The sequence below is a fragment of the Lactuca saligna genome, chromosome 4, assembly GCF_052625555.1.
Source record: "Lactuca saligna cultivar CGN05327 chromosome 4, ASM5262555v1, whole genome shotgun sequence".
Taxonomy (NCBI): Eukaryota; Viridiplantae; Streptophyta; class Magnoliopsida; order Asterales; family Asteraceae; genus Lactuca; species Lactuca saligna.
This window is the reverse complement of record NC_136420.1, coordinates 57,693,689-57,765,777: the sequence shown is the minus strand read 5'-3', so window position 1 is coordinate 57,765,777 and position 72,089 is coordinate 57,693,689. Positions and strand designations below refer to the sequence as shown.

The 72,089-nt window shown below is 34.3% G+C and overlaps 2 protein-coding genes across 2 annotated transcripts; one reads left to right on the top strand and one right to left on the bottom strand.

Moving 5' to 3' along the window:
- The first annotated feature begins 41,587 nt into the window (after positions 1-41,587).
- Positions 41,588-42,534, top strand: LOC145041930 (calcium ion-binding protein). Its single transcript, XM_078990181.1, has 4 exons — positions 41,588-41,688; positions 41,775-41,889; positions 42,020-42,080; positions 42,171-42,534. Exons 1-4 carry the CDS (start codon positions 41,658-41,660, stop codon positions 42,459-42,461), a joined length of 498 nt encoding a protein of 165 aa, XP_078846307.1. The 5' UTR covers positions 41,588-41,657; the 3' UTR covers positions 42,462-42,534.
- Positions 42,535-42,621: 87 nt separating this feature from the next.
- LOC145041929 (uncharacterized) lies at positions 42,622-45,589 on the bottom strand. Its single transcript, XM_078990180.1, has 6 exons — positions 45,374-45,589; positions 44,220-44,612; positions 43,828-44,132; positions 43,679-43,738; positions 43,157-43,593; positions 42,622-43,043 (listed from the first exon to the last, which is right to left on the bottom strand). The coding sequence occupies exons 2-6, from the start codon at positions 44,558-44,560 to the stop codon at positions 42,756-42,758; spliced, it is 1,431 nt and encodes a 476-aa protein (XP_078846306.1). The 5' UTR covers positions 44,561-44,612; positions 45,374-45,589; the 3' UTR covers positions 42,622-42,755.
- Between the last annotated feature and the right edge of the window lie 26,500 nt (positions 45,590-72,089).

Here is a 72,089-nt window from a genome sequence, read left to right as displayed (position 1 = left end):
AAGGTGATACGTTTATCAGTGATAGTACATTGGTAAATTTGGATGAACCTAGCAGTGTTAAGGAAGCCATGGCAGGCCCGGAGTCTGCTAAATGGAAGGAGGCTATGGACAGTGAGATACAGTCCATGTATGACTATCAAGTTTGGAACTTGGTTGACCATGTACCAGGCCGTAAAACAGTCGGGTGCAAATGGATCTTCAAGAAGAAGACAGACATGGAAGGAAAAGTGCATACTTATAAGGCTCGACTAGTTGCGAAGGGTTTTACTCAAACTCAAGGTATTGATTATGATGAAACCTTCTCGCCGGTAGCAAAGATTAAGTCTATTAGGGTTATGATAGCCATTGCAGCATTTCATGATTATGAAATATGGCAAATGGATGTAAAAACCGCTTTCCTTAACGGAAAGTTGGCTGAGGATGTGTACATGAATCAGCCAGAGGGTTTTGTAAGTGCAGAGTACCCTAATAGAGTATGCAAGCTTGAGAAATCCATTTATGGATTAAAACAAGCATCTCATAGCTGGAATCTTTGTTTTGATGAGAAGGTAAAAGAGTTTGGCTTCTCGAGAAGCGAAGATGAGTCTTGCGTGTATGTCAGAGCTAGTGGGAGTATAGTTAGCTTCTTGGTACTGTATGTGGATGACATACTACTTATAGGAAATGACATCCCAACCTTGCAGGAGGTTAAGTCCTGGCTTGGGATGTGCTTTGCTATGAAGGACCTAGGGGAGGCTGCCTATATCCTAGGGATAAGGATATTAAGAGAAATGAGTAGAAGACTAATTGGACTTAGTCAGAGTATCTACTTGGATAAGGTGTTGAAAAGGTTCAACATGGAGAATTCCAAGAAAGGAGATTTACCGATCCAAAGCAATACCAAACTGAGTAAGACTCAGAGTCCAAGTACAGAGGCAGAGATAGCTGAGATGAGCCAATTACCGTATGCTTCCGCAGTTGGCTCGATCATGTATGCTATGACTTGTACCCGCCCTGATGTGGCATTTGCTTTGAGCATGGTCAGCAGGTATCAGGGGAACCCTGGCAAGGCTCATTGGACCGCGGTAAAGAACATTCTCAAGTACCTGCGGAGGACTAAGGATTGGGTCCTTACCCTTGGTGGGAGTGATGACTTGAGAGTATTAGGGTATAGTGATGCTAGTTTTCAGACTGATAGGGAAAATTTCCGCTCTCAGTCGGGCTGGATCTTTACCTTAAATGGAGGGGCAATTTCTTGGAAGAGTTCCAAACAGAAGACGGTGGCTGATTCGACTTGTGAATCAGAGTATATAGTAGCGAGTGAAGCAGCGAAGGAGGCGATATGGCTAAAGAACTTCATCGGAGACCTTGGAGTTGTACCAGCTATTAAGGAACCTATGGAGATTTTCTGTGACAACAATATTGTGGTTGCCTTAGCCAAGGAACCAAGAGATCATGGCAGATCCCGACACATTGACAGAAAATATCACTTCATAAGACACAAGATTGAAGGACTCCTTGTGGCAAGGAGGATATCGTCGGATGAGAATCCTGCAGATCCCCTTACGAAGGGACTGACGAGGGTTAAGCATTTTCAGCATGCGAGACGCATCGGGCTGAGGGACGATATTAGTTTTACAGATTAGATAGTTTTCCTGAAACTTGTAAAATGTAATCGACGTTTGATGATGAATAAAATTTGTGATTTATTTATGAGTAAAGTGTTACTATCATTGTCAATTATTTACTATAGTTTCAGTTTTGCATGTTTTGACTTCCAGAATAATTAATTTATTCAAACCTCCATAATCGATCATACGTCGGAAGTAGGTATGAATCAAGATTGTCATGAATTGGGTTTGTAGATGGCTAAAAGGTGTTTAGACATGGAAATGGTTGCTGCAACATTCATGAGTACTCATAAGTTATGAGTATTGGTATAAACCCACGCTCACTTGTATCACTTCATGGAATTTATCTCGAGTGACCGTGAGACGATAACATCATATAAATCTTTAAACCTAGAGATATGAGTTGTTTCATATGAGTTGGTTGTGCATTGATTGCATGTAAACGCATCAGTAACTTGATGTTATAAAACGTGCATTTATGTACAATTCAATAAGTAGTAGAACAAGCATATCAGTCGAAGTTTATCTGTTCCTTCTAGAAATAGAAGCGATATCTGGGCCCCTCGATGATTTTGTGTTGACCCATGTACCGGGCCCGGTCAGAACTAAACCGATGTGTTCAGTGAAGTTCTTCGTCAAACAAATCGGAAAATCGAGAAACAATTGCTAGACAATAAGCAAGACATAGTTCATAGCTGCCAATGCTCATTCGTAAAGCACTAATTCCATAGCTGCTAAAGTTCATTCACCGGGTACTAAATCCATAGCTACCAGTGTCTAGGTACTAAGTCCACAGCTACCAACGTTTATCTATCAGGTACTAAGTCCATAGCTACCATTATTTATTCAATAGGCACTAAGTCCATAGCTGCCAATGATCATTCATATCATCTTTTATCTCTCATCATTCATCTACTCATGTTATTGTTGGATAAGGTGTCTAAGTCCATAACTTATTTGGTATATACTTGACCCGACCGGCATGGTCCATTTGGGTTGCATCTCATCCAAACTATTATGGATAATTTTATGAGAGTTATACACATATGTTTATTAATATATTATAAGTTATAATATATTAATATGAAGTTACGTTATTTAATTAGTTTTAGTCTTAAATTAATTATGAATTAATTTAGAGATTAAAAGGAAGACTAATTAGATTATGGGCTATTTGTTTTATATAGTGTGGGCTAATACTCATTTGTTAATGGGCTAGGCTTATGTGGAAGTCCATGGATGATCCATGGAGCTTTTAACCCATGGATCCTTGGAAAGGAAAATACATGGGTTATTAGGGTTTCACCCTAACCGTGCACACTATATAAGCATGCTTATGGAGCATGAAATGGAGCCTAAGGAAGAACTAGTGAACTAGTGTGTGTGTGCATGTGTGTGGCCGAATTTATACAAGTGTGTATACTCTCTCAAAGTTTTTCAAGAGTTTGTGGTGTTTTGTGATTCCATTTGAGGCATTCACACTATTGGTGCTTGGCCCTCAAACTCCTTAGAACCAAACTCACCAAAAGGTATGTAATCTCTTCTAACTCTTTTATGTTGAAATGTTCCCCATGCCATGTTAGATAGGTTATAAACCTTGGAAAATTTAATATTTTGCATGTATTTAGACAAACACAGATCCAAGGTTTATTAGGGTTGCATGCACACTTAGGAAGTGTTAGATTGCTCAAAACCCAATAGTTATACCCAACATATTTGTAGATATAAAATACGTATACAGTTTAAATCATTTAAAACTTGTATAAAATCGTTCATCCAACATAGATAGCAACTATATCGATAATATATACACATAGCACGTAGTTTATATAAAATACTTCATATCTATGTGTAAGATGAAAGGGACCATGCACTCACCTGATTAGGTGGTGACTCAGCACTCGGACATCACTTCGTTACTCTTAAAACAATTTCCTTGACAAAACCTAGTATATGACTAGGGTTTAGTCTGACATTAACCGTGACTAATTAATAGTCTAGCTATTATTATTATTATATAAGCGTTAAATAACACTCAATATAACTCATAATAATAGCCTAAATAATTATTTTAAGGTCCTAATAATGTTACTATAATTAATTAGAAGCAATATTAAAACAAGTGTTGGTGTAGCTCACTTACAACGGGTTTTTCGCAAAACCGGGCTTCGCTGGAGCAGCGTTCCTGAACCGAAAGGCTCTTTTCTCGTAGTCGTCGGGTGCTCCGGGGCTTCCACCTTGTGCTAGGGAGTTTCCCTAGGCTTTGGGAGGTTAGGGAGGCTTAGAGAGAGAGAGAGAGAGAGAGAGAGAGTTTAGAGAGAGAAAGAAGAGGGTTGATGGGTGAGGAAATGAGGGAACCCGAGACCTCTATTATAAGGTGAAATCCTGAAGGACTCGCTGAGTCGGTTCACAGATTCACCGAGTCAGTGCCACGTGTCATCACCTGATGGCTTTTCTTGGGGAGAAAGCCTTGGCCCATATTCAGCCACGTCACCCGTTTTACAGCAGCACCCTACCGACTTCTAAACCCCATAACTTTCGCATACGAGCTTCGTTTTCGATGTTCTTTATATCAACGTGTAGGTAAAAACAAGATCTACAACTTTCATTTAGACTCCGTTGACTAATTCTCGGCCAATTTTAAATTTAACGGTAGGAGGAGTTTAGACTGTTAAATGACCGCAAAGAATTTGTAATTCCTTCATACGAACTCCGTTTTCATCTGTATTTTTACTGTTGAGTTCCTATTAATGATATATTCAACTCTCATTTAGGTCTCGTAATCCAAAACCGCTCGAACTAAAATTCGAGTTTCGGGTCGTGCACTGCTAAGCCGAATCTTAGAAAAATCATAACTTCCTCATAAGAAGTCAGATTTGGGCGTTCTTTTTATGAATGTTCTCAATTTAACGTATACTACAACTTTGGTTCAGATCACTAAGGCTAAAAAATCCACCTTCGTAAATTCACTATTTACGTTTCCCGATGCCATGTTGGTTTTACCGAAAAACTTCGACGGACCATAACTTTTTCGTTATAACTCGGATTTCGGCGTTCTTTATATGCACCGAACCCTTGAGACATATTCTACAACTTGGTTAAGATTATTTATTCTAAATAATCTTTTGTTGAAAATTCATTTTCGACCCCTATTATCTCTAAATTAACTAGCCCGGATCTACGGGCGTTACAAATGAAATGGTTGATAATTATGGTTTTTATTAATGATTTAAAACGAAAATTTTAGACTGTATTTTTGTGATGTTTCAAGTTGGTATCAGAGCCTTGGTTTGAGGGACTCGGGCACACTCCCTGATGTGTCTGAACACAAACTGAGGACTTGATATGAAAATTTTGAAAGAAAATCTTTTTTATAAGTGAACTTTGAGAAGAGAAGAACTTTGAAAAAGAGAAAAAGGGTGTGGTGCATGCAATCAGCCGAGCTCAAGTAAGTTCTCCCAAATTAACCATACATGTTTGTTTAGATATAATGTGCTTATGAGAACTGCATGCTAGATTAGGAATAAGGATCTAGGAAGGATGCCTTATGTGCTTGTTATATGTGTATGAGCTTTATGAGTTGCATGCTAGTACATATTCTTGATATGTGAATAGAATAGCTTGATTATGTTCTGGTTAGATTTTCCTTTTTTGACTGAATGCTACTTGCTTTGTGCTTTGTAGGAATCTGAATGATGGGAGTTAGTCATTACGTGAATACGTCAAGTCACAGGTGATTAGGGTTGAATAACCTCAGAGTCCTGGATTTGGCCCTATTACGCAGTTCTTGTTTGAGTCTAACCGTTATAGGGACGAGTCCTTTACTCGAAGGATCATCTGAGCCTCATTACATGTGATGGTATTCAGGTAGTGGCTAAAGTGCATTATGAAGATACCTTTAGTAGCTGAGGACGTGTTTCAGGTTGGAGGTTACCCTAGGATGAGAGTAGTGTTGGGAGCAGTAGTAGTAGTAAGGGACTTGGTGGAGTCGAGGCAATTCTCGAGGAAAGTACGGATAGATGTGGAAGGTAGTATGGGCCCGTGAACTAAAAGCATAGGATCCGTACTTGATTTGAGAAGGGCTAAGATAAAACCGGGAAACTTGTAGTGCGTGTGTGATCCCTCGGTAGTGATAAATATTCTGATGATAGTTATGTTATGTTGCATTATGGTGACGTTACGGGAGAGACCAGTGGGGAGTTCAGGCGCCGATGAGGGATTAGGTTCGGGTTCAAGAGCTGAGCAACTCGATGAGCAAATTAGAAAGTTTATATCAGTTGAGATTACGCACAATATTCTACACCACACTCATGTGATCTTTGGTACGGTCAAGGAGGGCATATTGGAGATTTTGGATGAGAGGTTGGGAGCTTTCCACGCTGAGATGGTGGCCATGATGGGGGTGCGTACACTAACATTCCGAGAGTTTAGAGCTTGTGGAGCTCCAGATTACCATGGGTCGAGGGACCCTATTGCTAGCAGTAGATGGTTGGCAGATGTCGCCAATGATTTTCGCACTAGCCGGTGTCCCGAGGGGAACAAGGTCCTACTCGCCTCCTGTCTCTTGAAGAACAGAGTGTGTGAATGCTGGGAGGAGGTTGGACATGCTATTAGAGATGATGTCGTGTTGGACGCAATGACATGGACTGACTTCTTGGCTAGGTTTAGGGCCAAGTTTGCACCAGTTATTGAGGTGCAACAGTTAACACGGGAGTTCCAGGACCTCCAGCAGACTACTGAGACAGTGGCGGAGATCACCACCAAGTTTAGGGAGAGAGCCCTCCTGGTTCCGCAGTGTGTGGCGGATGAGGAGATAAAGAAGGTTTGGTACCACGAGATGTTGAGGAGCGACATCAAGCAGTTTGTGAGTCGGTCTAGTTGCAAGACACTGGAGGATATGATAGCTCGATCCAGGGAGAGGGAGATTGACTTAGAGGTAGAAAGGAAGAGAAAACCGGTCGAGGTGCAGACATTCGTGGGGTCGGGCAAGAGGCCAAAGACGTCAGATTCTAGATCGATAGGTCATCATGACCGTAGCCGATGTGGGAAGTGCGGCAGGATGCATGAGGGTGCATGTAGGAGTGGCAGTGGTGGTGATTATGGTTGTTTCAGGTGCGGCCAGATCGGTCATTATAGCAGGGATTGTACTGTTACCACCACCCAGGGATCAGACCTAATATGTTTCTATTGCAGTTAGCTGGGCCACAAGAAGGCCCAGTGTTTGAGTTTGGTTACTACATGACAGGTGATAGCACCTGCCCCTGCGACTTTGAGGATCACCGACGGCCATCAGGGCTGGGTGGAGGCACCCACGGTGAGGAGCAGGGCATTCCAGTTGGTTACAGAGGAGACGCAAGCAGCCCCTGGTGTGCCATGTGTGTATCTTTCCCTTTCCTATAAGCTATTATTTATGATTTTATTTGGTATGGTACTACATAGATGTTAGTAAGTGTATTTTAGAGTATTATATTACCTGCTTATAATAAAGTTATATATCATCTACATACCATGGATGTTAGAGTAGTAGTTCATAGATGTTTCCCCTTAGGCCAGGTTCTCAGGACGCGGTCACTGCAAAATGTATGGGTGGGGCACAAGAGACGTTCTATTAGTCTTCTAGAGTGGTTCAGATTTAGAATTGGTTAGTTTTGGAGCACTAACAGTGGTAACTGTTGGTTGTCAGCATGTCGACCATTAGATGGAAAGAAGGATTGAGAATCCTTTCCAAGCTGGGAGTTGTAGGGATCCAATTGAATCGAAATGGGGGAGAACTGTCCTAGTGGTTAGGAGCAGAAGTAAGTACAAAACGGGGATGAGTTCGCAACTTTTATGGGGAGGAAAGCAACCCAGGTGGCTGTTTGGATAGAGGAGCGTGTGAGTTTGGAGTTTGGGAAACTTCCCAACATTGATTTAGTGTATTCACAGTAGTAATAACTGGTTAGGAAGCAAGTTGGGGGTCTCCACGGCAGGATGCGAGTTTAGTCAGGATGTAAGACTACGGGATAGATGTAGCATTCAACTATAGTTAGAAAAGTGTGGGATGTATTGTAAGATGGCGGAAGGGCCATAGCATTCGCTAGTAGTGGGGCAGTGCAACCACTTAGGGGAGTGTGGGCGAAGGCTCGTATCTCCTAGTCAGCGGAGTGTGGGTGAGCCCCGTATCTCCTAATCAACGGGGTGTGGGCGAGGCCCGTGTCACTGAAGGAGCAATATCAGGATCAAGAAAGGATAGTATGTTGAGAATCGACGAGGAGTAGGCCTGCATAGCCCTAAATAGGTGAGACCTGTGGGAGAGACCGCTCCGAAATCTAGTTGGGTGAGACCCGTGGGCGAGACCCGTGTACTTATTGTCTTTGTGATAATTGTATGTACCTGGCAGGGGGTGAGTGTAGGCGGTGGCCCATATTTCATCATTAGCTGAGTGTGGACAGGGTTCCATATCTCATTAGTAGTAGAGTATGGGTGGGGCCCAAGATAGGCGGGGCCTTGAGACTAGCCGTTATAGTATAAAGATTGTTTTTTATGTATTAGCATGATTATATGTTATTGTTTGTATGTGTATAATGGGCGGGACCTGGAGACAGACGGGGCTTAGTTGAAACAGATTTGTATACTGAGCGGGGCTCGATGCTAGGCGGGGCCTGATGTCGGATTTGTCCGATGCCGACCGGGGACCGATGTAGCAGGCTAGGCCCAATGTTTCTAGTATGTGATTATGTGTATGGTATGTCGTAGATTGGGAAACTCACTAAGCTTCGTGCTTACAATTTTCAGTTTTGGTTTCAGGTACTTCCGGTAGCGGAGGGAGGAACTCGAGATGACTGCATGACACACACCAAGAAGTTTTAGCCTGCGATGTTTACTCTTATAAAAAGATCATATTTTGAGATGATTCTCTGATTTGATACAACGATTTTTGTTTACGAACGAAATGGTTGATAATTTTGGTTTTTATTAATGATTTAAAACGAAATTTTTAGGTTGTATTTTCGGGACATTTCAAAAGGATGGCAAGATAATGAAGGAGGAGGTAAGTAATAAGTAATAGAATAGTTTTTTTAATCATATATGATTATTATAAATATCTTTAGAGAATCACATATGATAAATTACATATTTTATTTATGTATAGGTTTGGGTGGAAATGTACATGAAGGGGTTGGTAAAAAAAAGTATTGATGATAAGGGAGAATAAGATGTTCAAAAAACAGGCAAAACCAATATATATTAGTAAATAATATTTGAATATTAACTACATTTTTAATTATATGCAGAATTGATGGTGAAAAATGTTGATAATTACATATGTAATTTGTATAAATTAAAATTCTTTTGAATTTAAATTACTTGAATCCATTCCTTCGGTATTCTTTATAAATGTTGAGATGTTTTTTGTATAATCGGATATGATCATTCAAAAAAATATTGATATTTATATGTAATCACATATGTTATCATGACGTGTGATTATATTCACATATGATTATATATGATTACATATGTTATAATCACATATGATTATATTCATATATGATTCTACATGATTACATATGTTATAATCACATATAATTATATTTATAAACACATATGATTGCATATATTATAATCGCATGTGATTAATAATTTTTTAATTGTATTTAGGTGAGGAGGATAAGAATCTTGATGGGAAGAATACTGAAGCAGGAGAAGGAAAAAATAGAGAACTACAACAAAATGTTGAAAGATGAGGTAAGCAACAATATACATTTATACAATAGATATGCTTAGATATGTTATGATCACATGTGACTAAAAATGTTATGATCATATGTGATTATATTCGCATATAAATATAATATCTTTGTACAAGTTTCCAATAACTAATAAACTTTTTTAATTATATTCAGGTGTGGAGGGGAAGAATCTGGCAAATAAGAAAGGTTTGGAGGGGAAGAATCTGAAAGGTAAGAATGCTGATAAAGAAAAAGGAAAAACTACATCTATATAGTGTTTTGGAGGAGGTAAATATGAGTATACATTTATGAATTATATAGGATTATTAAAAATATATTTATACAAGTATATGTGATTCTAAACTTTTTTTATTTATATCCAGGTGCAGAGGGGAAGAATATTGAAGATAAGAAAGGTGTGGAGGGGAAGAATCTTGATAAAGAAAAAAGAAAAACGATATCTATATAGTGTTTTGGAGGAGGTAAATATGAGTATTTTTAAGAAGTATATATGATTATTAAAAAAATATTTATACAATCATATATGATTATTAACATTATAATTCTTATATAAATAATTTATGGTAAAAAAATGTTAGTGAAGAAGAAGGTATTGAATATTATTATCTGACAAAAATATTTTATTAATTATTATATAATAATATTCAGTTGTGAATGGGAAGAATATGTTATAATCAAGTGTTATAAATCACTGAATAACAATATTCAGTTGTGAATGGGGAGAGTATATTATAAATTGATGAATACATTAGTAATTTATGTATTAAATATTTCAAATAATGTTGTTATATGTAATTTGTACAATTTAAAAGTCTTTTGGATATAATTTGATAATCACATATGATTAAATTATATGATAAATATTGTCTATAAAATTTGATATGTTTTTGTATAATCACATATAATTATTTAAATGACCAAATGATTATGATATCCTATGATTATAAAAATAAACAACCCTTAACCTGTTTTAATAATATGTTATTACAATTCTTAAAAATACACGAAAGAGCTTCAATCACATATAATTATATATAATTAGTTACATATGTTATAATCACATATGATTATATTTGTTATAAATCACGTGTTATTATAAGCACGTGTGATTATATTCACATATGATTATATATGATTATATATGCTATAATCAGATGTGATTATATTTGTTATAAATCACATATAATTTTAATAACCTATGTTATAATCACATGTCATTATAATCACTCACATGTGATTACAATCACATATAATTGTAACAACCTATGTTATAATTAGATAAGATTATAATCAGATATAATTGTAACAACCTACGAATAATAATTTTTTTTCATTTGTATGATTTTTATAGAAAATATAAATACATAAATTGTTGACAAAACAATAAGAAATGTTGTAACAAGTATTTTTGTAACACACAACAAATCCAAGACTTATAGATGCTAAACGATGATGAGTTCAACTCTATTTACGAAAAGACAATGATGGAATACAAAGAAAATTAAGAGAGAAGTTTCATGCCATCATATGACCTGAATATAAGCCAGCTAACACCACCAGATGTAATATTTCTTGATTTTTTTATTTGTACACTATCATATGTTTATAGCTGTAAACGCATATGATTTCATTATTTCTTAAACGTTAAATCAAATGTGATTACAAGTAATTATATGTTTTTTAAATTTAGTTTCATTTCATGTTTTATATATAATTACATATCATTATAATATTTTTGACAATTATAATCACATATAAATCACAGAAAAATACTCAGCCAAAAAATCTCAAACATAAGGAAGTTGTAGTGGAACTAAAAAATCAACGAAAATTAAAATTGTTTAAAAAAACAAATTGTCCCTGAAGTTCCAAAGAACGAAAATATCATGGAGGAACCTCGTAAAAAGAGAAAAATGAACCTTGCAGAAAAAAAAAGGTCCCCATATAAAGAACGAGTCATTTCCTTGAAGACAAACTTAACATTTGATGAAGATATTGTCAGTTAATAGCTCTTCAACTTAAAGGGAAGTGAATAGTAAGCTATTCATATGTGTTTAACACTTATAAAAAATCACATTAATTAATCACATGCTCAAAATTAAATAATCACATGCGATTATCAAACATAATCAAATGTGATTAAAGTTCTGTTACGTATACTTTTTCAACAGCGACCAATCACATGTGATTACAATTATGAATATAAGCGATATCTGGGCCCCTCGATGATTTCGTTTTGACCCATGTACCGGGCCCGGTCAGAACCTAATTGATGTGTTCAATTTAGTTCTATGTCGAAACAAATCGGAGATCGAGAAACAAATGTTGGACAATAAGTAAGACCATGTTCCATGTGTTTGTCCGACTGATATCATGAAAGCAGAGGATTATATGATCACTTATCTTAAATGACGTATCATCATCATCTCAGTTCCGAGAGACTTTGAAAGAGCTACGATTGCTAGTCAGGTTTTGAAGTCATATTTGCAAATATAGTTATTAGACTTATCCAAGTGGGAGACTGTTGGATATAATGTCTAAGTCCATAACTTTATTTGGTATGAACTTGACCCGACCCGGCATGGTCCATTTGGGTTGCATGGCATTGCAATACTTGGATACACTAAATGAGAGAATAAGGTACTTATGATTATTAATATATTATAAGTTCTAATATATTAATAATAGTATTATTTAATTAGTATTTGATCAAGTATTAATCTAGTATTAATTTGGTGATCAAAGAGAAACTAATTAAATATGTAAGGGTTGATTATGACAATCATAAATTCTTTTATGGTGGATTAATGATCCATGGTTTATGGGTTATGGATGTAACCATTTGGAGCTCCATGGATAGTCCATGGGAGTTACAAACCCATGGGTCATGAGAAATGAAGAGTCATGATAATTATGGGTCTTCTTAATGAAACCCTAATTGTGACACCACTATAAAAAGGAACCCTTTGGCTAGTAAAATCGAACCTAATAGGTTACTAGAGAGGGCATAACCGATTTTGAGTGCTACAAGTATTCTCTCAAGTTATTCCAAGTTTTGTGGTGTTGTGTGAAGCATTTGAGGCACAACATTTGGGGTGCTAGGCTCACAAAGTCTTGAAGGAATCCAAGCAACAACAAGGTATGTATTTCTACTAGTTTTATGTTTTATGTAATCCCCATGCCATCCTAGTTAGGAAATAACCTTGAAAAAGAAATTTGCATGTATATAGAGAAAACATAGATTCAAGGTTAGTAGGGTTGCATGTACACTTAGGAAGTGTTAGAATGCTCAAAACCCATCAGTGGTATCAGAGCCAAGGATTGTTTTCTGTATACTTGATGCAAAACTGCTTGAAAAACGAAAATTCTGCATTCCGACGACTGTAGTTGCCGAGTCCATGGGGAGGAATCGTCGAGTCCATGAACAAATTCATCCTACTCGCCGAGTAGGATAATGCACTCGCCGGGTAGGATCGAGTTGGGCAGATTTTTCGAGTTTTTGTTACTGGAAATGGATTAGAATCATTATCCCAATCTGTTTTGGACTTGTAAAATCTGTTTTTCAAAATGATAATGATTATGTTAATCCATTTTACACGACTTTTAACAATTTCAAAGTATTATATATGTTTATATGATTTCTTGAAATTGCTTGACATGAATTTGTGTTCTTATGAGTTTTAGAAGATCATAGGAATTATGTGTAACCACCATGTGTGTTTAATTCTTGATCTTAATTGTATTGATGGTGTCCATAACTTGTCCTCAAGTTATGGATAACCAAAGGTCACTTCTTTAATTTGTGTTTAAAGAACTAAAGAGGTTTCATAAAATGAAGAGTCTTCATTTTTATGAACCAATAAAACTCATAAGTTACAAAATTGAAGAGACTTGGAATAGTTTCAATTCTTGCCCTCAAGTTTTGGAATTTGAAAAGTCTTACACTTTAATTCCAAATTATACCTTAGATTTTTAAAAAAGGTTTAAAAATCAACCCTTATACTATTATTATAATTTTATTATATAGATATGTATAAGAATATGTCGTTTTACCGTTAGTAGGCCTCATTCACGAAGCCGGTCTATAAGGGGGGTATAAGGTTGTTGCCTATAAAATGGTGACTTAATGGGTGTCCACTCTCACCCACCGCTTCCTTGATTGGTGGAGGGTCGTTAGCCGAACGGGTAGGGTATGGCTTTAAATTCTCATTAAAAGTATAATGAATTATAAAGTAACTATACATTATAAATTCCCAATCTTAGTTACTTTAGAAAAATGTGAAATTGGTGCTAGCCCATAAAATTACACTTTGTACCTTACCAAGTCGTTAGTGGAGTGTGCGTGGTTAACCGGCACACTAACATGGACTAGTAAGAGTGGCAAAGGGTAACTTGACTTTATTATAGATCGGTGGAGTGTGTGTGGTTAACCGGCACATCGATTAGGTAATATTGTTAAGGGTACCAAGTCAATTTGTATGGTTATTCACACCTTGTTTGTGATCCTCAGCATCCCAGTCACAAACTTGAGAGGGCACATTCGAGATTCAAACATGCCATTGAAAAGTTCAATGTATCTCAAAAGATCTAGGAGTTTCAAAAACCAATAAAACCTAATAATAAAATATTTCGTTCTTATGGTGGAAATTGGTAAATCGTCATTTACCTACCTTCAAATATTTTATAGTGTGGATTACGGCATCCCTCTTCCACCTATAAATAGTTTTTTGGATCCTAGCCTTAATATCTCATTTGGGTGACTTATTAAGGACTTTTAATATAATGAAACTTATCTTCCTTCTATTCCAGATGTCTTCCAATAACGTTGCTGGCTCAAACCCTTCAGGCTCCTTTTCCCTAATGAACTTGTGTGGTAAGGTCATCTTTGATGGATCCAACTTCAATGAGTGGATCAGAAACATCAGGATGATTACCCGCTATGAGGACAAAGAATATGTCCTTGATAGGGAGCTTAAGGTTGTTAATGAAGCCACTGCTACTCCAGAAGAGCTTGCGGAGTTCATTGCACATGAGAAGGATGCCACCAAGGCGTCCTGCATCATGATGGCCACAATGACTCCGGAACTCCAAAAATCTTATGAAGATTTCTACCCCTACGAGATGCACCTAGATTTGATGGAAAGGTACCATCAGAGCGCGCGTCAAGAGAGGTATGAAATCATTTCCTCCATGATAACTGCAAGGATGAAGGATGGTGAACCCATCACCGGTCACTTGCAGAAGATGCAGAGGTTCGTTGACCGGTTGCTAAAGCTCAATGTTGACTTCCCTGAGGAATTGGCGATTGACATCATTCTCCATTCCTTACCTTCAAGTTATGATCAGTTTCGTATGACTTATCATATGAATAAGGAGGAAGTCACACTTATCAAACTTCAAGGACTCTTAAGGACAGCTGAAAATGGCCTTAAGGGTAAAGCGGTTGTTACTTCTACTCCTTTAACAGCCCCTGTTCTTGCAATTGGGCAAGAGAAGAGTAAGAAGAGGAAAAGCCCTTCAAAGGGTACCAAGGGTAAGACTCTTGATGGTTCCTCTTCAAGTGGGACAAAGAAAGGTCCCATTACTCCTTCTTCGAACCCAAAGGAAGCACAGTGCTTCTATTGCCAAGATAAGGGACACTTCAAGCGAAGCTGCACCAAATATCTGCAAGATGTAAAGGATGGGAAGGTTAAACCCACCCATGCTGGTATTTACACAATATTGTCTAACAACTCATCTAATTCTAATTCTTGGGTGCTTGATACAGGGTGTGGTATTCACATTTGTACTGATTTGCAGGCACTAAGAAGAAGTGAGCATGTGGAGCATGGGAAGATAAACTTAGTCATGGGCAACAGGAAAGCATCACCTGTTACCAAGATAGGAGTTTATTCTTTATTGCTTAATAATGGGTTAATGTTAGATTTGAATAAGTGTTGTTACTCGCCCGAAATGGCGAGAAATATTATTTCCTTTCATGGCTTGTACAAACAAGGTTTTACATTTTCATTTGATAATAAAAATGGTGCTATTAATGTTTATTACAATGATGTATTTTACTTTAAAGAATACCTTGTGATGGTGTATATGAAGCCGTGAATGTTGTAGACAATCTAGGAAATAATGTGTTGTATATTGATTCTTCTGATAGCTTGGATAAAGCATCTTTGTGGCATTGTCGTCTTGGACATGTTAGCAAGAAGCGCATAGGCCAACTCCAAAAGGTTGGAGTCTTGGAATCGTTTGACCTCAAGTCAGATGATAGTTGCGAGTCTTGTTTACTTGGAAAAATGACAAAGTCACCCTTCACAGGTACTTGTGATAGGGGTGAAGGCTTGTTGGACCTTGTACACACGGATGTGTGTGGGCCCTTCAGAGTTGCTACAAGAGATGCTAATCGTTATTATGTGACTTTTACTGATGATTACAGTAGATATGGATATATTTACGTAATCAAGCATAAGTCAGAAACCTTTGAAAATTTCAAAGAGTTTAAGCAGGAAGTTGAGAATCAATTGGGCAGGAACATCAAGATGCTCCAATCCGATCGGGGAGGAGAGTATCTTAGCATTGAGTTCCTTGACTATCTTAAGGAATGTGGGATTGTCTCACAATTGACACCTCCCAGGACACCACAGTTAAATGGTGTAGCTGAGAGGCGCAATCGAACCCTGATAGATATGGTTCGTTCCATGATGAGTCGAGCTTCGTTACCAATCTCTTTCTGGGGTATGCCTTAGAGACTGCCACCCATATCCTTAATCTAGTCCCTACTAAAAAGGTTGCCAAAACACCTCACGAGATGTGGACTGGGAAAGTGCCCAATTTGGACCACATCAAGATTTGGGGTTGTGAAGCTTTTGTGAGGCGTGAGACTCATGATAAGCTTGAGCCCCGAAGCGAGAGGTGTATTTTCATCGGCTACCCACAGAGATCCTTTGGTTACCTTTTCTACAGACCCAGTGATAATGTGGTCTTTGTAGCAAGAAGAGGAGTCTTTCGTGAGAGAGAATTAATAAGCCAAGGGGATAGTGGGAGGCAAATTGACCTTGAAGAGCTTCAAGAGTCAAATGGTGAAGGAACCTTAAATACTGTCAGCCAACCTGAGGAGGAAACTCCTGTTGAGCCGATAGACGAGTCTGTACCTCCAAGACGTTCCACTAGGGTGAGGAACACACCTGAATTTTATTATGGTTATCACATCACCACTGAAGGTGATACATTTATCAGTGATAGTACACTGATATATTTGGATAAACCTAATAATTATAAGGAAGCCATGGTAGGCCCTGAGTCTGCGAAATGGAAGGAGGCTATGGACAGCGAGATTCAGTCCATGTATGACAATCAAGTTTGGAACTTGGTTGACAATGCACCAGGTCGTAAGACAGTTGGGTGCAAATGGATCATCAAGAAGAAGACCGACATGGATGGGAAAGTACACACTTATAAAGCGCGACTGGTTGCGAAGGGCTTTACTCAAACTCCGAAAGTTGACTATGATGAGACCTTCTCACCAGTGGCCAAGATTAAGTCTATTAGAGTGCTGTTAGCCATAGCTGCATTTCATGACTATGAGATATGGCAAATGGATGTCAAAACCGCTTTCCTTAATGGGAAGTTGGCTGAGGATGTTTACATAGATTAGCTAGAGGGTTTTGTCAATCTAAAGTACCCTAATAGAGTGTGTAAGCTTGAAACATCCATTTATGGATTGAAACAAGCATCTCGCAGGTGGAATCTTTGCTTTGATGAGAAAGTCAAAGAGTTTGGCTTTTCTAGAAGTGAGGATGAGTCTTGTGTATATGTCAGGGCTAGTGGGAGCATAGTTAGCTTCTTGGTGTTGTATGTGGATGACATACTTCTCATAGGAAACGACATCCCAACTTTGCAGGAGGTTAAGGCCTGGCTTGGGAAGTGTTTTGCTATGAAGGACCTTGGGGAAGCTGCCTATATCCTAGGGATAAGGATATTGAGAGATAGGAGTAAGAGACTAATTGGACTTAGTCAAAGTACTTATGTGGATAAGGTACTGAAGAGGTTCAGTATGCAAGATTCCAAGAAAGGATAGTTACCAATACAGAGTAATGCCAAGCTAAGTAAGACTCAGAGTCCGAGTACAGAGGCTGAGATAGCTGAAATGAGTCAGATACCATATGCTTCCGCTGTGGGCTCGATCATGTATGCTATGACTTGTACTCGCCCTGATGTGGCCTTTGCTTTGAGCATGGTCAGTAGATATCAAGGGAACCCTGGCAAGGCACACTGGACAGCGGTAAAGAACATTCTCAAGTATTTGCGGAGGACTAAGGACTGGGTCCTTACCCTCGGAGGCAGTGATGACTTGAGAGTGGAAGGATATAGTGATGCTAGCTTTCAAACTGATAGGGATAATTTTCGCTCTCAGTCAGGCTGGGTCTTTATCCTAAATGGAGGAGCCATTACTTGGAAAAGTTCCAAGCAGGAGACAGTAGCTGATTCGACTTGTGAATCAGAGTACATAGCAGCAAGCGAGGCAGCAAAAGAGGCGATATGGCTAAAGAACTTCATCGGAGACCTTGGAGTTGTACCAGCTATAAAGGAGCCAATGGAAATTTTCTGTGACAGTGAAAGTGCGGTTGCTTTGGCGAAGGAACCAAGAGATCACGGGAGATCTAGGCACATTGACAGAAAATACCATTTCATCAGACATAGAATAGAAGAAGGACTCCTCGTGGCAAAGAGGGTATCATCAAATGAGAACCCGGCAGGTCCCCTCACGAAGGGACTGGGCAGGGTTAAGCATTTACAGCATGCAAGGCGCATTGGGCTGAAGGATGATATTAGTTTCGATAATTAGATTCCTGAAACTTGTAAAATGTAATTGACATTTGATGATAAATAAAGTTGTTATTTATTTATGAGTAAGGTGTTACTATCTTATGTTGATTGTTTACTATGTTTCAATTTTGCATGTTTTTACTTCCAGAATAATTATGTTATGGTATATATCATATTATTCAAACCATCCACAGTCAGTCAAACTTTGGAAGTAAGTATTGATTTAAGATTGTCATGAATTTGGCTTGTACGATTTGTCTAAAGTGCTTTGGACAATGCAATGGTTGCTACAACATTCATGAGTACTCATAAGGGCTGAGTATTGGATTTAACCCACGCTCACTTGCATCACTTCATTGAATTTATCTCGAGTGATCGTGAGACGGTAATATCATATAAATCTTCAAACCTAGAGATATGAGTTGTTGACTATGAGTTGGTTATTCATTGATTGTACGAAAACGCATTGGTAACTCGATGTTATAAAACGTGCCTTTGTGAGTAATTCAACAAGTAGTTAGTACAAGCATATCAGTCGAAGTTTATCTATTCCTTCTAGAAATAGAAGCGATATCTGGGCCCCTCGATGATTTGGTTTTGACCCATGTACCGGGCCCGGTCAGAACCTAATTGATGTGTTCAATTTAGTTCTATGTCGAAACAAATCGGAGATCGAGAAACAAATGTTGGACAATAAGTAAGACCATGTTCCATGTGTTTGTCCGACTGATATCATGAAAGCAGAGGATTATATGATCACTTATCTTAAATGACGTATCATCATCATCTCAGTTCCGAGATACTTTGAAAGAGCTACGATTGCTAGTCAGGTTTTGAAGTCATATTTGCAAATATAGTTATTAGACTTATCCAAGTGGGAGACTGTTGGATATAATGTCTAAGTCCATAACTTTATTTGGTATGAACTTGACCCGACCCGGCATGGTCCATTTGGGTTGCATGGCATTGCAATACTTGGATACACTAAATGAGAGAATAAGGTACTTATGATTATTAATATATTATAAGTTCTAATATATTAATAATAGTATTATTTAATTAGTATTTGATCAAGTATTAATCTAGTATTAATTTGGTGATCAAAGAGAAACTAATTAAATATGTAAGGGTTGATTATGACAATCATAAATTCTTTTATGGTGGATTAATGATCCATGGTTTATGGGTTATGGATGTAACCATTTGGAGCTCCATGGATAGTCCATGGGAGTTACAAACCCATGGGTCATGAGAAATGAAGAGTCATGATAATTATGGGTCTTCTTAATGAAACCCTAATTGTGACACCACTATAAAAAGGAACCCTTTGGCTAGTAAAATCGAACCTAAGAGGTTACTAGAGAGGGCATAACCGATTTTGAGTGCTACAAGTATTCTCTCAAGTTATTCCAAGTTTTGTGGTGTTGTGTGAAGCATTTGAGGCACAACATTTGGGGTGCTAGGCTCACAAAGTCTTGAAGGAATCCAAGCAACAACAAGGTATGTATTTCTACTAGTTTTATGTTTTATGTAATCCCCATGCCATGCTAGTTAGGAAATAACCTTGAAAAAGAAATTTGCATGTATATAGAGAAAACATAGATTCAAGGTTATTAGGGTTGCATGTACACTTAGGAAGTGTTAGAATGCTCAAAACCCATCAAAATTATTGTTCGTTTAGTTAAATGAACGAACATGAACAATGGCCTCGTTCGTTCATTTATGTTCGTGAACGTTCGTTTACGATGTTCATTTACGTTCGTTTAAGTTTATTTATATTCATCTATGTTCAATTATTTTTTATTATATTGCTATATTATATGTTCGTTTATGTTCATATATGTTTAATTGTGTTTTTTTATCTTTGTTCGTTTATGTTTGTTCGTTAATGTTCGTTTAGCATGTTCACGAACATAAATGAACGAACATAAACAAAGTAATTTGTTAAACGAACGAACATGAACAAGAAAATCTCGTTCGTTTATCCGTTCGTGTTCGTTTGTTGTTCGGCTAACTTAAACGAACGAACATGAACAATACCTTGTTCGTGTTCGTTTGGTTCGTTTACAGCCCTAATCACAAATGATTAAATGTTTTGTTAAGTACACTTTTTCAACATGGATCAATCACATGTGATTACATTTACGAATATAACAATATAAACTAACAAAATGATTTTTTATATTTACAATGATTATGTTTTGTTTACAGAAAACAAACGAGAAGTTTTTTTATATGTGTTTGAAAGCTTGTATCCACGAGAATATCTGTTTTCCGATGTTATAGACTCATGGGCTGAATTGCTAAATTACAATGAGAATGATAGACTTAAAATATTCTCCATATAGAGTATTCTTTTCCATCTACCTCACCAAGTAAGTTAAAAATATGTGATTTTAACATTAAATTAATAAAAGTTGTTTAAATACATATATCATTATACACTGAATCACACATAATTCACCATTTACACAAAGTACATTGAGGATTACTCAATTCCAAAACCAACAAAAGATGAGAAGAAGAAAAAGATAGATAAACAAATGAAGGAAAAAACAGAAGGGGAAGCAAAGGAAAAAGATGATAACAAATACAATCTATTAAGGAAATACCTTATAGATTGGTTAAATGGAGACGAAGAAAAAACACAAATGAAAAATGTTGATCTTGTAAGTTTTTTAAAAAATATTATTATTCTTATTATAGTGTATATCCTTTCTAAAATGACAATACCTATTTTTTCTATCTTTTACAAATTTATATATGTTTTTAAATATTTTTAAGTATTTTGGTATTTTACGTATTTATGTAATTTTTTTTATTTCAAATTTCATTGTAAACTAACTATTAGACGTTAAAGAAAAAAATCACTATATTACTTCAAAATAAACATTTTTTAAAGATGATTCTTAGCAATCAATGCCATTTTTGTAAGTAAATTCTTTCATTTTTTATAATTCAGTTTGTAGATGAACAAAGTTTACGAATATCTTTATTAATTTTAACTTGTTAAAGAACTTTTGGTTTCTATAAAATCTTTAATGATAATTAGTAAATCAGAACAAAATTAAGTTATAGGATACACTAACTAAGATTAAAGATTTTTCAGAAACCAAAAGTTCTCTAACAAAGTAAAATTAATAAAGATATTGGTAAACTTTGTTTATCTACAAAATGAATTGAAGAAAAAAAAATGAGAATTTAACTGTTAAAATAATGTTGATTGTTAATGATCATCTTTGAAAAAATATTTGTTTTGAAGTTTTCTTGTGTTTTTTTCTTCACTTAGAAGATCTAATAGTTAGCTTACAATAAAACTTGAAGTAAAAAAATAGATAAATACATAAAAGAAAATCAAAACACATAAAAAATACTTTAAAAAAACATATAAATACGTCAAAAATATGTTTATATTTTTAAAATACATAAAAATATACCAAAATATATAAAATACTTAAAAAGACATAAATATGTAAAAAATATGTTTATACATTTAAAATACATAAACATATGTAAAAAAACTATATGAAAATTTAAAAAATACATAAATACATGAAAAATATATCAAAATAGATAAAATACGGATAAATACTTAATAATGTCGGAAAATGAGCTTCTCCCATTTTTGGAACACAAATTGCATGTTTTGTCTAAATTTGAAATGAAAAAGATGATTATAAATTTGTGTTCAAGTTCGTTATACCTTCAATTTGATAAATAAAACGGAAAAATGAACAATGACTGAATGAAATATGTCATGTGGACTCAAATACACATATGGTCGAACAAGAAAGCTTAGATACATTTTTCTGTTTGTAAAACTTAATTAATTAATTTTTTTTACTATGGGTTTAGCTAACTCAATTTTTCCAACTTCAAACTCATGGCAAGGTAACATCCGAGCTTGGTTGACCTATTTTGATTAAACGAATTAGAAATTTTCAACCTAAACTGTTATTGTGGGTTGGGTTTAAGTTAAGTTGACGGGTTTGGTCATTTTTTTCTAGCTCTTCCAATACGCTATTAGCCCACTTCACTAGTTGCAGTAAGATAAATGTTCGTAAGTAAAAAACACCTAAATCTAGCATTGCGATTGAATTGAAATATAGTTAAAGAGGGTATTTATTATATAACTAGGTTATAACCTGTGTACTACATGGATGATTGACTATTATAAACAAAATATATATTATCAATCAATATTTTTTTTAATGATTTAAAATATCATAAATAAATATTATATTAACTACAAATACACAATCATAATATTATTATAAACAATAATATATTTTTTAATGAAATGATTTAAATCATATACATGTAAATCCATCTTAGAGACTTTATTTTTATGTTCATAAACTTTGTAGATTGTATAGTATATTGTTTTAATAATTGGTTGCAAAAACTAATTATTGAACATTTAAACCATCCATAAATTCTATCAAAATAAAAGAACTTGCCAAGTTGGTGGACTTCAAATACAACACCACGTGCATTTGCATTTGACAAAAGCCTCTTTTAAAGAAATTGCTATATTTCAATAATCTTTATTTTCAGTTTTTTAACAGTTTAAAAACTATTTAGCACTTAACTGATATGTATTTTACAATGATATAAATCTTATCAGAGTTCATAAATAAGTAATAAATACTGTAATTATAAAAGAACTTCAACGAATAAAAGTAAACAATATTAAAATACAAAAAAGAACCATACATAATAACAAAAGGAATATAAACTACAAATAGTAACATAAAAGCTGAGTATAACTACTAATAAAAAGACTAAATTAATATAATTACACAAGAACCTAATATATTTTTTTTAGAAAGAGACACACTCTCAGCAAATTTTATTCAAAAAATAACAGAATACAAATGAATTACAAAAAAATCCATGAAGCCATGTTTGCCATCGATTAAAAGCTAGTAAAAGGACTAAACATAAGCCAAATCAAAGGATATGTAGCAGCAATGAACACAGGCTAACCTGGTAATATGAAGAAAAAATAAATATTTGTTGTCCAATAGACAAAACATGAGAATTTCAGAGAAAGAACAACTTCATTAAATCAAGACAATCAGAACAATGCACATGCCAACGTGGGGTCCAAATGCAACACCATACTAAAAAGGCTTCTAGGGTCCATGTGACAATTAAAACAATTTAAGAAGCTTTTTGACCAGTAAGAAGTAAAAATAACACCAAAATGTTAGCACGATGCCACACGAAATAAACAAAACTCATAGAACCATACTTCATTCTATTACAACACCATACTTTATGATCTACCAAATCATAGGATTATACTTTCAAGTGCTATTTTATTAGGATATTATAATCTAAAAAAGCTACCCAATTATAACATTGTACTTTCAAAGTACGATGCTTTATTATAAAATAATATGTAGCGATATAAAGAAAGAAAAGTAGAATGCTATGAAATGAAAGTAAATAAAAGTAATGGATATTTATTTCAGTTAGACCAATATAGTATGTTACTGGTCCCACCATATTTTCGAACTATAGGTTAGGACTTATAGCATCTTACTTTCAAATGTAAGGTGTTATAGCATCATATTTTCTATCATCTTAGTTGGATTTCATGGTACAAGTAATATAAGATCTTAGTTATCAAAAAGACACCAAGTAACTGATGTAATGGAAAGTACATTTCTATTTCTTGGATTTAGCTCATAATTGGGCTAAATGCAAGAAATATAAATATTCTTCCTATTTTTTCACACGCACACACATTGTCATAGCCACACAAAAATATACAGCAGAAGCATATACTTTGTGTGTATGTGCGTGTGGTAGATCATTCATACCTCTAAACACACCTTGGTAGAGGGAAAATTAAAATGAATGAAAATACCAATAAATTAGATATCATTCATACCTTTGGGGCAAGTGATGGTTCATTATAGCAAATGTCTTTTCGGGTCACAATTATGCCATTGTCTTGCCTGCAATGTTTCACCAGTTACAACTCACTTACGGCTCATGAATTGCAATATAAATTTAAAAATATATTATATCTATATTAACATTTCTTATCAATTTTTTATATACATAGGATCCATAAAAAAAATAAATATCAAAGACAGTTCATGGTTGAGTGGCTTAAGCACGGGTGTTGGGTATTGGGAAATGGAGAAGCTAAGCCATAAGACCTTTAGCTATCAACTTCAAGGGCATTTTAGGAAAATATATATTAACACTAACGATTTAGGAAAGATTGTTGACATGATTTTGTTTATTATAGGGAGGATAAAGGATCTATTATTGTTTCCAAAAGTAATATATAATTTTCAATTAAAGAAAATCTTTTAATTATAAACATAAGGTCACTTGAAAACCTCCAAAGGCCATGGAATTGTTTCAACTCTTAAAATACCAATTAGTTAGAATGAGGGAGACGCTGTAAAAAAGGCTTAACAAACACTCCTTCTTGCAACTTTTAAACCTGCAGTAACACAAATAATGGAGTAATTATAAATAATTACCTAGTTGTTATTTTGCAACCACCAAGAAGCATGACAAAACAACTTTACCAACGTATGTAAATAGTTCTTTCACAACATCAATTTGACTTTTTAACCTGAAACAAATTGATTTAATTTAGTTGATGAATAAAATACCTATATAACACATAACACATTAAAATAACATATATAGATATTGAATTACGCATGAATGATTGTGGTTAAACCGTTTGCACAAAATTAAACCCGAAATCATCACAACGACTATTTTATGCATCGATACAGATTTTTCTAAAGTGGAACCAATAAATCTCAGTTGTGGAAATGGATGAGTTCGCTTCCTTTCATATTCTAAATTTTATGATCCATGTATAAAGTATTTTAATTGAAATTCAGGAAAAGTAAAATAGAAAACACCTACATGATGCTTCACATATGCGACGGTAGGGGTGTCCTGGTAGGGCCGCGACGATGTATGTCTGCGATGGTGAAGATACTTTGATGCAATGATGGGGTCGTAAGGTTGTGATGGTCCGATTGGAACTCATAACTCTAGAAGGTGGTGACATGGTCGGATTTCTAGGGTTTTCAGAGATATAGGGAGAGAGTAAATTAATGGGTGTATTAGCATAATTGGAAGGCATAGTGGGAGACGAAAACAAAGAGAATAATGAGATGGTTGTTGATTTCAATCTTGATTTATTAGGTTGAAGACGATTGAAGATAAATTGATTCCTGATTTTGTGGGATTTATTGAAAATGTCATTAAATTAAATTGATTGATATTGATATGTAGCCTATTTTAGAGGATAGTCACATAGGCGGGAAAACATCAAAATAGAGTTATCAAAACATTACACGTGGCAAAGTAAAGGCTTAGAAAATGACATGTGGCATGTGTAAAGAGTCTTTTATTAGAAGAGAAGATTATATAAAAACAAGGTTATCAATTCAACATTACTTTGCTTTCATTGGTTGGATTTTTTTTTTTTCTGTTTTCCTTTTTGATATTTATCTATTTTTATCAGTATTGGATGAATAAATGTGGTGTTGCATTGTCATCACGTTTCTTTACACGTTGCTCACACGTGTTGTTTAGATTTCTGCCCTTCCACCGACTACCCGACACCTTTTCACTTTCCTTCCCTTCCATAACTCATTCACTCCTTCCTCGAATACCCCTCTCCCACCGTCTATTCAAAAACCCTATTTTCGTTCCTTTCGCCTCCTCTCATATCCGACGGAGATGCTAGAGATTTTTAGTTATCCAGACCAGCTCATCATACCCAAGAACAAGCAACACCAACGATCGGAGTTTCATCTTCGGCGTCGTCTTCCCATTGACCTGCAACTATCGACAAGTCAGTTAGTTGGAAGAGAAGAAAGGCAGCAGGATTGCTACCACCTGTAGCAACGATGGTGTCTATTGGATAAGGAAGTGATATCGGCGGCTTCAATACTTCAAGAAGACATCTATAAACTTCCTACTTAGAGATAGAGATCATGGAACCCTCAATTGATCAACTTCAGGTCCGTTTTGCACTGTAGATTTTTGCCCCTTCCTGCTTTATTGTTTTTTCAGTAGGTCACATCCCCAGATTAGTCAAAAAAAGGTACGTCGAACAGGTTTACGGGATTACTGAGATGTTGATTTCTTTTACAATTGACAATTTTGGGAGTAATTATGTATAACCTAATTTTCATTTTTGGGTTTTTTGTACTGTCTTTTTTGAGGAATCGATTGTCAACGGTTTTGTTTTTTAAGGATTACTGAAAGCAGAATCTCCTATTTCTTTATCAAACTCGGTAGGATGGTGGATTCCGCCTCTATTTAGGTAATCCATAAATTTTTTAACTCAAGAATGGAATTCTGAGAATTGAGTTGCAATTGCCGACATAATGTACAATTTTTTTTATTTGCTTTTGCGAGTTCCTGATGATGTTGTTGTTCATTGGGGTGTAACATCGGTATTTAACAACGACGACTTTCTGGATCAATTGCAGGTATATATATACTTATGTTCTTGTGCTCAGTTTTCTGTACTATTTTTCATTGGATGTTATCTTCGGAATCCTTTTGAATATTTCCGAACAAAATGGATATTGGTATATCTTTTTGTAGGAAAAAGAAAATGGATGTGGGTGTCTTGGATTGTCTCAAGAAATCAAATCAAAGGTTTGTTATCAACTGCTAACTATTGTCAATGCCCACATTCTGGTCAACAGAGGGTGTTTACTTTGCTGCTGCACATGCGTTTGCTACCACTGGATTGGTTGTTGTTTCAGGGGTTTTGGCTGTCAAAAGTAAGTTTGTTGAACTTATACTAATTGTTATGCAACTTAATAATAACCACAGTTACATCTTTAAGTTCGAAAATTGGCTGTCAAAAGTAAGTTTGTTGCACTTATACTAATTGTTATACAAGTTAATAATAACAAAAGTTACATCTTTAAGTTCTAAAATTTTGCTTGAGATATGGTATGATTAGTTTAATAAAGCATTGCTCAATCATTCTGTAGAGGTTGTGAAGCCATTTTGGATAAGGCTTACAAGAGTTTGAAATCGAGGTTGTGGACAAGGCTTATCACCCGTTATTTATACATATAACAAAAATACCCCTGTATTCAAATAGCATATTAGTTGGGAAACTTTTATATGTGCATACCAACACGAGTTACCCTAAATTATGTTTATGGTGGATGTGTACGAAACCCATGACTTTTATTTATTTATTTTTGTGTTTAAGTTGGAGAAGATTTTAGGTAGAGGTACGCATTTCTATAATGTTTTTATACTATGGAGAACGATTTGGTAATCTTACCAATTTTGGGATTTTTTTCATAGCATATTATAACACACAAATAAAAAAAGTACATTAAGATGTTTTAACAATTATATAAAAAGCAATCTAACCCCCACAACGTGGGGCTACTTTACCAGTATATATTAATTTTATTTTCTCTTAGGAACAGTAAAGTTTCTAAGGGTTTAACATAATTAGTCCTTCTTTTTTATTTATTTTTATATTTTTTGTCACAAAGTTTTAAGGAATTGACAACTTTGGTTTATTTTCTAAAAACTTGTTAATTCCAATCCTTTATAGTAAACTTGTTTTTTTTTGTCAACGTTGTCCCTTCTTTTTTACCATTTTGACACTTTTGATCATTGGAATGTTTTTTTTTCATTTTTTAGGATCTTTTAATATTCAAATTTTGGCTACAAAACTTTTAGAAATTAACGATTTTTATTACTTTTCTAAAAATTTACTAATTTCAACCCTTTTAATTCTTTAACCATTTTGACACTTTTGATCATTGGAATAAAAAATTTATTATTTTTTAGGAACCTTTTAATATTATAATTTTGGCTAAAAAACTTTAAGGAATTGACATCTTTGGTCCATTTTTTAAAAACTTGCTAATTTAAACTCATTTAATTTTTTACCCATTTTGATAATTTTGATCCTTACAATCAAAACTTTTTATATTTTTTCATAAAAAACACAAAAAACAGCCCGGAACGGAACCCGAATTTTTCCACTAGTTTAGATTAAAACAAAATAAGAAGGTTCAAGATAGTATGTATTTATAAAAATCGTATTACTTATTCTCTTGGTAGGTGAAATGTAATAAACTTAAACTACTAACCGGTCACTAAAAGGTAAAAATCTAGCCTCATTTTTTAAAACTTAAATTTACTTATTTATCAGTTTATTGTATTCGTTTACAACAATTTAATTTTTAAGTATATATTTAAAAATTTTCACAGAGTAAAACACAATCATTCATTTTATGCCTTTTGATATGTACTATTTTCATTTTTTTGATATAAAATAGTTATAATAATATTAATTTCTAACAATAGATACATTATTATAATAATGTAATTTTAAGACTTCAAATCTAAACTTAAAAGTTCAAACAACCCACTAATATAATAATATTATAGTTTTAAGTCGTCCAAATGATAATGTTTTACGTTACAAATATTTAATACAATAATAATCCTCATACTCTAATAGTTAAACATTATCTTTCCGACTCCTCATCTTTCTCCATATATATAGGAAACAAAATATTTAAATTTTAAATACAAAATATTGAATAACCTTCTTGAAAAAAATCATAAAGACCAATTTAATAACCTAAAAATATGTATGATTTATAAGTTTCAGATAAGAACACCCCTAAACATATATGGCAAATATGATAATCATTATTCATTGTTGCATTACATGGGTAAAGAATGAATGTAATTACCAAAAGAAACTATTTGTTGCCGGGTAAACGACCGGTACTAAATGAAAATAGATTTCCTTTCCATTCTTTTCATTCTAGCCCTTAAGCATTAACATGTTTACTCGTAGTTTATTTTGAAATAAATAAATAAATAAATAAATAATAATTAAAAAAAAAAAAAAAAAAAAAAAGAAGAAGAAGAACATAACATTAGTAAAAAATACTCTTACATTCAACAAAAAAAAATCATTTGAGCCATCTTTCTCTATTTCCGCTTTATGATCCCAATGTTTTATAGTGTAGTTGTTTTTGTGTTAATTTCTTGTTGGCAAAATTCCAAGGGTTGGGCTACTTGCCCATTAAAGTGGTACGTGAGCTGGGTTCAGAACGTCGTGAGACAATTCAGTCTATATCTAGTGTGGGCGTTAGAATATTGAGAGGACATTTCTCGTATTACGAGATGACCGGGAAGGACGCACCTCTGGCGTACTTTCGGCATCTAGGATTCAACAGCAGTTTGAATGGTTGACCTATTCGGGAATCTCCACATATATGCTTATTTTCAACTTCCCGTAGCATTCGTCTACGAAACAATGGTAGATATGAAAAAACCATAGTGAAGGCATCAGATGGACGTCAAGCAGTTGATATTATCCCTTTGGGGCTAGAACTACTTGTTTCAGAAGGCGAATCTATCAAATTTGAGCAACCGTTAACAAGTAATCCAATGTGGGCGGATTTGGTCAAAGAGATGCAGAAATAGTACACACCAGTTATCATGCAGCTTTCGACTATTAGGCTTTCACCATCTACGCTGCAACATTCTACTACTTCGCCTAACAGCACAACGCTTGTATTGCTCTCCCACAACCCCGTTTTCACGGTTTAGGCTCCTCCTATTTCGCTCGCCGCTACTAGGAGAATCACTTTTGCTTTCTTTTCCTCTGGCTACTAAGATGTTTCAGTTCGACAGTTCATCTCTTGCCTGCCCATGGATTCAACAGCAATTTGAAAGCTTAACATATTCAGGAATCTCGGGATCGATGCTTATTTTCAACTCTCCGAAACATGTTGTCTACTAAAAAATGGGAGATACGAAATAACCAAAGCGAATGCATCGGATGGACGTCAAGTGGTTGATATTATCCCTCCGGTGCCAGAACTTCTTGTTTCAGAAGGCAACTCTATCAAATTTGAGCAATCGTTAACAAGTAATCTTAATGTGGGAGAATTTGGTCAAGGAGATGTAGAAATAGTATTTCAAGATCCATTACGTGTACATGACATTTTTTTCTTCTTAGCATATGTTATTTTGGCACAAATATTTTTGGTTCTTAAAAAGAAACAGTTCGAGAAAGTTCAGTTGTCCAAAATGATTTTCTAGACCTGTGGATTTATCCATCTCAAGTTTGTAAAAAGAACCATATCAAACTTTAATTGTAGAATGATCATTGTTAAGTATTACGGGTTAATAATAGTGGTCTAAAATGACATGACATATTAGATTGTTTTCAAAATTAAAAACAATTTCTAAACTCTCATCTGTATTTGAATATATAATTTCATTAATTTTGATGTGATTTGATCAACAAAAATCTCATTAGAGTATCTTAAGACACATTTTTTCCCATCAATAATCATAATCCAAAAATTCCTTAGAGATTATGTTGTTATTTATTTCAAAATTATTGTATGCAATGCTTTAAGGGTTATACCTTAAAAAGCATTTAGCATGTTTTGCTAAATTTTAAGAGGTACAACCCTTAAAGCATTGCATACAATAATCTTATGCATTTTAGAAAAATAAGATGTTATCCGTCTACACTGAAAAAGTCTAGATAAGAGTTGAACGAGTCAAATTGAGCAAGTATTCCTAACCTCCAGCCAACATTTATGAATTCGTCAAAATTGAACCTAACTATCCCTCAATTTCAGTCGATTGACTATGTCAAAACCAGTTGAATCTTATATAACATCTCTCTCTATACGAAAATATTCCAGCCATCACTACTCATACTCTCCCTCATTAAAACCCTAACCCCTCACAACCAAGATCTATGTCACTCCTTATCGTCATTTACGACCCTCTATTCGATTTCAAGATAGGAATCCATGAGTTACCTCCCAAGTTGTTTTCATCACCACAATCATACACCCACTATCACTTATTGTTGTCGCCACCACCTTCCGCAATAGATATCATCTGTGACATCCCCAAAATCACGGCCAGAAAAGACCGATTTTGTTTATGATTTATAAAAATCAGAGTACTTTATTTTATAAAAAGGTTGCGGAATTTGTTCCCAGAAAAACATGATAAATACGTTATTAAAACATTTTCGAAGAAACGTATTTATTTCATTTTAAAACGTTTGGGATGTCATCGTTAATACATGAACATAAGCATAAACAGAACTTACAATTATTCACACTAGTGGTCTACATCTCTTTAAATCTCTCAGTGTAATGTCACTTCATATCAACACCTGTGATATAAATAAACTGAGTGGGTCAGGTTGGGAAACCTGGTGAGCACATAGGGATTTCAATCCCACAATGTTATACCATATATATAGTTTAAAATTCACAAAATATACAATTTCACCATACATATATATATAAACAACTCTTATCCCACCCCGTCGATCCTCGCAACGAGGCTATCCATACTCTCGGACCTAAGATTAGTCGTTTTACCTACTCCATACTCTCGGATCAGAAATGAACAAAATTTACCAAATCCATACTCTCGGACTAGGGACGAATGACTAATCCATACTCTCGGATTAAAGATGAATGATTATGCCTAATCCATACTCTCGGACTAGGGACAATAGCTAATACATACTCTCGGATTAACGACGAATGATTATGCATAATCCATATTCTCGGATTAGGGACAATGACTATGTCTAATCCATACTCCCGGATAAGTGACATATACTAACTTCTATTCTCTGAGTTTAACTCACTTGTACTCGTAAGAATATACTACCCAATATTCCTCATATTTAATTTAGGTCTACTCTTTATCCTAAATTATCAAATATAATCAGGTATGTTCTTTAACACGAATTTCAATCAACATCAATTAACTCGCACATAAACATATAATTAATACTTCAATCAATACTTGTATTAAAATCATGTTCATGAAAGGGACTATGCACTCACCTGAGAAGGTGGTGACTCGGTACTCGGACAGCGCTTCGTTTACTTTAAAATAATTTCCTTCGACGAAACCTAGTGTTATCACCAATAGATTTTAGTCTATTATTCGCCAAGACTAATTAATAGTCTAGCTATTATTACTATTATATAAGCGTTAAAAAAATACTTATATAACCCATAATAACAGCCCAGGTATTTATTATATGTTCTTAATAACGTTAATATAATTAAATAAAAACTATATTAAAAATAGCGTAAGCGTAGCTCACTTACATCGGGTTTTATAGAAAACCAGGCTTTGCTTGGAGCAGCGTTTCCGAGCCGAAAAGCTCTTCTTCTCGGAGCCGTCGAGCACTCCAGGGCTTCCGCCTCGTGCTAGGGAGGTTCCCTAGGCTTTTCGGGGGATTTCGAGGCTAGAGAGAGGTTCTAGAGAGAGAGTACAGAGAAGAAAGAATGGGAAAGGTGTGAAGAAAATGAGGGTGGGAGAGGTGGTATTTATAGGGTGAAAATGGCTGAACTTGGTGCCACATGTCACCATCTAGTGGCAAGACTTGGGGAGAAAGCAATGGCCAAGATTGTGCCACATCACCCATTTTCGCACAACACACTTCCGACTTATAAAATCCGTAACTTTCACATACGACCTCCGTTTTTGACGTTCTTTATATCCACGCGTAGGTAAAAATAATATCTACAACTTTCATTTTGACTCCGTCAGATAATTCTCGACCGATCTTAAATTTAACAGTACGAGACGTTTAGACTGTTAAATGACCGCGAAGAATTCGTAACTCCTTCATACGGACTCCGTTTTCGTCTGTCTTTTTACCGTTGAGTTCCTATTAATGAGATCTTCAAATCTCATTTATTTCACGTAAGCCAAAAACCGCTCGAACTAAAATTCGAGTTTCGGGCTGTACACTGCTAAGCTGAATCTTAGAAAAATCATAACTTCCTCATACGAAGTCAGATTTGGGCGTTCTTTTTATCGACGCTCTTAGTTTAACATATTCTACGACTTTTGTTTAGATTGCTAAGGCTAAAAAGTCTTCTATCGTAAATTCACTATTTACGTCTTCCGGTGCCGTGCTGGTTTTGTCGTAAAACTTCGGCGGGCCATAACTTCTTCGTTATAACTCGGATTTCGACGTTCTTTATATGTACGGAAACCTTGTGACACATTCTAAAACTTGTTTAAGACTATTCATTCTAAATAATCTTTTGTCGAAAAGTCATTTTTGACCCCTATTGCCTCTAAATTGACTAGCCCGGATCTGCAGGCGTTACATCATCATTGACCTTCTCTATCTTCTTTGTTTCTAGTTAGAACCCTCACCACCGTCTGAAACTCTAACGCCACCCAAAAGCAACCACATCACCACTGTATTTCTTTAAAAACCGCCACCACCACTCAACCTTCATCTCTCTGTCTCTCTTAAAGCAAGCCTACAACACCACTACTTACAACCACCGATCACCACCATTGTATTTTTGTTTCTTCAAACCCTTATATATATTGGATTTTCTCGACACCTCTTGCCTTTACTGAAGTTATTTCGGATCTGATTCACTACATAACAGATCCTACAATCAAAATATATTTTTTGTTTTATGGGGTTTTTCAATATTTTTTTAGGAACATGAAAACAACTACAAAAATATCCTACATAAAATTTTCTCACGAGTATAATGTTCTGAACTAACCCAGGAAGCTAAGGAGGGGCAATCTGGTAATTTTAAAGCTATACCAGTAGAAATGGTACAGTTACTAAACATTATTTAAAAAGGTAATATAAAAATTAAGGTGATTGATGTTCTATGTTTTTGTGGAAATATACATTACGTTTTTCTGATGTTTGTGTAACAGATGTGTGTGTTTATGCTAGGTGTGTTGGATGGGGAAAGGAATTTAGAGTATTATTGATACGAGTTTGTGTTGTTAATTATATATATGCTTTATATCTCAATATATCTATTTGGTAGAATCTTACTAGAAATTTTGATTCAAAAAGATTTTGATTCTGTAGGCATATGGTATAGAGGTTGATTCTGCAAGAGTGAGATGGAACAATTTTCCTTTTAGCTCTACTTTAAGGCTTAACATCTCTATTTCGATGAGTGGGTACGGGTTGTGGCTGTCATGCTATATCTCGGTCACCATTCACCACAAAGCTCTCTCTCTCTCTCTCTCTCCCTGTTTTAAAACATTTGCACATATAGTGTTTCTGTTTTTCGACATGAAAACATTTGATCAATTTGTTTTTAGATCTGATCCCACATCGGTTGGGAAGGAGAACTAAGCATTCCTTTTAAGGGGTGTGGATACCTTCCCTATCACAACGCGTTTTAAAGTCGTGAGGGCAGCAGATCCCATAAGAACTCTGTAGTTAAGCGTGCTCGGGCGGGAGTACTACCAGGATGGGTGACCCCCTAGGAAGTCCTCGTGTCGAGTGGCCCAAAACGGACAATATTGTGATACGTGCCAGAGGAGGATGTTACAAATGGTATCAGAGCCAGGGCACGAGTCGATATGTTCGACAGGGACGTCGAACCCTATAATGGGGGGTGAAAGTGGGTTAGATCTGATCCCACATCGGCTGGGAAGGAGAACTAAGCATTCTTATAAGGGGTGTGGATACCTTCCCTATCACAACGCGTTTTAAAGCCGTGAGGGCAGCAGATCCCATAAGAACTCTACAGTTAAGCGTGCTCGGGCGAGAGTAGTACCAGGATGGGTGACCCCCTGGGAAGTCCTCGTGCTGAGTGGCCCAAAGCGGACAATATTGTGATACATCCTAGAGGGGGATCTTTAACATATGATATTATGTTGATGGTGGTTGCTTCATACTCCTCTGAGTTCTGATTATAAACAGTAGCTGCATATTTTTTTCATTGATATAGGTCCAGGACAATGACATCTACAGATGATAAAATTAAGGTATGTGGGTTTATCTAATTTTTTCTTGGCATTCGGAAGCAAGACAAAGCAATATTACCCTAACCAAAATCAAGGACATAAAGGTCTAAACAGACCTCATTTCCATAACAATTTGAATAAATTATAATGTTTTTTTCTTTTGTGTAGCAGACATTGCTGAAGAAAGGTTCAAGGAGGTAGGGATGAGCATTTATCTGGACCGAGAACGATAACCGATTTAGCGGGAAATAGAGAACCAGGAACAGAACCGGTTTCAGTTTGGGTTCCAGATCGGTTTGATTTAGTTCCACTTATGATTCAGATATATATATCTTATTTTCTTGTTGATATTAGGCTATATTGTTGAGTGTATGAAAATCTACACTTTTTAACACACTCACAAAGTTGTCTATACTAGCGAAGAGGTTTCCATTTTGTACAGTTGAATATAATGATCGAGGCAAGCTTATGTCATTACTTGAAGCCCAGGAGTAAGGTTTGGTTGTGCATAAATCAACATGGCATTGTTTTAGTGACAATTATAGGGAGACTTGAGACCTGGCCCTCAGATTAATGCTCAGTTTTATATCAAATGGAATTTTACATCAGAGAAATCTTGATGGTATAGTTTTGAAATTTTCACTTCAAAAAATCTTGAATTTGGTAGTAGCTGGATTTTTACTTCACCAAGCTTCTTTAAGAACAAATTAAAGTAATTAACTTCAAAGAAATCTTGAATTTCATTTTGAAACTCTTTTTTTTTTAAGATGATACTATTGCAGAAGGAAAATTAAGATCCATTAAAATATTTTCATCAGGGGTTAATGGATTGTTGGAACATGAAGTGAAATAAATAGTTTAAATATATTAACTGCACTTGGAATCGATTATATTTATCTTAAGGTTATATTGTTAAGGTTATATTGTGTTTGTTTTGGTATTATTACAAGGAAATCTTGATTTATTTCATTTTGTTAGGTTTTGTTTCTATGATTTTAATGTGGACTTATTATATCTTATGGTTTAGATTAAATTGAAGTTGTTTGTATATTTATTTTAGGCTACAATTTTATGGTTTTGATTCAAATTATGTTTTCGTATGTATATTTTCATGACAATCGACTAAGGTGATCATATACTCATACTTACACACTTTTTTTATTTGACTAGTAATAATCTACTTCACAACAGCTGAAATATAAATTAAAAAGAATTTATGATAATTTTCAAAAATAGTTACAACAAACTTATAAAAAATATAGTTAATAAAATTAAGAGAATTATTGGAGGGTTTTGGTTTTACTAACCAACTAAAATTATTAGAGGGTAAACTAATTATAAAGCCAATTAACTTCTATAATTTTTACCGAAATAATAGTATAGCTTTTTATTTTATCTTTTAGTACATCTAAAATGGATGTTTATAAGAACTTACAAACATTGCCCTGTAAATGTAAGAAATATGAGTGCATCTTATTATATAATTATAAACACAATTACAAACTCATACCATAAATAACTTCATAATCTCATAATCCTTGGTGACTTAGTTTGAATGTAGGTATATAAACTTATAATAAACAACATAGACTTTTTGTGATAAATCGACAAATTCCAGAAGTTCAAAATGATATAATAAAGAGTTACCACAAAAAGCAACAATGAAAGAATAAAGAAATAACTTATTATACTAACGAGGTCCAACTTTTTAGCCAATTATTATTTTAGGATGCTACTTGACATTAGTAATTTTAGTAGAATTACTTGGTTGGAATTTTTAAAATATACAATAGTTCAATTATAAAGTCATGTATTTTATAATGTATATTTAACATTTGTAATTATAGTAGGTTATATGCCAGTCGAATGGAAATTGATTATCAAAAAGAAAACTCTAATCTCCTAGAGAAATTAATTTTTGAAAGATCGCTATTCGCATTCGTCGTTTGGTACGGGTAAAAGGTTAGTGTATGTATATATATATATATATATATATATATATATATATATATATATATATATATATATATATATATATATATATATATATATATACTAGTTTATGACTCGTGGCAACCACAGTTACAAAATTATTAAACTTGTAAAAATTTCAAAATTAGTAATCAATTATTTTATATAAAATTTTAAATAAGTTATTAATTAAATGATATTTTTATTAATTATGTAAAATTATAATCATTGATTCAAATAAATATGTGGAGTTAATTTTCCATATATATCATACATACTTATAAAGCTAATATTTTTTCTTAAATCTCATGCATTTGAAACCTCCTTTGTTAACTCCCTCAAACCACATTAATTTGAAACCCTTTTTTTAACTAATGCAATTCAAAAGTTTTCTTAATTATGATTTAACACTCAAAAGTTTTTATAACTTATATTATGTTTCATTAGCATTTAGTGAAAAGTTTACTATAAAAATATCAATCTTTTGAGAAGACATGCATAGAAATTATATACAAATTTCAGAAAGAAAACAAACTTAAAGGTTTTTGTGTTGGGTTGAGGTTTTACGAACACTTTAAGAGATATGTTATTATATTAGAGCTTTTAATTTGTAAGTTTGTTATACTAATTTGTTTTTATATATTCTTCGTTTTTGGATTATTGTAATACAGTCGTTGTATATTGTGGTTTAATCGTTAATATATTGATCATATGTTATATAGGGTGATGTCGAAAATATTTAATTAAATATTTTAAATATGTTTTTTTTTTGTTTTGTAATTATACCGTTTCAAAAAGATAATTAATTAAAACTCATACATATGTTATACTTTTCATCTCTCTCTCTCTCTCTCTCTCTCTCTCTCTCTCTATATATATATATATATATATATATATATATATATATATATATATATATATATCAAAACACTTCAACCAAAATTCATTTAAAATCTAATATTTCAAATGTTTTTTAATAATTATTGTAAAAATTTCAACATGTGTTACTTAATTGATTGATTAATAAAAATATTAATGTTTTGAAACTCCTAACTCTTAAACTTATATTATTTAATATGTTAGTTAACTAAAATATTTTTTTTACATAAAGATAACATTTTTATGTTTAGTTACTCATATTTGTTTATCTAATTAGAAAATAAACTATACATAGAATGACTACTTCAATTTCACATAAGAATCGATAACACTAGAGAGATATGTTGTAATCAACCGGTGGTAGAAGATCCACATATCCTTTTTAATTATTTATATTAATGTTTAGTAATATCTATTTTATATTCCTATTCCTGTTAATTTTTTAGGTACAAATTTAGGAAGAGGATTCTCGGCGCACCAACATAAAGTCAAACGTACGCCTTGAAAAATATGTAATTAAAATTAAATATCATATTTACTAATCGCCTTATTTTAAAACTCTTGATGACATTTATGTATAATGATATGTTTTGTATTACTTCATTCTTAATTTCAATGTTTAATATTTGAAAGTTCATATATGAAACCTTGGATGTTTTGGTGCAATATAAATAGTGTAATACAAAGTTTATTAGTTCAATAAACAACTTATTTCTTATTTTATCCAAAAAAATATTAGCAGACATAAGAAAAGTAGATCATATTTATGTTATACAAAAACTTATAATATATATTGGATATTATAAAAGTAAAAGTAAATTTTATAATGTATGAACTATACTAGATAGCATCAAAATATAAATTGATAGATTTTATATTATTTGATAATTCGCTTAATGCCTAAAACATGACTAAAAACGTAAATTTCTAACATATTTCTATTTTTTTTCATAATTATTTTAACCACTTAAATGCATTTTTATGCAACGCGCGAGTTTACACCTAGTTAAACAAATAGAATCACATTAATCAATTTAGAATAGAGAATTAATAGAATGACAAGTGACATCATATTAATTAGGAGGTCTAATATTGTGATACTTGGCAAAAAAACTACTCTTTTATTAGTATAAGATATATATATATATATATATATATATATATATATATATATATATATATATATATATATATATATTTAAAAAAAGAATTTTTAGATTTTTCCATTTATTTTGCATTTTAAAATTATTTTTTAGAATATGTCAGTGTAATATTCTATTTAAAATATTTCATGTATTTTTCAAAAAAAAAAAAAAACGGGACTTTTTTTTTATTTTTTTTAGTTAATTCAAGTTCCGAAAATAATATTTAAAAAAAGAATTTTTGGATTTTTCCATTTATTTTGCATTTTAAAATTATTTTTAGATTTGATCTTACGGTCTCAAAAAATTAGAATGGTCTCAACTAAACCTGAACCATAATGAAAACAAATTATCGGATATTAATTTTCGTCATTTTAATATGTAAAAAAACAATTACTATTTTAGTGATATATTCTAACAAAAGTATTATTTATTAAAATATAATATTTATAATATTTTTATTAGAATATTACTATATGTAATGTTTCAAAATGTATTGTTATAATTATAATTAGTACTCATTATAAATAATATATCTGTTAGAATATTGAACTAGACGGTGAATTTTTATTTGTTTGTTTATATCGAAGATGATGAAAATCAATGCAATAAAATTTAGTTTTCAATTTTGATGATTAACATTCAATACAAAAATTTTCTTTGAAAAGAGATTATTAAAATATACTTTGATTTCGTAAAGACTATCATTTGTTGCCAAAACCAAAATCCTAAGTAAAATAATTTTTGGCTTTACAATATTATGATTGTAAAATCAAATCGAAATATTAAGATCCTACAAAAAAATGGCATAGTTATATCTTTAAAACATAAAACATGAAAACTGAACTTTGATTTTTTTTTTTCCAGTCAAATCATCATGTTATTGAAGAAAGACATTATTCTTAGCACTAAGAAGTTGCAAATGCAAGACAAAGAAGAGTGAGTAGGTGACAAAGAACGCATAACCTTTTTCTATTCCATAACTTCAATCTTGATCTTGCTACATGATATTGCGTTCAAATTTTGAGTTATTTCTTGATTTTTTTTCTTGAGGTTCTTGTTAATTATTCGTCCGGTTTTTTAGGGTGCATATGTTTCTTGAGAGGATGAAGGGAGAAAAAAAAATCATACGATCTCAAATACATATTATGCCTAACTTGATCTTAATACGATTTGGCTCATTTTTCTAAGATGTGGTCGTAGGATCGTAATCCTACAACAAGTAGTCTGAGATGTTAACAACTTTAATTTCAATGGTTTGTCTATATGACAACTAGCTAACAAAATAAAAACCAAGTATGATTCTATTATATGAAAGAGGTTGCTATGTATTTGTTCTTTATTTCGATCCCTTTGTATGATTCTATTATATCCGTTTGCAATGATGAGAGAGAGAGAGAGAGAGAGAGAGAGAGAGAGAGAGAGAGAGAGAGAGAGAGAGAGAGAGAGAGAGAGAGAGAGAGAGAGAGAGAGAGTTACAACAAATACACTATTTATTATAATCAAATGACGAATTTGGAGGCTTTGATTATTTTTAGCCAATATTAAGAGTAACTTATTTCAAGTGTTTTTTTATAGTTACTACACTAATATCATGTTTTTATAAATTTCAAAATACCTTATTTATGTTTATAATCTCGTATTTGTAAGGAACTAAAGATGTAAGTGAGCTGAGCTACTCGGATTGACTCGTTAAAAGTTCAAGTTAAATGAACTTGAGTTCACTTTGGACTCATTTATTAAACGAGTTTAAGCTTCGACGAGTGAGTTAGGATAAGCTTGCAAGACTCAACAATCTCGGGCCTAAACGAGCCTAAATGAGTCCATGTCTAAATGAACCTCTATATATAATATTTTTAATTTTTTAATTTTGTTATCATTTTGTGGTAGATAAACATACATAATAAATTCATTTTGAATTGCAAACTATATAAATTAACCATTACAATATTCATGTCATAAACCATTTGATGTCAATCAATTCAATGTGAAAATGCTCGGCAACCTTAAGATATTGCGTCGAATTGCAAATAACATCAACAAAAGCACTTGACTAACATTCTGTCAAAACCAAAGATAAATGCAAAGTTGGTTTTTTTTTTTAATAATGGAACGTTATTGTGGATTCTGTTTAAAATGTTTTGTGTTGCTAGCCTAATTTTAAGAAAGTGGGTCTAAAAGATAAATTCCAAAGTAAAAAAGAAAGTTAACATTTTACATTAATTTTTGGTTTGTTTAGGCTACTCAAGCTCGAGTTGAGCTTAAGCTCAATTAGTTTTGCTTACTAAACGAGTTGAACCCGAGTCAGGCTCGAGTTTGATAGATTTTTTATAGGCTAAGCTTATGTGTGGTTGAGCTCAGGCTTGACCGAATTGACTCGGTTCGACTCGTTTACAATATGAACAACAAATTAACAATGGAAGGTTGAAATATATTTTTAACCATATTTGAGATTTTTATGGATCATATGCATGCATCCATGTGTATGTATGTATGATGCATTATAACATTTAGAATCTAGGAGTAGGGGTTCCTAGGGTAAACCAAAAGCAACCACATGATGATTTCATACCTTGCTTGCATCCGACTATCCGAGCATCTAAACCTAGCTAACCAAGCTATCCCATACCCTTTTCCCCATATCATTATCACTCCCCTCTCATCCAATTCTTCTTCATTTTCACACCATGGGTTTGGTCATGAGCTTCATGGGGAAAGGTAAATATTTTTAGTATTGCTATTTTTTATGAAATTTGGTAAAAAAAAAAAAAAAAAAAGTTATAATATTATGTATGTTTTGGTAGGTTTGCCAACTACCCAAATGTTGAGTCTGGTGATGGGCACACTCTACAGCAAATTCATCGAAAAAGAAATCAAGACCTTTGATGACTTCCATTTTGCCATCCTTGATATGTTCAAGTAATAATAATAATAATAATAATAATAATAATAATAATAATAATAATAATAATAATAATAAAATCCGTGTGTTTATTTTGTTTTCATTTATTTATTAACAAAAATTCATTCTAACTTCGTTTAAATGCAGCACAATCAATGCAGCATTGCCGGGTAAACACTACGATGTTCCACCACCCAACCAAGTCCAGGTAACACAATTTCTCTCAATACCTAAAATATAAAATTGGGCTAAACGCAAGAAAAAAAAAATCTATTTTCATTTTATTTTAAATGAGCAGGACATTTTCAAAAAATGGGAAGGAACAAAAGAGGCATCAGAAAAGAAGAAACTATTCATTGATTTCATGAAGACAAGTGTAAGCCTAAGCAAGTTTGATGACTCAACTCTCATCACCGGACTAGTTACGCCGCCAGCCGCCATGGCGGCAAAACGAGCGGGCGAAAGCTTACCGCAGCTGAGCATGATCAAAGTCGTCCCGGATGTCATATTTGTGCCTGCTGCAACCGTTTTGGCTCTCATCTCAGCTAAGCTCTCCAAAAAGATGTTCTTAGGAAATGTCGCATCATAATTATCAAATTACTGTATTTCCAAACCCAATCCCTCTTATTTAAACATTTTACTTTGAAAAATCTTAACCGACATTGTATCTTATCTCCTAAAAAACATATACCATATATAATTAATTATATATATATATATATATATATATATATATATATCTTCAAAAATTGTACTAAAAAGACAATAGTATTGAAAGTTCGTATCTTCCACCACAAAGTTATGAAGCTTTTTTATTCACAAGAAAAAAAAAAAACAGGTTAGGGGATGTACAAAAGATGATATCATCAATCATTCTTAGGGCCTAACCCGAGTTTCTTCGGGTCCATAGGCTCGACCCACTTTTTCGTCTTGCTCTGCTCGCTCTCTTTTTCTTGTTTTTTGGCGCGCTTAATTTCGAAACCGACCGGATTTTTAGAGCTGGTTCTTCATTCTGGCTTGAAGAGTTTTCAGAAGCCAAGGGCGAATCCGTCTTTTTGCTTATTTCTTCCTTGGCTGACTCCAGTTTCTCCATTGGATGAATCTTTACTCCCCCAGAATCCGTTTGTGGCTTCTTTGCTCTGCGGTTGTATATCAGAATCCCATCCGTACTCTACAATAAACAAAAAATACAAATCCAAATTAATGTTTTGTTACTACATTATTCACATCCATGAATCTAGTTAAAAAAGACATAAACGCCCTCCTCATCCTGAACACACTCACCCGTTTTCTTGCGTCAACAGGAGCCTCTTCCATTGGTTTATTCACATCTTGAAGACAACTCCCCTCTCCATCATTCACACCTTCATTTTCAAGTTTCACCATATCATCATCATCAACATCAACATCAGTGTTGAATTTCATCAACTGAGATGCAAACGAAGCAACTGCAGATTGTCCACTTTTACTTTTTGGAAACTTTGATGTCAACACATTATTGGCTTCATGCAAGTTGATCTCCTCCATGGATGGAAACCTTCCAGCATTTTCAGTCATAATAGTGTCAAGTTTTGTAGCCATGTCACCCACTCGTGTCTCTGCAACTTCAATCTTCCAAAGAAGATGTTCCAATGAATAATCATCTCTGAAATCAAGAGATAATAGTTCATCTGGAACCCTAAACTCATTAACAACATTCTTGTCAGTGGAAGTAGCTGCCACTAAAAAACAATAAAAGAATGAAACTTTTAGTCCAAATGTTTAATGAAATCATAATAGAGATTAACCATGAGTAATTTCAGTTACCTGAATTAGTTTGATCTTCATCCATTGTCACAACACCCTTATCAGTAGACTTTTTAGTAGCTGCACATGAAACATATCAAACACTATTATTACATTGCTTTTTTATTTAGTTATTTAAAAAAAAGTGAAAAGCTAAAAAGGGTATGTACCAAAATATGAAAATACAGTATGCTGTGACATGTATAATTTGGCATCCACCTCTTCATGTTTCCTTTTCTTCCTCTTTAAAGGTTTCTCTCTATGAGAATCATGAATACATGGCATTGACTTTGAACAATGACCTTCTGATTCAAAGTTTTTGTACTTTAACTGTTTTCTTTGATAATCTTTTTCAAGCTCTTTGTCATATTTCATGGCCTGTGACTGAAATTTCTGGATCTGTAATTCAAGCCATTTACAACGCCACATAATAGGTCGTATAAACTTCCTCCAATCAGATGTCACCCTTTTCTTCCTGAAAACTTATCATCTTTTTACATCAAAATCAAATACTTGATAAAGCCCCAAAACTATCATAATCAAACACATGAGTATCTGTTACCTCGGCATTAGTGCAGCATCCCCACGTAATTCTGACATAACTTCATTGTCATCTTCATGTTCATGAATCTCAAGATCTGTAAACGTTTCATCAAAAGAACTTGAAGTGGCAGTATCATCATCCTCACATTGAGAATGATCAAAAGCATACTCATGATCATTTGTACAATCTATTATGTCAACCTCTACATTCTCATTAATACAAGTTCCCATGCCTTCATGCTTATTTTCAGGTATTATGTTTTTATGTTTCTGTGTTTGCATAGCAGAGATATGGTCTTTACTAGTTGAAGCTTCCATTGTGGTATCTTTTCTTCCTTTAAGGTCCAGAACAGGACCCATGTTATGATATTAGACAGAAGAGATCATTCTTGTTTTAAAGATGATTATCCCCCTGCAGCAAGAAAACACAATGTCATGTGGTGGAAAAACTAAAAGGAAAGTGGATAGAAAGTTACACACAATACATATCAGTACAATTCTTTATTAGATTCCAAATTAGTACAACATAGTTTGAATTCCATCAGAAAGAAAGAAAGATAATCTTCTGAATTTAAAATCTGCTTGGAGCAACATGAACATGACATTTCAGTGTTCTCAATACACCATTGTGTCAATGATCAAAAAGGGGATCTAACAGCAAGCTTTCTGTGGGAATCAAACATGTTAATTGCAACTTCAAAATTGATAAGAGATTAGAATACTTGAACTACAGAAATTCTGATTTACAAGCACTAAAAATGCAAAAATGTTTGTGGCAAAAAACCAACAGATCCAGGAAAATTTTGCCACTTAACTACAAGGTTTCCCTTCAAACATCAAAGTGAGGTTTTTTAATGGAACAGGAGAATTACAGCACATCATATCATGCCTCTATGGAAATAGCGAAAAAAAACAGCATAAAATTGGTTACAATGCCACATATCACAAAACCCATTTCTAAATTAGGGTTTCGTGTGAATTAAATTAGGGTTTTCAAAGTTTCAGCAATCAAGATTTGGATGGCTTACCCTGAAAATAAACGAAAGAATCAAATTGATACGATCAACCAAGCTTACTGACTATTTGAACAGATGGATTCCAAATCTAATCTTTTCTGTTTCTCTTTGAATTATGGTGAAAACAAAAGAAAGAAGTTTTTCCAACTATACTTACTTGGTCCCTGGCAGCGTGGAGGGCGGCGAACGGTAGTAAATGGTGGCAGTGAAGTCGGAGGAGAAGTTTGAAGTTTTCGGATTGATGAAAAGAAATCACAATTTCCGTCAAGAAAATCGTTGACTGGGAAATTGCAGGAGAGAGAGAGAGAGAGAGAGAGAGAGAGAGAGAGATGTGGAAATATTCTAAGCGGCAAATTGAATGCTCTTCTTTTTTTATTTTTAGTGGTAATTGTTACTCCGTCGTTTCAGAATGAAAACTTAAAGGGATTTATTACGTTTCCTTTTTTAAAGGATTTTTCGTTATTTTTATAAAATTTAATCTCTTTTAAATTTCTTTTGAACGGCCCTCAGTATCTTTTAATGATTGCAATAAATAAAAATAGGGTTTAATTACTTTTTGTGAAAAAACTATTTAAATTATTTTCTAAGTTGTCAATAAATTTAAAAAATTATAAGAGGGTAATAAATTCATATTTTCTAATTATTTATCTATTATTTAAAAGGTTTAGATCATTTTGATCATTTAACTTTTGGTTTTGTGTTTATTTGGTTGTTTAATTATTTTTGAAGTTTTAAAAAGTCATAAAACTCTTGATTTTGTGCTCATTTAGTTACATAATTCTTGGTTTGCTCACATTTAGTCACTTTAACTTTTAAATTTGTGCTCATTTAGTAACCTAATTTTTAAAATTTTACTCATTTAGTCACTAAACTTTTAAAAAATTGTAAATTTTTAGTGACTAAATGTGACATCCCCAAAATCTCGGCCAGAAAAAACCGATTTCATTTATGCTTTTTAAAATAATTTTCAGAGTAAATCCTTTTAATTTTAAAAGAGATGCGGAATTTGTTCCCAAAAACAAAACATGATAAAATAGATATTTATCAAAACATTTCATAAAGAAATATGATTTCATTTCATAATCAAAAGTCGGGATGTCATATTCCGATACAGATCATAAAGCATAAACGATAGCATTACAAGTCTTTCAACAAATATATACATATACAGACTTGTAAACAAAACAACTTGATGTTCGCCCATCTTAAGCTCTTGCGCCACTTCCTGTAAAATAAATCAACTGAGTGGGTCAGGCTTGGGAGCCTGGTGAGCATATAGGGTTTTCAACCCACAATAAATAATTAAATTAATTATTATCAACCAACAATAACCCAGTTACCCATTCCCATTATTCTCACTTTATGTCCCTAAAATAACTAACACAAGGGACCTAGTCTAAGAATATTTCATCGGGGCGACTACACATGCTTTGGGGGTTCCTCGGCAATATAAGTCAAATAAGGCAACCATGGGGGGATGGAATACAGCGAATGAACACCCAAGTTCATTAACACCTACAGGTTATGAGCTTGCTAGCGTTCCACTGGACTGTCTAGAAAAGTCTGTGGTCGTCATCTAAATTCCGCTAGATGACTGGATCAAAACAACATCGAGGCCTCTCATCTGTTTATTACACACCAACTATCTACCCATATTCTACCCAACATATTAGTAGATAAAATATACATTTTTATACGTAGTTTCAAAACCTGTATAGCATGCTCAATCAAAACATTTTTCACATAACAGATGAGGCACACACACATAACACGTATTTCATAGAGAAATAATCAGATCTATAAGATAGAAGAGAGTGAGTATACATTCACATATATAACAACAAAATATATACACATAGCACGTATTTTATATAAAATACTTCATAATATTGTGTTGGAATGAAAGTAACTACACACTCACTTGATCAGAAGATGATCGGGCAGCACTACGGCTTGCAGAAGAGGTGTTTCTCCGTAGATCAGGAAGATCTTCACAAAACCGGGCTCCTCGCGGGCAGCGTTTCGGCTCGGGAATAACGCTCTTCGGGATTCTCGGGGCTTCGGATCTTGCTTCGGGGCTCGGGAATATTACCGGGGCTTCGGGGTATAAACGGCATGCAAAACGAGGCAAAACTTAGAGAGAGAGAAGAGTTTGAACAAGAGAAAATGGCTGAATTCGAGTTCTATTTATAGGCTGCTGGGTCTGGGATTACGCGGGGCGTACTCATTACGCGGGGCGTACTTTGATGTCACTGCGTGCGTCGACTGGTGGCACTCGAGTATTGGTCAGACAAGTTGCATCCGACTGAGTACGCGGGGCGTACTCAAATTACGCGGGGCGTAATTGACTTGTCAATTTTCTAAATTGCGTAACTTTCGCATACGAGCTCCGTTTTCGATGTTCTTTATATCCACGCGAAGTTCAGACCATACTCTACAACTTTCATTTAGACTCCATTGGCTAATTTTGACTTTTATTTTTATTATTTATTTTTAGAAGGTCGGGACAGAAAAACTTCGTTATAAATTCATAACTTCTTCGTCTGACGTCCGTTCTCGCCTAAATTTTCATCGTTTCGCTTCTAACAACGAGATCTTCGATTCTCATTTAGATTGTTTCGGCTAAAAACCGCTCGATCTCAAATCGAGTATTCGGGCTGCATACTGCCACGTCGAAACTTCAGAAAATCATAACTTCCTCATACGAAGTCAGATTTGGGCGTTCCTTTTATGCACGCTCTCGGTTTAACGAAATCTACGACTTTCATTTAGATTGTTAAGGCTAAATATTGCTCTATCTTAAATTCATATTTTACGTCGCTCGGCGTCGTACCGGTTCTGTCTCGAAACTTCGACAGGGCATAACTTCTTCGTTATAACTCGGATTTTGGCATTCCTTATATCTCCGGAATCCTTGTTTCAACCACTACAACTTTATGCAAAGATGTCGGGCTTATCTCACACTTTAATTTTGACGCTTATTTTATTCTTAATTCATTAAATTATAAAAATCAAGAAAATAAACACATAAATCACATAATTCACAAATAATACATTTTTATTATTTCAAATTTAGTTACAAAGGTTAACCTAGACTATTACATTGCTAAAAATGGCAAGCCCAGAAACACAGGCGTTACACTAAATGAGCACAATTTTAAAAGTTAGGTGACTAAATGTGACCAAACAAAAAGTTAAGTGGCTAAATGAGCACAAAGCCAAAAGTTTGATGATATTTTAAAACTTAAAAAGAGTTAAATGACCAAATAAGCAGAAAACCAAAAGTTAAGTGACCAAAAATGACCTAAATCCTTATTTCAAATTATATATTACCCGTGTTTGTTTTTTTATTAGTGACAAATTAAATATCTTTCTATATTTTCTTCATACTTATATTTCTACCTATGTGAAATAGTAACAAGTGTTATATTTTGATAAAATCTCCATATTTTTAAAAGAATCATTTATGTCTTACATGGCAATTTCTCAACCCCTTTCACACAAACTGAAATACCAAATATGCCCCTTTTCTCGTTTAAAATCACAGTGTAGTAATTTGAAGGTTTATTCCCCAAAAATCATGTCGCCTACATTTTGGAAACTAGATATTAATTTAAATTTTAAAATTCTCAAATCCCTCATCAAACGGAAATCTTCTATTCAGCCTCTAATAACTATTAATCAGCAAGATTTCTTCAATCAGCTGATAAGGAGAAATCACAACTTTTATATGATTACAATTTCACCTCTTTGACCAATAACGATTGCAGCTGTTACTAGAAATGATTTAGCCTTAAACTCGCCCCACGACGATTATTTTTGCTGATTAGTTCTTCAATTTTTTATTCCGATTTTGTTTTGATTTGGTTCTATAATTTTCAGTTTATAAATGTTCAATTTGTTATCATAGTTAACCAATTTGATTCAGTTGTTTATAAAAAATGGCATTCTATCTTGGGTTTCATTTGTTGGCATTGATGTTATGTTAGGTTGTTAGGCACATCAAACCTAACAAATATAAGGGTACAAATCGACTCCAAATATACTACTATAATGCACTAAATAGTAATACAAGGTAAGAAGGGTTGATTCTGAGAGATAGGGAACAAAAGTCTATAACTATTTGTGTAAGGTACAAAAAATGGTCATAGAAAAGGGGGTTTATGTGCAATGATTTAAACAAGAGAATAAAGGAATAAGTAAATGATAGATTAAATGAAACAAATTCAAGATTTATGAGGACTCCAACTTTATGCATGACAATTTAGCAATGTGATTCCAATGATGATACGATATCTACTCAATTATACCTAAGTTGGTACTTGAAAGTGTTAACAAGCTCTAACACTTCCCATTCACCAAGCTGTCAAATTCAAAACAAGCTCTTTGAAAATAACATAACCTTCTAATTTAAGTCTAAACAATCTCTTAGATAGAAATCAAAAGGTTGCAATGATGTTTATGTGAAGGTTCCCAACAACACCCAATACTCCTCACAAGCTCGGGAGCGTAAGACTGTGTGAATAAGATTTACACTAAATTCATTCAATGGAACTCAATTTAGTGCTTGTTATTTAGTCCAATTTACAAAACAATTACAAATTTTGCAATTTAGATAACTTTTTTGATCTAAACCTAATTTAAATGACCAAAAAGAAATAAAATTAGAATCAAACATTCGACTGAAAAAAAATAAATTCACTAGATAGAAATTGAAAGCAAACATCAAGTCATAAGATTGAAATCACAACCAAAGAGTCAAAACATAAAGTTGGAGAATCTAGGGTTCTAGCCACACATGACTAGAGCAAGATATCAAGTCTAGAAAATGAAATTAAAGTGCTTACAAAATGAAATCAAATATTCCCAAGTATTAATCAACTCCAAAAGTCTCCACAAAATCGCCCAAAGTACTCCCAAAATCGATCCCCCAAAAAGTGAAGTCAGCTGCCACTTTTTAGAAAATATGCGAAACTACTACTAAACCCACGTCCACGTTTCCACGACCCACAGAAACTTACGCTGTCATTTACATGGCCTGTGGAAAAACAAAAGGCTAGATGCAGCAGGTATATTTCCATGGCGCATGGAAATTCAAGGTTAAAATTTATGTGGTCGTGGAAATCTCTAACTGTGATATTTCTTTAATTTTCTGCAACTTCTTCCTTCGTGACCCAAAAGTCGTGGAATCTTTTCTGCACCTTCTAGCTATTTACCTCCCTAAGTGAGATCATAGATTGTGCGAGTGAAATAATATCATGAAATATCCCGAAAACATGTTAAATGCATGGAGTTAAGTCTAAATGCAATACAATGGTGTGGAATAAAGGTGAAAAATAGGTGTATAAAATGCACCTAACATAGGCCAACTTGGTTTTAGTTATCGGATTTTCGATAAGGTTTGAGCATAGTTGTTTATTTTATTGTTTGTTTGTTTAATCTTATATTCTATCTATTCGCCGCTTTATTCAATATCTTTTGTTTGATCTAGCAATTCGATAATAAGATTCTTCCCTGTTCTGGTTGCTTGCATCTGATTATTTTGACCTAAATAATCATAATAATTAGTTTAACGAAACACTCTAAATTGGTTATCGTAACAATCACATCCATTATATTTGCTTGGTTTGTAAAATTGGATCACATAGGCAACCATATTTAAGTTTTATAGTCATATATGCTTTCAGATTTGTGTTTCTTAGAGAGTATTAGTTCCAGGAATCACTATTTCATTTATGAATTGTACAGTTTTTCATCGATTTCTTATAAGGTTCGCATTTTTTGGTGTTTTTTCTATTTACCAGCTCTTGATTCATTAGCGTTTTTAATATATCGATATTCATGGGTTATGTATAGGTGAACCCATTTTGGAAAATGGTATAAATATTAGGAGATTAGAAAATGGTTTGAGGATATTCATTAGTTATAAGTTGATCACCAATTTTGATGAAACTACTACATGCGAATTTATAGTAAGAGATACTAGATATTATGTTGTTTGACCAGATGCGTTGCATTGTTGATTTGTTGACCACAGGCAACATGTCATTGGCTTTATTAGTCCAACACTTGGGTTTACCTTAACCAACTGAGGAGCCTATTCAGGTAATGTGTAAAAGCTAAATACGATTTTTGTATGATTATCTTTCTCATATGCTAAAAGTGATATTTTTATATTAGATAGTGGCTTTTGATGAAAGTGGTTATGTTTGTTGTTTCCACTACAAAGCTACATCAATCCCTTTAGATGATGATGAAACTGATATGCCTTTTGAGGTTACAAAGATGCCAAATGAAAAATGCACCTAAATATGTGTGGGAGGTTTAAGACAAAAACAACCAAGGATAATTTTGTCCAAATGAGAAATCTTCACCGCAAAAAGAGCTTCTAAACAGGACCAATACTAATTTTGTCCAGAGAATCCAAAACTACATTATCACTTCCATATCGAACAGAAGTATCATTTTGAAATAGTTATCTCCCAAAGTTGTCAAAATGATACGTGCTAAATATATGTTTGATTTGCATATGATATATTGATCGTAAAGACTTGGAAAGTTGGTGTGGCAAATCTATACTAATATTTAGTAAGATCGAATTCAAAAATATCATATTAGAAATTTTTATGTTACTCATTTTTTATATATTTTTCTTTTTAGTTTTGCATACCCAGGTAGTATACGAGTTATTATAACAAAATATAATAAAATTTTATAATTCTTTTACATGTGGTTCTTACGGGTTGTAACCTAGTTAATAACATTTTAAGACACTTGTCATTATTTCATATGGGTAAGAGGATAAGTAGAAGTAAAAGTATGAGGATATTTAATTTCCCTTTCTATTAACGTTATATCTCAATAAATTACGTAAACCCATTAGACCATTAAACCCCAAAATTAGAAAAATAATAATAAAACAAATCGAAACTGTCATGAACCCTAAGTCTAAATCAGTGCAGTGAAGCTTTGAAATCTTTCATTCAATTAAGGTTTGTAATCGTGTTTTTTTGTAAAACTCTTAACTTCAAGCTATCTTTTTCCGTATTACTTACATTGTATGTGTATTACATGAAGGATGGATTGATCAGTATTGATGTTCACTATAAAATTTGTTTTATTGTTGGGTCCAAAAAGTATAAGTAATGTTTTAAGAATTGGACCGGACAACAAACATGTTTTCTTAGTGGTTCGATGGTTTAATTGTATAAACGGTCAGATCGGTCCATAAAACTACATGATGTGTGTGTGTGTGTGTGTGTATATATATATATATATATATATGTATGTATGCAAGGTTGTAGATATCGTTACTCGGTACTTGTTCGGCCAACTACCGGGTAGTGAGTACTCGGGAGTACTTAGGGAGTACTCGGATTTAGTAATTCATATAGAAATATTTTTAGGGAAATCATATATATGTCAAAATCATAAGCTGATTGAAATATATAACAAAATTAGATAAATGTGAATACACATAATGGTCTCACTTGGTGAGTAATTGCTGAAAATTTAAGATATATATGTAGTAATAACCACATGTGTGTGTGTTAAATAATAAATCATTAAGTACATTATACATATTAATCACCAAGTTGATCGAGTTTTACAACATTGCTCAATTCAGTAAGGGCCGATCGGGAAGTACTCGGGATTTTGTCAATCGCCTCGGTAAGGGGCCGAGTAGCGTGTACTCGGAGGAGTAATTGGCCAACCAGCGAGTTTTACAACACTATATGTATGTATGTATGTATGTATGTATGTATGTATGTATGTATGTATGTATGTATGTATGTGTGTATATATATGTATGTATGTATGTGTGTGTATGTGTGTGTGTGTGTGTGTATATATATATATATACACGAGGAAACTAAATGTACCCTAGAATGTATATAAGCTTAGGCATTAAAACTTACCATACTACATCGTTATATATATAATATATACATTGTAATCGTCCAAAGGTCTTAAAGTTCAACTATTAACTTGATTTACTTCCAAAATTTTTAGAAATTTCACCATTATCTTCCTCTTACATAATTTTATTTGCAACTATTATATATATATATATATATATATATATATATATATATATATATATATATATATATATATATATATATAATAGTTGCAAATAAAATTGTGTAGGTTGGTAGATATTCGGCAGAATGATGTGATGTAAGAGGAAAGATCATAGTGAACTTTCGAAAATCTAGGAAGTAAACCAAGTTATGGGTTGAAATTTAAGAAATATGTAATTAATATATGGGGAAATCTCTAGAAAAGTCTTAATATTTTAGTCCAATTTATAAAAAATTCCCAAAGTAAATTTTGTTTATAGAAAAGCACAAAATACCAACAAAAACTTTGAAAAAACCCTTTTTGGCCGGTTTCGCAGATTTAGCTGGTATTCCTTCCTTTTTTGTTAGTTTGGTCAAAATATTGGTACTTTTCTAAAAATTACCTAATAACCAAAATATTGTGACTTTGTTAAAAATTACTATAACATCCCAAAATTTACAACAAATTTAAACTTTTCAAAACAACCCATTTACTAAAAGAAGTGTTTACAGAACCACTGTTTCCAATGCATTATTTAAAATCAGGGTCTCCCAAGATCCAATTAGTCGTAAAACCAAGGATGTTTACGGTCACGCCTTTGCCTCGCAATGGTCCTCTGAAGTACATGAAACAAAATTAAAACTTTAAGTCAATACTTAGTGAGTTCCCCCAAAGTACCACCACGAAAACATAACAAATAACGGCATACACTGGGTCCACAGCTAAAAGACTGGATTACCTCTGAGCCCACAATATGAGTCTTGCTTGCCTATCGGGCCCATAGATAATATCTGACTCACTTGTGAGTCCACAAAATAAGTCTGGCTTTCCCTCGGGGCCTACAACTTATGTCTGGCTTACCCCTAGCCCAATAAGTCATCGAACTGGATTGCCAATATTGTTGGATTAGTGTCTAAGTCCATAACTATTTTGGTATGTACTTGACTTGATGGTGCATGGTCCTTTTGGGTTGTCTTCACCAAAGCAACTTGATAGGATGAATTATGGAGAGAAAGGATAAAATATGATTTATTAATATATTATGAGAATAATATATTAAAGGAGAAATCATATTGGTTAATTAATATTAGTCAATAATTAATTAAGAATTAATTTTGTGGCTAAAAGAGATTAATTAAACTTAAGGGACTTGAACTGTCAATTGTATAATAGTTGAATATTGAGTTAATGGACTCCATATTAAAGGGGTGGACGAATTCTATGGGGAAACCCGTTAGAAATCGTCTGAGGGCCTTTAAGGAAGGAGTCCATGGGTTGCTTAGGGCTTAAGCATCCAAATTAGGGTTTCCTTGTTTAATAACCCTAATAGCCTCACTATTTAAAGAACCCTTATGCCCCAAAAACGTGGTGAACTTGTTTTTCTAGGGTTTCCACACGTTTTGGGAAGCCTCCTTCTCTTCTCCTCTTCATTCTCTTGCTCTTGGTGTTTGTGAACCATTAGAGGAGTGACATTTGTGACTCTAAGCTTTCTAAAGTCATTACAAGGAGGATTTGAGATTGTTATTGTTACATAACAATCAAGGTAATATCTTAAACCCATTATTATGTTAATATCGATTTTCATATGCTAGATTTAGTGTTTATAGTCTTGGATAAATTGCATGTACAATAGAGAAACCTAGATCCAAGCATTAGGGTTTGTATGAGCACATAGGATGTATGGCCAAAACCCATCAGTGGTATCAGAACCTTGAATGGTTTCTATTGTATTTATGCCTTGTATGTTTGTTCAAGTTGCAAAATCGATTTTTAGCCAACCTTCCTGATGAACTCAACGAGTCCCATTGTGGACTCGGCGAGTAGGCTCCTACTCGGCGAGTCCATAGGGGTACTCGGAGAGTTCGAGCGTCAGAAGGAGGGGATTTCGGGATTTCTTGCTGTTTTACACATAAATACTTGCCTTATCCGCTTTAGGTCATTAAAATCCGATTTTAATCATATTTATGAGTATATCCTTCATAAAACAAAAGATAATTATCAATTGATTAGATAATAACTTCCTTATATGATAAAGTTTGATTGTTTGTATTAATTGGGTAACTTATTTTGCAAGAAATTAAAATAAGGTCAAATATAGATAATGATGAAATTAATTGTTTAATTTATATTATTTGTTATTTGATCCTTGTGTTATGAAAAATTTCAATTTTTCCCCTCTAGGTTTTATAGTTTAAATTTGAACTTAATAGTTTTGTTTTTGAAATTTAAATAGTTAAAACCCTAATGTTTTGAAATGTTTCAAAACTTGGCCTCAAGTTTTGGAATTTAAAAGTTGATTAAAAGTTTAATTTAGTAATGTTAAATTCTAAAACCCTAGTATTGTTTTTGAAGAGTTCAAATCACACCCTTATGACTTTATTAATTAATTAAGGTGTATAATGAAAAAGAGGTTTAATAAATCCATAAAGTTTTGGTTTACAATTTAATTGAACTAAAAGTATAATTTTTAAATTTGACCACCTAGTATTTTAAAAGTGTAAAATACACCCTATACTATATATAACATTAAAAGTCTAACATTATATATATGTATGAGTAAAAGTCAGTCTTACCGTTAGTAGGCCTCATTCACGAAGCTGGTCTATAAGGGGTGTTTAAGGAAATTGCCTATAAAATGGCGATTGAATGGGTATCCACTCTTACCCACCGCACTCTTGACTAGTGGAGGGTCGTTAGCCGAACGGGTAGGATAGGACAAAACCTTCCATTATAAGTATAATGAAGTATAAAAGTAACTAAATGCTTTCATAAAATTCCCAATCTTAGTTACTTTAGGCAAAATTGAATTGATGCAATTCCATGAAATTACACTTTGTGCCCTTGCAAAGACGTTAGTGGAGCGTGTGTGGTTAACCGGTACACTAAATGGTTCTAAGCGAAGGTGGCAAAGGGTGACTCAATGTTTGTCACAGTTCGGTGGAGCGTGTGTGGTTTACCGGCACATCGAATAGGTGACCGTAAAATGTGAGGGCACCATGTAAGTTTGCATGGTTATTCACACCCGCTTTGTGATCCTCGGCATCCCAATCACAAACTAGAGGGGCATATCCAGATTTAAACATGCCATTGAAAAGTTCGATGAATCTCAAAGGATCTAGGAGTTTTCATAGATTTAAAACTTAAATTTCTTTTTTGTTTTTTTTTACGGTGGAAATTAGTGAATCGTCATTCACTTACCTTCAAATATTTTGCAACTAGATTACGACATCCCTTTTCTAGGTTGTAGCGTATTGTGTTGGGTCCTAGCCTTAATATCTCATTTGGGTGATTTATTAAGGACTCAATCTATCAACTAACTTTAATTTAATTTTCTCCCGCTTTGTAGATGTCAAAGTACGACAACTATGGTCTTCCCAAATCCTGTGGAACAAGCATTCCACATGAAGACGATATTCCACGATTCGATCGAGGAACAAGAAATCATGCTTCACTTCCTCCTCCTCCTCCCGTTGTTCTCCCTAACCCACAAGATCGAATAATTGAAAGGTTCAATGTCACTAAAGCCCTATTGGAAATGAAACATGAAGATGGTAAACCCGTGTGTGCCCACGTTCTAGGAATGAAATCACACATCGATAGGTTGATAATGTTGGGTGCATCATTCCCTGATGAGTTGGATATAGGCTGGGTTCTACAGTCACTCCCTGAATTATATAATGAGTTTAAAAGAAGGTATTATATGATGGATCATGACGCAAACCTCATTGACCTAACTTACATGCTCATTGCTGCTGAATCAGAAATGATTTGGAAAAGCAATGGAGCATATTTGTTGGGAAAGTCAACCAACCATGCTTCCGAGGATGTTCTAGGAGAACCGACCTGCGTTTGCTGCCAAGAGAAAGGGCGTTGGATACAAGTATGCCCTAAGATCCTGAAGAGTCCAAAAGATGGGAGAGTCAAAGAGTATGGTTGTGTTTCAGGTAAAATCCACTATCTAACTCAATTAAGTTCCTATTCATTGTTTCTTAATACATAATGTAATAAGATTGCATTTGAATGTTTTACAGGATCAATGAAAAGAGAGGAAGCTTGATGAAAGAGCAAGATAAATCTAATCACGAAGAAATGGATCTCGATTGCATGGATTCGAAGATTAGATTTTGAGCTTAGAAAGTTATGATAGAGTTGTTAGGAATTTTTCTTTTGACTACATAGTTTTCAGTTGATTTTGCATTGTAAGGACAAATGTTTTCTGCTGCTTTGATGAATAAAATAAATTTTGGTTTGACTCATTTATTTATTTATTTATTTCCTTGCAATGAAATCGTTATGAAAAATTGATGTTTTCATATTTCTACAACAAATGGATGTGATTCTTAATTATGTTATTTATGGAAAGGTCAAGAATTCACCAAATAGGGAAAGTTTCTCATCGCCCAAGTTTCAATTGGATAGAGACTTGGAATCATACAACAAATATTGCATGATGAATGAGAAGTTTCATATTTGGAAATTAGACTAATTCGTTGACAAAGTGTCAAGTGAAGGACTAGGAGATCGAGTACACAAGGTTATGTATTGATCAAGTCCACCACAAGAGTAACAAAGATATTCATCATGATTTACTAAAGGTTTAGTAAATATGATTATACTTATAAGATTAAGTGTAATTCTGAATTGATTATAAGAGTTTAAGTCAATAGCAGAACGAATAAGAAGAATCAAGTAGGCAGAAAGATAAAAGTTTCTCTATTCTAAGAAGAAGGGAAGGTACCTTTTATTATGATAAGTCTTAATGATCAAGAACCATATCTCAATTGATCCTCTAAGTGAGTCTTAGTGCAATTTTATGTCTAAGAAGAGGAATCAAGAAGTGAAGAAATGGTTAAATCAAGAAGTCAATCATACTTCGTTCCAAAACAAGTCTTAAAGTTAAGATTGTGACATTGAATGACAAGTCTTAAGAAGGTTATAACACTCATCAAATGTATAATATGGAAAAGGTTTTTCTTATTCTTTCACATTTGAAATTGGAAAGTTGTGATGTCTTGGATAAGACAAATATCAACTAGGACCAATTTTGTGAAGTGTTTTTGTCTTGATAAAACTTACACTAACTCTTGAATATTTGTTTGTCAAGAAATAATTATTGAAAAAAGAATCTTATACGTCAAGGAGTCAGTGGGAGTCTTAATGATCTTGAAAAGTTTCAAGAACTAATCAAGAATAAACCTTATCGATCATCACTAGCACACGACTTGAGGTTCATAACCTATCGTGTTGACACTATCTTGTTTCTGTGCCGTTCCAATCGAGTTAATTATGCATATGAGTTCTATGAGTTCTCATTTGAGTGCATAAAAGGCAAGGACCTTAATCAATGAATAGTACATTGATAAGATAGGGTGAGTTGCTTAACTACTTGGTAGACATGGTGGGCAACTGTATTACCATTAAAAAGGTTCCACCATAAGAGTTTGGATTTGTCGCAAACTTTGGTTTTGAAAATTCACATGGATAGGAACACATACACAATTAAATTCGAAGTGGCATAAGATTTCCTACTTCATGAAAATGACTGTGAGGAAATGCTTTCACTAAGAGATATTTTAAGAAGATAGCGATTGTAAATTGTATTCTCAAATTTGATTATGGTTACGGTATCCCTTTCCATAATTCGAATTATGAGATTTGGCAATTAGTATGAATTTTTTAAGACACACATATGAGCTATCTTAGACAAAGGTGTATGAGATTAAGAAGCTTAGATAAAAGATTATCAAAGCATTAGGTATTAGAAACATGAACTTAAGAAATTCAATAGGTATTGTTTTTCTGTAAGTTAAGTTGTTTTCTGAATACATGTGAAAGCTAGTGGGAGCATAAGTGTTATGTTTATAATCATCATGATAGTGGGAGCATAAATGTTATGATTGTATGATTATTAAGTCAAGTATTGCAAGTTAGCAATGTTAATTATAGAAAACAAGAGTCATACTTTGCAAAGTTGTAAGGGTTGAATAGTTGTTTTGCTATAATTAAGGGAGAGAATATTATGCTTCATTTCAAATCTAAAGGCTTAGGTTGTGGAATGTTAATAAATTTAGTCAAAGATACAAAGTGTGTTCTTAAATTTCGATTATGATTACGACATTCCTCTTCATAAAGTTTTAATTATGAGAACGTAGCACATAAAATATTATGGTAGAAGATTGATAAAGTATCAAATCTTTTGTAAGACATTATGCATCGTGTCCCATACGCTTCGGTTATAGGATCAATTGAAAATGCTATAATATTTGACCATTCTAAAATTTCCAAATGTCCAGGACATTTAGAGGGAAAAGGATAAGAATCGGTTTTGACTAAGATAATTAAATAACTATCAAAGGATAATTCAAAGCTTGCTGAGGATTGGTCGCTTGTGAGTAGTTGGAAGTATGATATTGGATGGAGCATATCGACATTATTATGAATAGATAAGATTCTATTAAGAATGAGTTGTGATATGGTAAGTATGTAAATGTTTCCATATTGGGAGTTAGATATTTAGAATCTATGTCTAGATTAGAAACTTTATGCAAAAGGATGTTCAAAGAAATGTACTTTGAGTGAGAGACATCACATCTATGGAATTGTCTTGTAACAATCTTCGATAGAGGACTTTGTAATTTCATTGGCAATAGTCACTGTGACCTTAGTGCAGTGACATTACAAAAGGGTCATTGCATAAAGTGTTAGAATCTAACATATTCTATAAGTGGCAAGAATTTGATATTCTTACACTTGTGATAAGGATTGGGAGTTATGAAATGAGTATGATTGGTAAGGTGTTCATATATTTCACAAAGTAAGAACCATAGGAAAACATTGTGTGCATGCTAAGAGCATGGGACAAGTGTGGTAATAATTCAAGTAAGAAGTTGATTACCCAAAACGACAAATAATGAGTAATCGATATGGAATTAGTATTACCCTTGTGTTTCACCTTGCATGTTTTGACTTCCCGAATAATTAAATTGGTTCAGAACAATCAAATTATTCGAACGAACCACAGTCGTTCATATGTTGGAAGTAGGTATGACTGAAGACTGTCATGAACTGGTGTGTGGATTGTCTAAAGAGCATTAGACATAAGCAAATGTTTGCTGCAACGTTCATGGGTGCTTATGAATATGATTTGAGCATTGGATTAAACCCACGCTCACTTGGATCACTTCATGGATTTTTATCACGAGTGATTGGTGAGACAATAATATCTTATATTCTTGAAACCGAGATGTGTGAGTTGTATCTTGCGAATCGGTTGCACATTGATAATATGTAAACACACTAGTAACTTGGTGTTATAAAACATATTGTTGTGTGTGATTTGGTGAGTGAGTGCAAGCGAGCATTGAGTCAAAGTTTATTCGTTCCTTCTATCCAAAGTAGGATAAAAGTGATATTTGTGGGCCCCTCAATGATTTAGTGATGGCACCTAAGCGCTTGGCCAAGCCTAGACTAAATTGATGTGTTCAATTGTAGTCTGTTGCCAGTCGTCATAAATCTGAATTCGGGAAACAACACATAGACAGAGAGAATGATTTAGATCCATGTCTCAGTCTATACGATAATGTCTAGAATGGAGGAATATATGATCCCTTATATAAAGGACACACGTATCTGATAAGATCAGAGTTGGCAGAAGCTTTAGAAAGCTACGATTGCAGATTAGGATCTGAAGTCATACGCGGAATAGTTATTAGACTTATCTAAGTGGGAGACTGTTGGATTAGTGTCCAAGTCCATAACTATTTTGGTATGTACTTGACCTGATGATGCATGGTCCTTTTGGGTTGCTGTAATGCCCGCATTTCCAGGCTAGGCATTTTCTTTGATGTAATAGTCTAGGTTAACCTTTGTAACCCGTTTTGAAATAATAAGAGCGTATTATTTGAGTATTATGTGTTTTGTGCTTAATTGCTTAATTATGTGATTTGATTAATTAAGAATAAAATAAGCGTCAAAATTTAAGTGTAAAATAAACTCAATATATTTACATAAAGTTGTAGTGCTCGAAACAAGGATTCCGGAGATATAAGGAATGCCAAAATCCGAGTTATAACGAAGAAGTTATGACCTGTCGAAGTTTCGCGACAGAACCGACAACGCTGAATGATGTAAAAAGTGAAATTTACGTTAGAGCAATATTTATCCTTAGTGATCTAAATGCAAGTCGTAGAGTTTGTTAAACTGAGAGCGTGCGTAAAAAGAACACCAAAATCTGACTTCGTATGAGGAAGTTATGATTTTTCGAAGTTTCGACTTAGCGGTATGCAGCCCGAATACTCGATTTGAGACCGAGCGGTTTTTAGCCGAAACAATCTAAATGAGAATCGAAGATCTCATTAATTGTAGTAAAACAATAAAAACATAGGCGAAAACGGACGTCGGATGAAGAAGTTATGATTTTATAACGCAGTTTTCCTGTCCCGGCCTACTAAAAATAAATAATAAAAATAAAGTCAAAATTAGCCAACGGAGTGTACACGAAAGTTGTAGATCGTAGTCTCACCTACGCGGGGATATAAAGAACGTTGAAAACGGAGTTCGTATGAGGATGATATGAATTTTTGAAGTTTATTAAATATTTTCGATATTTTATTTATATATATATATATATATATATATATATATATATATATATATATATATATATATATAATATATATATATATATATATATATATATATATATATATATATATATATATATATTGGCCGATATTATCCGAAGGGGGGGGGGAGTCAGCGATCCTATCCACGTTACGCCCAGCGTAACTAGGATTTACGCCCAGCATAAATCGACCTTCCAGCCCCTATAAAAGGGTGTCGAGAGCAGCCGAGTAGTTTGCTCATTTCTTCCCTTTTTCTCGCGTTTTTGCATCATTTTTCGTGCAAGAATTATCCCGAAGCCCCAGTATCATTCCCGAGCCCCGAAGCAAATCCCGAGGTCCCGAAGATCCCGAGAAGTAAGATTCCCGAGCCGAAGCTCTGCCCGCGAGGAGTCCGGTTTTTGTGAAGATCTTCCAGATCTGCTGAAGAATACTACTTCTACAAGCCGTAGTACTGTCCGATCATCTTCTGATCAAGTGAGTGTGTAGTTACTTTCTTCTAATGCATAATTATGAAGTATTTTATATGAAATATGTGTATATTTTGTTGTTATGTGTGTGAATGTATATTCACTTTCTTCTATCTTATAGATCTGATTATTTCTCTATGAAATACGTGTTATGTGTGTGTCTCATCTGTTATGTGGAAAATGTATTGATTGAGCATGCTATACAGGTTTTGAAACTATGTATAAAAATGTATGTTTTATCTACTAATATGTTGGGTAGAACATGGGTAGATAGTTGGTGTGTAATAAACAGATGAAAGGCCTTGATGTTGTTTTGATCCAGTCATCTAGCGGAATTTAGATGACGACCACGGACTTTTCTAGACACTCCAGTGGAACGCTAGCAGGCTCATAACCTGTAGGTGTTAATGAACTTGGGTGTTCATTCGATGTATTCCATCCCCCTCATGGTTGCCTTATTTGACTTATACTGCTGAGGAACCCCCGAAGCATGTGTTGTCGCCCCGATGATATATTCTTAGACTAGGTCCCTTATGTTAGTTGTCTTAGGGATGTAAGGTGAGAATAACGGGAATGGGTAATCGGGTTATTGTTGGTTGTTGGAAATTAAATATAATTATTTATTGTGGGTTGAAAACCCTATATGCTCACCAGGCTCCCAAGCCTGACCCACTCAGTTTTATTTGTATTACAGGAAGTGGCGCAAGGGCATAAGATGGATGAACCATCAAGTTGTTTTGTTTACAAGTCTGTATATGTATATATTTGTTGAATGACTTGTAATGTTATCGTTTATGTTTTATGGTCTGTATCGGAACATGACATCCCGAGTTTTGATTATATAATGAAAATACATTTCTTTTATGAAATGCTTTGGTAAACATTGTTTTATCACGTTTTGTTTTTGGGAACAAATTCTGCAACTCTTTCAAATCAAAAGGATTTACTCTGAAATTATTTTAAAAGCATAAATGAAAATCGATCTTTTCTGGCCGAGATTTTGGGGATGTCACAGTTGCCTTCACCAAAGCAACTTGATAGGATGAATTATGGAGAGAAAGGATTAAATATGATTTATTAATATATTATGAGAATAATATATTAAAGGAGAAATCATATTGGTTAATTAATATTAGTCAATAATTAATTAAGAATTAATTTTGTGGCTAAAAGAGATTAATTAAACTTAAGGGACATGAACTGTCAATTGTATAATAGTTGAATATTGAGTTAATGGACTCCATCTTAAAGGGGTGGACGAATTCTATGGGGAAACCCGTTAGAAATCGTCCTAGGGCCTTTAAGGAAGGAGTCAATGGGTTGCTTAGGGCTTAAGCATCCAAATTAGGGTTTCCTTGTTTAATAACCCTAATAGCCTCACTATTTAAAGAACCCTTATGCCCAAAAAACGTGGTGAACTTGTTTTTCTAGGGTTTCCACACGTTTTGGGCAGCCTCCTTCTCTTCTCCTCTTCATTCTCTTGCTCTTGGTGTTTGTGAACCATTAGAGGAGTGACATTTGTGACTCTAAGCTTTCTAAAGTCATTACAAGGAGGATTTGAGATTGTTATTGCTACATAACAATCAAGGTAATATCTTAAACCCATTATTATGTTAATATCGATTTTCATATGCTAGATTTAGGGTTTATAGTCTTGGATAAATTGCATGTACAATAGAGAAACCTAGATCCAAGCATTAAGGTTTGTATGAGCACAGAGGATGTTCTTATGGCCAAAACCCATCAAATATACAGTGGGTCCACTCAGTATCGGACTTGAATACCTCAAGCCCTCATTACAAGTCTAGCATACCAACCGACCCTTAGTTCATATCTGGAATGTTGTCGAGCACTCAGTATGAGTTTGGCATGCCAATATGCCCTCAACTCATATTTGGAATGATCCTAGGTTTGTTGGTTACAACACAAACCAATACAACCTCAACCCAACACAATATGTCGACATATAACTGATAACAAACATAAGCAACAAACAAATAATCATGCATACATAAATCACAGTTAGTCCTAAAGATCTACCAGTATATGCATATCAACAACTAGCATATAATCATGCAAATCTATCCCATACTTAGCATATCAATGTATATCAGGATATCAATCCAATGTACCCGCCTTGATGCCTTCAACCCGTAAGTATAGTGAGGAAAACTCACCTCACAGTTTGAACAATAGTTGACGAGGTTCTGACTCTGAATCTCAACTATAACCGACACCTGTTCATCCAAATGACCAATTCTCAAACACCATTCAAAATACCCCTTGGTCAAACTTGGTCAGAGTCAATTAAGTCAACCCAGTCGAGTCAACACAGAACACATACGCGAGGCGTACTCCAAAGGTATGTGGGGCGTACTCGAGCATTGACCACCATCGGGGAGGCTGACCACGTACGCGTTGTGTGCTCAAATTATGCAGGGAATACACCTAGTCTTCCCAAAAACACATTAAGAGCTTAATACCTTAAGCTCTTATGTCCAACTTTCAGATCTAAGGCCAAATCCTCCTCAAGAGTTATAAAGTTTCCAACTTTATGGCTTTGCATGTCCATTAAGTGCTTAATTCAACATCTTAGTACACTAAGACCTTCTAAAGAATGTATGGAGCAAAACCAACCATTAATACCCCATTTTGACTCCATTTTTATGACTCAAGACCTTTCCTAAGGTCTGGAAGGATAGCTTAATGGGTCAAGAACATGTCATGCTCAAGAATCACGATTTTGGAACAAAAATGACTTAAAAGAGTGAAATGTATTGATCTACAAGATGGAGTGGTAACGTAGCTTCCCAAACTCAAAGCTCTCCATAACACTCTCCTCTTCTTTAAGTACACTTTTAATCACTCCAAAGGCTCTAAAATTCTCTCTTTATCTTAGGGTTTGCTTGGGGATCGATTTCACATAAAGGGGATGAATAAGAATAAAATGTGAGGCTATAATGAAGCTTAAATATGAGCCAAACCATAAAAATTAAGGTTTGCATGAACATCACGTACGCCCTGCGTGCAAGGTGTACGCCCAACGTACTAAGGTTGCATGACCCTTTATAGAAACATGAAGTTTGGTTCTCTTTATCAATGGTCTTACTATTAGTTTGAGATGTTTAATCAATGATTAATCTAAACCATTTTGTTGTTGTAAAATGGTGCTCGTAACCACAAAAAGTCAGTAATATTACTATAAATACCAGTGTCCTTTTGGGTTACACACGAAAACAAATATGAGCACATTTGGAAAGACATTAAATTATAGGGACTCGTTTGTTGAATACTTAACAATTTAATTATCTAAATGAAATATGGAGAATATGGAATTTTCCAGATAAATGATTTAAATATTAGGATAATTACCTAAGGTAGAGATAATTATTATAAGACTTGATATTTACTTGTTAAGGTTTAAACCCTTGCCCTATAAATAGAGAGGTCAATATGGAATTCAAGAGAGAGAAAAAAATCAATCAAAAACCCTAGAGAATTCGGGGGGGGGGGGGGGGTGCTCTTAGAGATTCAGAAAAACCCTAATCGATGTCCATACCCTATGTTGCTCATCTAGATTAATATCGTGATGATTTTTGTTGTATTGCTACTTGGTTTGTTCTCCAGTCCGTTGTTTGATTCTTGGGTGCGGTCACAAGAGAAGGATTCTATGTTGGATACTCCAACTCTGATCAACTTGTAAAATCAAAGAATTCAAGTGTAAGTTTTTTTCATCTTGATTTTATTAATGTACTAGTTACATAGATCAGGTGAACAGAGGTCCTTAAATGCCTATGTTTATTATTATTTCTCTTGTCCATTTTCATTGTCTAAAGGACTCCCATAACCCAATTGTGGTATCAGAACCATCTTGTTCACATTTATGGTGATGCTACTTAGCTTCCCGAATGATGGGTAGGTTTGTGAATAAGATTTTCCGCCGGTGTTCTATAGGAAGTTACGCTGCAAAATGAATAACCACTAGGTTAGGGAGCATTACCAACGGAGGGACCTCGTTATTGCTCTCTGATTCCTATGTTAGAGATCATATATGAATATTGCTTAGTTGCTACTGAGTGTTCTTGCTTCTTAACAACATGTGTCAAGGTATTTATACATGAATGAATGAGTTTTGGTATTACTATTAACTAGGTGATGGTGTTGTCCTGAGGTTGTAAGGGTATTACCCTTTAATATAATATTAGTCTTTTTTCTATGTTTCTTGAGATGGTGTGTAGGTACCTGCATGAATAGCTTATTGCTATAAGATGTTGCCTTGTCAAGCGCATAGTTAGCCCAGACTGCCAGAGAATATCAGCATGGTTAATGTGGACTTCACATGCTGGTTAAGCCTTCTTAGTATTATTGCGTATCCGTTATGTATTGTACACCCGCGTTTCTCGCTAGGAGTTAATAAGATGATGTAATAGTTAAGTTCAACAATTGTAACCTATTTGATGTAATAAAGAAGAATTATATGAATAATATGTGTTTCATTGTTATTATAATATAATAAAATAGGAAAAAATCAGTCGAATCGCCTATATATCATAAAAATAAGTGCATGAAAACACACACACACACACACACACACACATATATATATATATATATATATATATATATAGAAAGTACACATCGTACTGATCCCGAAAATATAAATTTTATAGAAATCCAACTATATATGAATTATATATAATTTTTATAAGATATGAAATTCAGCCGCGAACAAGGAATGTGAGACGTAAAAAGTTACGAAGAGAATGGTTGACTTTTAGCTAAATTCACCAAAAGGAAAATGAAACATCCCAAAATACGACCCAAAATTTTTTGTTTAAATAATATTAAAACCATAACATCGAATGTCATAAAATAAAAATCATACGTCAATATCTCAAAACCATAATAAAGTGTCATGATAAAAATTGTATCAAAACTGTGTCAAGTCATATCTGAGAAAAACTGAACCAACTCCCAGGATAAAAACTAAAGTTGTGGTGTGTGCGATGCCATCATCCTGAGCTCTTCCCTTTACTTGTGGAAGTACCTGAAACCAAAACTGAAAATTGTAAGCACAAAGCTTAGTGAGCTCCCCCAAACTACCACATACCATACAATAACATATAAAACACATACTGGGCCTTGCCCACTGTATCAGACCGAAATCTGGAAACTGCATGGGACCGAAGTCCGGAAACTGCATCGGACCGAAGTCCAGAAACTAACCAGGGCCTTGCCCTCTGCACCGGACCAAAGTCCGGAAACCACATCGGACCGAAGTTCGGAACTGTCTGCATCAGACCGAAGTTCGAAACTGACTACATCATAGCGAAGTCCGGAACTGACTGGGACCTTGTCCCCTGCATCGGACTGAAGTCCGGAATTGATTAGACATAACATAGCATAAACATATCAACTAGCATGAACACATATACTACATATTGCATCCGACGAGGGTCTGGAACACATAACACAAAACATGTTTGAATCACATAGACATCAAGCAATCTAACTATTGCATCGGACCGAGGTCCGGAACTACTGTTAACTTAAACGGGCCGGCATTGTGGCCGTAGACCCGTTCCTACTGGAAGGAAACTCACCTCAGATTGCTGAAGTCCTGCTGACAGAACCATAGCTGCTGGATGACAGATTCCCGATCTGTCAATATCAAAATAACACCCAATTAATATTTGGGTTCCAACTCATAACCATAAGTCCATACTTGGGGTAAAAGACTACTTTACCCTATCTTAGATTGAATCAATCCCAATGCCCAATCCAAAGGCCCAAAAGTCTAATAATGGACCAAGGCCCAACTATGGCGCATCTATGGCCCAAATTTCTAAATTGGGCCCAAACCCCTTACATGGGCCTTACCCTAGGCCCATTAAACCATTCTAGACTATTTGCTTAATCTTGGATGGCCCATTTAACAACCCAATCATCAAGGCCCAATAGTAAACCCAACCGAAATTAGGGTTTCACATAAAATGACGATTAGGGTTAAGTTTTCTACTTAACCCATTAAGGACTTAATCCTCTAAGGAATTAATCTATTAAGTCCACTGTCACTTAGATTAATCTTGCCAATGATTATTATTTAATATCTCTAGTTATTAAATAACTCCCGTGTGTCTCGATTAATTTTCCAAAATTAGGGTTTTGATTGCATTAGGGTTTCTAACCCAATTACTAGCCCATTTATTAATTTGTTGGTCTGTTAGGTCAATTAAGGCTTTATTTGGTCTATTGAGCCCACTAGAATATTTTTAAGCCTATTAGGTTTTTATTGGGTCAGTTGGAGTCCATTAGACTCATAAGGGTTTTCATTAAGCCTATTTGGATTCATTGGGCCCATTAGGCTAACAAGGACCATTGGGGTTTCAAACACCCCAAACGAATCACACTTGACGAGGCAAGACACACCGCCACCCGACACGGCGGCAGGAGGCGGTTGCCACCAGCCCACCACCCTAAGGTGGTGGTTTTCGGTTTTTCTTTCATTAATCCAATTTGTTACAGTTACCATGAATATCCCAAGAAAATAACTACACACACACACACTAAACTATACCCACCCATGGTGGTGGTGGGGTTTTCATGGCTTTTCCGGTCTAGCATCGCCTCTATAACATCATGCCACAACACACACATAATTACACCATATTACACACACACATACACAAACCTGCAAGAAGTAAACATAAACAGCCACCCCACGGCGGCAACAGGCGGTGGTCGGGGATGATAGATGCGAAAATGGCAACAGCTCTTCAGTCTCTCGTTCCCCAGTCAAGCAGCAACTACACACACACGAATATTCAATCCCACGTCCGAGAACGAGCCAACTTCGACGGAAACAGCAACATCAACATCATCAGGAGGTGATGGCGGCGGCAGGTCGTGGTTGCATCATCTTGGAGTGGTGCTTCGGCATAAAGGAATGGAGGAAAGGGTAGCGGTCCATCTCCAAACCACCACAGTTTCCTGAAATCGCCGGTGATGGAGCAGTAGTAGCGGTGGCGTCATTGGCACATCCCAATGGTGGCGGTGGTCCGGTTGCGAGATGACGGTGGTGGGAGATACCCCTCATGACAGCGAACAAAAGAGGAAACAAGGAGTGGAGTGGAGGTCCGGTGGGTTCTTTTCTTTCCCGACACAACGATCGTGGTTGTGCCGGGGATGGAGAGCAGCGCTGGTGAGGGAGGTATAAGGTGGGGTGACGGTTGCACATGTCCCTAGGGTTTTTGTGTATAATCGGGTTTACATACCCCGTGCCTTTCAAACTTACTCCCATGTTCACACATATAGTCCCTCATTCTCCCTTTTATTTCAAAACAAGGCCAATACTTACCATATGAACCCTGCCCCTTGAACTCCTTACAAAATAAGTCCAAATTTTACTAAACAATCCCTTTCTCAACAAATCCTTTTCAAAACCAATCCAAAATTTATCTTTTTAACCCTTAATTCCCAGTTATGGCATTTTCAGCCCTTCCACCTCATTTCATTTTAAAATAAATCCCAAATAATTACCATGGAGTCCCTAACTCCAAAAATTCTTTATAATAAATTCGGAAATCATATTTCTAACCCCCTAAACTTTCAATTATTTATTTTAGGGCTATGATTCGTTCATTAATTTATTTATTCATCTAATAAATAAACAGGGTGTTACAGAAAATCATAGTACTCTTTAATATATGAATTTTGAGAAAAAGAATGCCAACAATGGAGTCCCTACGAGAGAGTTATGATTTTAGCAAAATCATTTAATCATATAAAAATAGGGATGAAAAATAAAGTCAACATTAACTGATGGAGTCTAAAGGAAAATTGTAGATCTCGTCGATATCTTTTTTTCCAGGATATAAAGAGCATAAAAAACAGAGCTCGTATGAAGAAGTTACAAAATTTGCATTTTGCACCGCGCGCGACGTACGCCTCTAGATGGTGAAAAAGTTAACCACAGAGAGGCCGACACGTGGCACAAAGCAGCTGGGGGAAACATTGATGTGTCCACTGCTACCCCTCAAGAGATCGTTGACTTCCCGGCTCATGAAAGAGATGCCACCAAAGTGGCATGTATCATGATGGCTACTATAACAGTTGGACTCCAAAAGTCCTATGAGGACTATTACCCTTTTGAGATGCACCAAACTTGATGGACCGCTACCATCAAAGTGATCGACAAGAAATGTATGACATCATCTGCTCCATGATAACAACCCGAATGAAGGATGGTGAATCCATCACCGACCACTTACAAAAAATGAAAATATATGTGGATCGGTTGTTGTAACTTAACGTGAACTTCCCCGAGGAGTTGGCAATAGGTATCATTTTGCACTCCTTACCCTCGTGTTATGATCAGTTTTGCATGACATACCACATGAAGAAGGAGGAAGTTACCCTCAGCAAGCTTCAAGGACTCCTTAAGACCGCTGAAACGAGTCTTAAAGGTAAGTTGGTTGTTATCACTCCTACTCTTACTCTAAACTCCGCCCCTGTCCTGGAAATCGGGAAAAGTAGAGGGAAAAAGAGGAAGAACCCTTCGAAGGGTACCAAGGGTAAGACCCTTGAATGCTCCTCTTCAAGTGGAACCAAGAAAGGTTTCGTCACTCCTTCTTCTGACCCAAAAGATACTGAATGCTTCTATTGCCATGAAAAGTCGCATTGGAAGCGAAACTTCCCAAAGTACCAGCAAGACATAAAGGATGGGAAAGTAAAACCCACCCATATAGGTATTTACACAATATTGTCTAATAACTCACCCTATTCTAACTCTTGGGTCCTTGATACAGGTTATGAAATTCACATATGTTTTGATTTGCAGGGACTAAGAAGAAGTGAGAATGTGGAGCATGGATAGATAAACTTGATCATGGGGAATAGGAAAGCTTCACTTGTCACCAAGATTGGAGTTTATTCTTTGTTGCTAAGTAGTGGGTTTACATTAGATTTGAATAAATGTTGTTACTCGCCAGGAATGGCAAGAAATATTATTTCCTTTCATGCTTTGTACAAACAAGGTTTTACCTTTTCTTTTGATAATGAAGTTGGTGGAATGAATGCTTTCTTTAATAATGTTCTTTATTTTAAAGCATTACCTTGTGATGGTGTGTATGAAGCTGTGTTTGTTGTAGATAACCTAGGAAATAATGTGTTGTGTATTGATTCTTCTTCTAATAATAATTTGGATAAAGCATCATTATGGCATTATCTTCTTGGACATGTAAGCAAGAAACACATAGGCCAACTCCAAAAGGATGGAGTCTTGGAGTCATTTGACCTAAATTCAGATGATAGTTGTGAATCACGCTTACTTGGAAAAATGACAAGGTCACCCTTTACTGGTTTTTGTGCAAGGGGTGAAGGTTTGTTGGATCTAGTGCGCACAGATGTGTGTGGACCCTTCAAAACTACCACAAGGGATGCTAATTATTATTATGTGGATTTTACAAATGATTATAGTAGATATGGATATGTCTACTTAATCAAGCATAAGTCAGAGACTTTTGAAAGGTTTAAAGAGTTTAAAAAAGAAGTCGAGAATCAATTGGGTAGGAACATTAAGATGCTTCGATCCGATTGTGGTGGCGAGTATCTTAGTACAGAGTTCCTCGACTATCTTAAGTAATGTAGGATTGTCTCACAATTGACACCTCCCAGGACACCACAGTTGAATGGTGTGGCTGAGAGGCATAATCAAACC

What these genes read in the sequence shown, in the direction of transcription:
- LOC145041930 (XM_078990181.1), top strand. Translation starts at nt 41,658, where the DNA reads ATGGGTTTGGTCATGAGCTTCATGGGGAAAG. An exon ending in CATGAGCTTCATGGGGAAAG is followed by an intron (nt 41,689 to 41,774) that starts GTAAATATTTTT and finishes ATGTTTTGGTAG; the next exon opens with GTTTGCCAACTACCCAAATG. An exon ending in CACCACCCAACCAAGTCCAG is followed by an intron (nt 42,081 to 42,170) that starts GTAACACAATTT and finishes TTAAATGAGCAG; the next exon opens with GACATTTTCAAAAAATGGGA.
- LOC145041929 (XM_078990180.1), bottom strand. Translation starts at nt 44,560, where the DNA reads ATGGGTCCTGTTCTGGACCTTAAAGGAAGAAAAGATACCACAATGGAA. An exon ending in GATGCTGCACTAATGCCGAG is followed by an intron (nt 44,133 to 44,219) that starts GTAACAGATACT and finishes ATAAGTTTTCAG; the next exon opens with GAAGAAAAGGGTGACATCTG. An exon ending in TGAAGATCAAACTAATTCAG is followed by an intron (nt 43,594 to 43,678) that starts GTAACTGAAATT and finishes ATTGTTTTTTAG; the next exon opens with TGGCAGCTACTTCCACTGAC.